This window comes from Dendrobium catenatum, unplaced genomic scaffold, assembly GCF_001605985.2.
Source record: "Dendrobium catenatum unplaced genomic scaffold, ASM160598v2 fragScaff_scaffold_621, whole genome shotgun sequence".
Lineage (NCBI taxonomy): Eukaryota > Viridiplantae > Streptophyta > Magnoliopsida > Asparagales > Orchidaceae > Dendrobium > Dendrobium catenatum.
The window spans coordinates 10,574,425-10,642,506 of NW_021319083.1; the positions used below are offsets into that span (position 1 = coordinate 10,574,425).

The following is a 68,082-nucleotide window of genomic DNA, read 5'->3' on the forward strand; positions in this document are numbered from 1 at the left end:
TTTGTCATTTATTTTTCTTCGTTCTTAGTTGCTGGTGACTTGTCCCGATTTTGGATGCCCTAGGCTTCGGTGAGTTTCTCGCTTAATTTGCGGTTCTTTTTGCGCTGCAGGTTTTTCGGCCGGTTATTCCGAGGAATCTGATGATTCCCGCTGAAGACATTGAGACGGCTCTTATTGCAGCTAACAAGAACTTGGGACGGATTCACATTGCGCTTTTGAAGGTCGGGCCTTTTGTTTTTTCTTGTACCTGGAAAGTTTTCTTTGGTGATTATTTAGTTTCCCATTTTTATTATGGCCGTGAGAAGAATTTGCTTCTCATTGGGCGATGTGATGAAATTTAGCATCTTGTTATTATGTTGTTCATTTTTTTGTAGTTTGTGCTCGTTTGATTGTGTATCGTTTGTGATATTTTACTTAACCAATTGAACAAGCTTAAGCACAAATTGAGAAGCTTCATATCTAAACAGATAGGCTTGAATTTTCTATTGCTTATTTATTTATGTCGTGAACATGGTCATTCTTATAAAACAAGCAACTTGATAGTCGAGTTTATACATTTAATGTTTTTTTTATCAGCTTACAAAATATATCATTTTATATCATTTTTTCAAATTTATGGGCCTATGTATTTTTAGTAGAGTATATTAGTAAAAATATAAGAATGATAGGCAGTCATAATGATCAAATCATTATATAAATCATCATTAGTCTTATCCTAACTATTTAGGGTCAATTTTATTTATATTCATTCTCTATTTGCTCTTGTTGTGCTGCATATGGTGTTAAATATAGAAAAAATATGTCATCACATTGAAAAAAACAAATCATTATAAAGATCTTTTTATTTGTTATTTTTATTTATGTGTAAAAAAATGAATAAAGCCAAATTCACATGTACAATAATAATTATATTTGTGTTTCTTGATGTGGTTATAAGTTTTAACTTATTGGTATTCACATATATTTAGTTAGTTTTATTTGAGGCTTGATTAAGATTCAAACTTGATAATAGATTTGATGAACAAGCTTGAGCATGACCTTAAACTTGTGTTCAAACTCAGCTTGATTCAATAAGAAAATAATTAACTAGCTTGAACATGGTGGTGCTCAACTTGACTCATTTATAGCCCTAGATATTTGTTTGCTTTGTATGAAGTTGATGATTTAAAGGAAAATATTTAGTAAATGAAGGTAAGGGGAGATATGAATTATTCATTTGACCGATGATATGTATTCTTCATGGAAGTTGAAAGCAAATTGGCTGTTTCAGTTCTTAAAATATGAATGCAATAGCTTTAAGTTTGCTTCGCTGTGTTGGTTCACTACAATTGTTTTTCTTTTCTTTTGTAAATATCCGAATATAATCTGATTTGAGTAAAAAAGCCTCCCAGAATATAAGCATTGCATCTTTTCATTACATTTCTGGATTTGGTGTGGATTATTTTTATTGAAATTGCACTCCAGTATCTTCTTTTACAGCTAAATTTTATTATTTTATACGGGAAATCCACCTAAACGTGTCATTTCTCTTGGAAATTCACCAGAACTTCTGATTTTTCAAGAAAACTATTTCATTTTAACTTCACGTGGGGACTAATGAGTGTATAAGCATTCAACCAAACAGCTTGGTATTCTTTTGTGCTAGCCAAAGAGTTCCTTAAAAAAATATTATGCGTTTACTTGCAAACTAAGATCTGGGTAGTTAAATGCACTACTTTGTGTGAGTGTTTTTCAAATGGCTAGTTTGGAAAATTAGAAATAGAACTAAACTCTTATGTGTTTTTCAGTCTTAAATTAAATTGCTAGTTCTTGTCTTAGTGCGTTTTTTTCCTACACAATCAATGGAAACTGTCCTCCATGATTGACAATTTGGAAGACGCCGTATTTATAGAGCAATCACGGAACCTAAGCTAAATAATTGGTGGTTGAAATTTTGAGCACTTCTATCCTGCATTTGAGTGCTAGATGGAGAACGAGTTGCATTGTTCTTGCTATTTTTTTCCATTTTTATCATGACGACCAATAAAAAGCAATGCTCACTAATTTATAGAAAATTACCTAGGTATATTATGCTCTGTAACAATGATAAACAGGTCACAAATTGTGGGTTTTTTTAAATTTGCTATTCATTCTTTTCTGTATATAGCCTTTGGATGAGTATTGGGATGCATTTAACTTGACCGTATCTATGTGGTGATGCATTTCTAAACATTACTTGTTTCTTGAGTTATATTTGGTTGATGCATTTGAAAATATATAATACAACAACAACATCAAGCCTTTATCCCACTACGTGGGTCGGCTACATGAATCTTTTTTCTCCATTGTGTCCTATTAAGAGTTAAATTCTCATTTAGATCTAATAAAGAATTGTTATTTCTAATATTTTCTAACCAAATATATTTAGGTCTACCTCTACCTTTTTTTACATGAGTCAAATCTAATACATCTACTCTCCTAACTGGGTCATCGGAAGGCCGTCGTTTTATGTGACCAAACCATCTAAGGTGACTCTCTCTAATCTTATCTGCCACTGGCGCTTCTCCAACTTTTTCACGTATATGCTCGTTTCGTATCCTGTCTCTAAGAGTAAAGCCACTCATCCACCTGAGCATCCTCATCTTTGCAACACTTAACTTAATAATTATGCTTCTCTTTTAATGGCCAACATTCTGCGCCATAAAACGTTGCAGGTCTAGCCACCATCTTATAGAATTTTCCCTTAAGTTTGAGTGATACTTTTCTATCACACAACAAGCCTGATGCATTCCTCCATATCAACCATCCAACTTGAATTCTTCTAATAATATCCCCATCTATTTCACCATCACTTTTAACAATAGACCCAAGAAATCTAAAACGTGTACTCTTATTAATGACTTGATCGTTCAAAGTCACAAACCCCCACTAGATCTATTACTACTAAAATTACACTATGTATTTGGTTTTAGATATACTCAAACGAAAACCTTTAGACTCTAAGGTTAACCTCCATAATTCAAGTTTACCTTCAACTCCCGCTTTAGTCTTATCAACAAGAAGAATATTGTCAGCAAAAATATACACTAGGGAACATTCTCTTGCAAATCTCTAGTAAGAACATGCATGACTAAAGCAAAAAGATATGGGATTAAGGCTGATCCTTTATGTAATCCAACTGAAATTGGAAAATACTTGGCCAAACCACCTTGTGTTTGAACACTAGTAACAGCTCTGGCAACATATCCTGAATGACTTGAATATACGCATTATTAACTCCATTCATTTTTAGAACTCTCCATAGCACTTCTCTTGGAACTTTATCATATGCTTTCTCTAAATCAATAAATATCATATGAAGATCCTCCATATTCTCTCTATACTTCTCCATCAAACCTCTCAATAAATGTATGGCTTCCATAGTAGACTTACCCGGTATGAATCCAAATTGATTTTGAGAAACATTAGTATCACGTCGTAACATATGCTCCATACTCTCTCCCATAATTTTAAAGTTTGACACATCATCTGAATTCCTCTATAATTCGCACAATCTTATGCATCACCTTTATTTTTAAAAATATGAATCAACACATTTATTCTCCACACATCTAGCATCTTTTTAGTCTTCAAAATAATATTAAAATTTAAAAATATATAATAAGCAACATAAAAGTTAAAGCTTTTGATTGTTTATATAATTGGCTAACTAATAATAAAAGAGTGGAGGAGATGCATAAAATAGTTAAGCAAGAGAAAAGAGATTTATAACTTTTATCAAGTTGGATGCATTAAAAACAAATATAATTATTGTCTTAGTTAAAAATGAACACATTAATTGAATATGAAAGTACTATCTTGAAAGATATTTTTTTTGGAATTAATTCTTTAAGAGTATAATGATAAGAATATGAGGTATGCTATAAATAAATCTAAAATTAGCTCTAAAAAGATGCATAAGGTAAAGTATTATGTCCAAATAAGATATAATTTGTTATTTTGAGAATTATGACTATATGAATATTTTGTTCAGCAAGTATTCTTATTAGAGTTTGAAGATTAAGAGAATGCCAAATGATTGTAAGTAAACATTTTAATATTTATGAATAAGGAATGTCTTCTGGCATGTTTGAATTTCTGTGAATCAAATTTATGCCCCATATAGTGAAGTTATGACAGAGAGAGAATAATGGAATATTAACTTAGAGGAATTATCTCAATATTGCAGGATAAATTTAATTCTACACTTGTAATATCCTTTATGAAGACAATTTGTATGTGTGTGTATCTAGGAAGGTGAGCGTCGAAAGCGGGTTATCTTGATGGAATCCTGAGCCCTAACTGTGAGTTGTTATGTCTTTCGCTTTAATCTTGGGTGTTGATGCTCATTAAGGAAAAAATATGTTAAATATATATGTCAAAATGACTAAAATTATGTATGATGAAGCATTAGCTATTAGAAGCAATTGTGGAGCAATGAAATAATTTTAGTAACATTATGATTACATCAATGGTCAATGTTTAGACTTTATCTTTTTGTACCGGCTATGTTCATGCTTAGAAAGGACATTCAAAGTGTTGGGCTATGATGTATGATGTATGCTTGCTTTTCATACTTGACATAGTTCGAAATGACAAGTCAACTATTCAAATCAATGAAAAGTTTGAATAATAAAGAAAATATCTTAGGATTTGTAAAATAAAGAGTAAGTCTGTAATATTGTATATTTTTTGGGTTTATATAAATAATTAATGACCAATATTACTAAACGATATAGTTGTACCTGAATGGTTTAGGTTTAAGTTTAAATAACTTAGATCTACTGTAAACAAGAAAGATGATATGGGTGAGGTTATAACTTTGAGAGTTAAGATTGTATTGTTAAAATGTGCAATATGAAATATACTTTAGTCTTAAAGGTAAATTGTATAAGATTATATTTAGATGATTATTTTGTTAGATTTGAAGGTTGGGTGATAAAGATGTCACTCATAGCTAAGTTGAGCTTGACTGAGAGGGAATTTTAAGATTGATGTCTGTATGAAAAAAATTAAGATTGATAGATTGAAAAATGATTAAACCAAAGGGATTATGAGAATATCATCTACTGTAGATAAGGTAATGGAAAATACTTAAGATAATTTTGGCATATATAATAAATGGTTGAAAATAAACTAATAAAGTGAGTAGATAAAGTTAATGTTGGAGAATTAAACAGTAAAAAAAAAGATAAAACAAAGGTTGCATGGATAAAAATTGGGTGAGAAGATTCGTGCTAAGTAGGCTTAACACCTTAAGTAATACTCAATAGGATCAAAAGAAGAATGAGGATTCATAAAGCTGTAAAAAATGTTTGGTTAAATATAAAAATGATGATAATGACTTGTAAAGATTAATTTGTAGGAGACTATTCATCACCAAGGTGCCTCTAAATTTAGTAATTATGTCTATTCATTATACATCTCACAATTTTATGGCTTGAATATGCTAGATAGTTCTCTATTTTCTAGCTCCTTTTTATATGCAATTTGTTCATGTTATCACACATGATATGGAAATAAGATTTATAGTCGGTCTAATGTGTACTAAACTGAGGGTGCACTGTTGGCAGGGAATTCCTCCAATAAATAAAAGTTTGAAAGATCCTGATGCATGGATCACATCTGTTTGCAGGAAGCTTGCAAAATGGTGGTCATTGGTTGGTTGAAGTTCTTGACTCAATAGATTGATTAACCTTTTGATTGTGCTTAACGATAAAGTTTAATTTAACTTATACAAATGGCTTGACCAGGTTGCTGAAGGAGAGAATCCACTAAGAGCTGATCATGGGTATTTATAGATCCGATCTACGCCTTTCGTGGTTTTTACATTTTAGTTATGTAACATTTCCTTAATTTGTGCAGGAGGGAGATACCATTATACAAGAAACTTGATCCAACTACTCGTTTGTTGATCTTAAAAGCACTTTGTGATATTCGTGCAGAGGTTATTCTTCTGACTGTGATATTTATAATTAATATCTATGGCATCACTACCATTACCATTCCTTTTTGAGCGAGTCAAAATTCCAATAAGTTTGGTTAACTTTCCTTCTCTTTTCCTTGTTCTTAATATCTTATGGAAGTTGGCTATTTCCTTGCAGCAAGATGATATATTGCAATTTATAGCAGAAGAGCTGAAAAAGGGAACCATAGTTGGTTCTTTTCGAAAGGAAAAGATGGAGGTTGGTGATAGTGGAGTTACTTACTGGTATTATAGCTTTGATTTTATGCATTATGCTTTTTGCTCTGTCATATTGTTCAACACTTTCTCATAGATAAGCAAATTATTCTATATGTATGTTATATATATTCTAAGGAGTTATATATGCAATATAATGCTTTTCGTTACATGATTATGATTGTTTGACAAATTTTACGCTGGTTGTTGATTGCCTATTCAAATGTGATGTAGGACACACTAACATACTTGTCCAAATTACATTGCTGTTATATATTTGGCTTCATTCTTCTCAGTGGACATAATTTATTTTTATTTTTCTTTTATGTTTCATCTGCATGGAATGTGAAGAATTTTGTGTTATTTAGCTTTGTATAGAAATCAAGGGGGGATTTTGGACATAGGATGGACTTCCTTATATTCCACTATTTAAATAGGACCCTCGTTGATGAAGGAATTCATTGAATACTTAATATAAGATCTTCATAGAAAGATCATCTTCTCCTCCCTCCCTTCTTGGCTGACCCCTTCAAGCCCCTTTGATCTTTTTTGTTTCTCCTTGCTTGGTAAATCCTCTACAACTCTAGGGTTCTCAACCATCTTCTTTTCTCTATTCCCTCTTCTTTTTTCTCAAGTAAGAGTAAGTCTTTTTCTATCCTCAATAAATCATAAACAAATCAAAAGAATTGTTTGTTGCAACCCGCCCAAGTGCTGTCGAAGCAAACTTCAACCCATAGACTTTACATGATGTGTTCTTGGTTAAACTGTTATTTTACTAACCTTTCCTACCATCATACTAGGCTTCTCGACCCCATACTCTAATCCTTCACCTTCATCCTACCACCTTCCATCTCATGGTCATCACCATCACCCTTTTTTCTTCATGGATTTAATTCTCACCTAAGGCTGAAACCCACCAACAATCCCCTGACCGCACCTCCTTTCTGCCATCTTATTTAAATATTTCCCATAGGGCCTTTCATCACAAAACCATATCTTAACTACCTACTTCCCAAATTAAAATCAACCAAATACAACTGTATATCCTATAAATCCCCCCCCTAATAAAATATATTCTTTTCTCTACTATCATCCTCACATATCCTTCCCAAATCACCTTGATTCTCCCACACAAAAATTTCATCGAGACTTGGTTGAATTTTCCTATTGGAGTCTTGGGGGTAACTTGCAAGCCAAAACAATGACAGTTATATGCTCTTTCAACCCTGCATTCATTGCTGGATCAACTGTTGACATCGAAATTTTGAAAGAAGACATCATCTGACAAACTTTGAATGGGTATTGACATGTGCATAGGAGTGGCCATCATATGTGGACTATTTAAAGCTATATATTGGTTCGATAATGCTCTACTTTGGGTTTGTGATTTCTATTGTTGAATAGCACCATTAATTTTATCTTCATGAGGCTTTCATAAAATTTTTGCAAGTTTTAATCACCCTCCTTACTGTTGTCTTTCATTCCACCATTTTCTGGGATTCTTGCGTGCACCTAACAAATTTTTTTTATGGCCTTTTATCTCTTTTTATAGTTATAAATCAATAAAGACATTACATTTCTCTAAAATTTGAAATAGATTTGTTATTAAAAAAAAAGTAAATCATATGACCAGAAACTTATTATTACACAAAGAATATAAAAAATATAGATTTACCTTTGTTTTTTGCAATTTCCTTGCCTACAAAACTAAAAATACAAAAATGCCCAATTGCCCATATTTCTTGATGGTTTGCCTACTACTTGATTTGCACAGAATTTTTTTTTTTGAATTTTAGATATTTTTCCAAAAATGTTTGGTAGTAGCATGTTGTTTGCATGAAATTGCCACTTGTATCAGCATATCTACTACTCAATTTTGCTAATTTAATCAGCATGCAAGTTTCATTTCATTCACAAATTTATCGGTTATCTAGTAATTGCTAGACTACCACTGATTGAAATGTTTGATGAACATTTCAGTGAGTCATAGGCACTCCACTTGGTTGTCAGGATCTTCCTATCATACCTTATGTCATACCTCTTCACTGCTAAAAACTTTATAGTCAGGTCCGCAGTTTGATGATGAACTTATTGATATAAAGATCAATATTTTTATGAAGAGACATAAATTACAAGAAATAAAGATCTACTATTGATTATGACATGATGTGACGAAGAAATGAAAAGATAAATATTTTTAACTCATATTTATGTAATTTTTTTTTAATTTTGACCTTTCATGTAATTTTATCTCTTTGTATTCTTATGGCTTTAATTTCTTCATTATTTAAAGCTTATATATAGATATAGCTATGAAAATTTAGTATTCATCACACTAAATTTTTAAATACAATTAAAATTACTCTTTTTTTCCCTCCAATGTTGGTGGCAAGTTTGCATCTCTTTGGCGAGGTTGAGAATGATAAGTATACTTTGCTGACCTTTGCTATTTCTTTTGTTTTTTATTGTGATCTTTTTGCAAAACTCTCCTAAGTTGTAGCATTACTTTATCAGCAGTAATAATGATTAAGGCAAACATGTAGGCTTTAGCAATTACTTTTACAAAAGTTAACAAAGAAATGATTCCTGTCTTTTATTATCATATTCCATAGATCAAAATATCTCTTCATCATATATTTTATCTTTTCCCATGTTGTTGTTTAGGAAATGTTATAGTTTAGGAATTGGTTCCTTAGAGTCACTAGTACGCTTTGTATCCTTTAATATGTTGATTCGATTAGCCTGCAAAATATCAAATCAAGCTAAAATCAAACGTGAGCCTAATTTTTAGGATCCAAATTAAAAACAGGCTGAGCCAGAGCTATTTTTCTGCCAGGATCACGCACTTTAATAATACTATCATTATTTAGGATTTGTGCATGCCATCTACCTTTCATGTTACTAGTGATGCACATTTAAAAGTTTTATATTAATTCTCAACAACTTGAATAGGCAATATCATCGCTTGTGTTGGGATGTTAATAACAAACTACATAACATCTTCAAATAAACATAAATTCAAAAAATGGGTTGGTTTGGACTCTATTTGAGATCAGCCGAGGATTAGCCAAAATTTAAGCTTGAGCCCAAAAATTGCGTTCATAAAAAGCTTTTGTGAGCTCAAGCCTTCCTATGGCTTGGCTCAATTGACAGCCTATTCATAGGGTTTCTTATTTAAGTAACTTTAACTCATTAAAGTAGGAATTTTTTTCCTATTGTTATATTATTGTTCCAATTCTGAAATGATAATCTTCTCTGCTTTTTGCATTTACCTATATAAGGTATGAAGGAGACCGAGTAATTGGTTATAGGCTGTACAGAGAAATAGGTAAAACCTGCTCTAAACAGAAAGCAAAAGGAACGGATTGGGTGGAACCGCCAACATTTGATTCTCACTGGGAAACAATAGCTATTAATCTTGAAGAATTTCAAGGAATAATGGTAAGATTTCTTCACCCATGATTTATATTTGGATTAATATCGCATGAACTCACTTTTCTACTCTGGAAAACATCAGGACAGACTTTCATCAAGCAAGGTACCTGGAGAATCCTTAGTAGGGGAGACTATAAAGGCCAAGATTCTTCCTGTTCTTAAGAAAATTGAAAAGGTTAAGTTTGTAGTTTTTTATGGCTAAGAGTAGTTGTTAGAGTTGCTCCCACTTCAAATATCACTGACGATTATATTTATTTATTTATTTTAGCGATGGAGGGTGTTTTTGAGCTGCTTGATACTTTTTTTTTTAATTTCATTTATTTCTTTTCAAACTTTTTTCCCTTACTAACTTCACCTTTATATGGATTATAGAAGAAAGCCCAGCAAGAGAGGCTAGCTCTACAATTGGAAGGTTTTCTGAATTGTAGAGTTGGGACCACTCGCTCCTGCCGCACTCGTAGGCCCGCAAGATACACATTTGGTATGGCATATGTATCTCACTTATGATCTCATTATATTTCTAGCAGCATTTTGACAATCTTCCAAATTGCCCATAATCAGTTGAGCTGACCTGCTCAAATCAGTAAGGAGAATCACATGCTTATAACACTTCATCCTCACTTTTAAACTTCTGAAGAAATGTTGAATGATTATTGTGCTTTAAATATGCTTTTAACGGTTGAAATGAACCTATTCCATGGCGGGCAATTAGATTGATCGAGTTACTTTTTCTTGTCTTTAACAATTTAGTCTTCGTTTGGGACGGCTTTTTTACTGCTTCTTAAAGCAGCTTTCTAGTACAAACATTTTAATTTTTGTACTAAAAAGCTGCTTTAAGAAGCATTAAGAAAGCTGTTCCAAATAAAGCCGTAGAGTTTGATCACAATTGGAGATCACTTTACGTTTTTTCTTCATTCTTAATTTAATTATCCTTGGTATGCAATGAATACTTATATTTTAGATGTAAAATTGCTTTTATTCTTTATTGTCAATTTAGTATTGAAAATATTAATTTGGTATATTTCATTAATTTCCATGCATACCAATGTTGCAAGTGAGCGGTCTCTTTGTTGATTTTCCTTTACTCATTATGTTACAAATTTCCCAAGAATAAGCAAAAGCCTTTCTAAGGTTTTCTTTTAGTCACTGATAAATTTTGATTTGTTTACAGATGAGTATGATCGCTCTATTGATGAGGCCATAATGATATCAACGTAAGCTTAGTCAGATGCTCCTTTACCTTTTAATCCTTCTGCTTTATATCCTTATTTGAATCAATCTGTTTAAAGCTATAATTATTTTAATCAATCTGTTTAAAGCTATAATTATTTTAATCAATCTGTTTCTTTGTAAGCTCATCCACTTGGAACTCTCTTAACTATAGGCAGCTCTTTGTGATTCAGGGAAGCAAATAATGTGAAACCAAGAAAGGCAAATGGAGAAGAAGACAAGAATGGCTTGAGTAAGGAGTATCCTTCCTCAAATGGAAGAAACATGGATACCCTAAATGAAAACTCTGGCAATGATGAAGACCTCAAGAGTTCTGAGATTAGGAATGATTTGAAGAACTGGGATAACCTCAGCAATTGTGACAGTGAAGATGATGATTATGATGGATTCGGTGATCGCACGGGAACCGATGATGAAGATGATAATAAGGTTTACTCTGATTCGGATAAGGAAAATGTGATTCCACCTTCAAAACCAGCTCGCCGCCGCCAAAATTTTGATGCTTATCATGTGCTGACAAAGAAAAGGATGAGGCAAAGACCAACTAAGAATGCAGGTTACACTGAGGTCATCTCAGATTCTGAGGATGAGAAGCCAGCTAAAAATCTCAAACCAATTACAGTAGACTTGAGTTCTACTGAGGACTCTTCTTCTGCCAAATCAGAGGAGGAATCTGGGGAGGATCTTTCCTAGTTTAAACCATGTTGATGAAAATTTTTGATTCCTTTCTCATTGCGGTATATGAAAGCAAGAGAAATTTTTTGTTCCCAATCCCTGTTTTGTGGCATAGCAATATATGATTAGATCAGTGTAAAATCATCAAATTTTGTTTAAATTATTTGACCTGTTTTGTACTTGTAAACTTGAATGTTTTCTGCCATATGCCAAACAATTGGAAGGAATTTCTCATTTCTTTTAAGAGTTCTTCATTGCCTTGTAATGTAATTCTTCATTCATTTGGTTTTTTTTTTATTCTGTGCTGAAGTTCTTATGTTGGTTAAGTACTTCAAAGGAGAATATTGTACTTAGACATCTACGTTGTGGGGCATTAGTGGTAAGATTAGCAATATCAAATGGCTTAGATCCACATTTGATTTGCACGAATCTTGATGCAGGATGATGAGATTGCCAAAAGAATAATTGAAGACCATTTTGGTGTTTCAACGAGGAATAAGAGGAGAGAAGAGAGTTTTTGAGGTGATTCAACGACTAGATCAATTTTTTATCGATAGAATTGAGATAGGAAGTTTTATCTCATTCTATGAAGCTTAATTTCTTCTCATTGTTGACCTTCACATATATGGTAAATCCGTGCGAGCGAAATTGACGAGAGTAACTATTAGTGAGCACGAGTTTTGGCAAACACAGCGTTTTACTAAATTGCTCAAACGACCTCCGATGTTCAAATGGACCGCGATGATGCGATCAGAGCATCAATTACCTGAAAGGGGACCCCTCGCAGTCGAATTGAGTGAAGATGGTTGAAATCGATGGCCTACGAACGTCGCATTGCGCGACATTGCCCAAATTACGTTCGTTCGCAAAACGGACTTTGCCGTTGCGTTTGGAACATCTAGACTACCTAGAAATGACGATCATATTGTATGGGTCATTCGAGCGAGCGAAAATATAAATTTTGCACGAGTTTTGAGGCGACAACTCTTGCACCAACTCCCTTGCAACAAAAGTCCATTCCCAAAACGGACCTTTATGGGTCATTCGTTGGCAAAACAGACTTTTCTCTATCAACTACAGCCTCCACCTTCCTCTACTGACAACAAGACCTCTTCTATTACCTATTTTAAAGCTCACAACTCTTGCACCAACTCCCTTGCAACAGAAACCCATTCCCTCTCCACTAATCAGATCTCCAATATACAGCAGTTATTGCTTCTAACTCCACATTGCCAAGCTGCAGCCTATTCTTCCTCTACAATAAACCCATTAGCCCCAGCAGACAACCAGCCCAACTAGCCATAAACCTAGCTCATTCTTTAACACTCCTATAACCACTACCTCCAACCTTCTCCAACTCACAAATCCAGCCCAAATCTCACTTACAGAACCCAACAAAAACAACCCACTTGCAGCCCATTCCACCTCCAAATTTTAGCTCAACATCTCCCTATCCATATTATAACTGCAACCTTCCCACCTAACAACCCATAACTCCACATCCCTTTAACCTTCAAATGGTCAGTACTTGCCTATAAGCAATATTAATGGACTTTTGAATAATATATATACTGTTTATGGGCATGAATGAAGGATTTTTTTATGCACAAAGCAGTATGTTTACGAGTGAAGATAAAAAACATGCAAAAAACACTACAATTCACCTGTGAGTTGATCAGCAGAAGCAAGGAATTCGTAGTGCCAAGTTATCATATTAAATGAATTAATTTGCTTACAAGTGATATTGGGAGATTCGTAACAAACGATACTGCTCATTTATAGGCAAAAGCACACTCCCATGGGCTTAGCTGAAGGATATGGTAACTTGGAGTAGCAAAATAAACTAGATAATATTCTTCTTGCACATAACGATCAAATCTAATTCAGCACACGCCACTAGATCCGCAACACTCGTACAAGCGAATATAAGATGTTTTTCTTAAATTTCAAATGAAATATTGTGCACTTTCCAATGATAATCACTTACATAATTGATTATATTTAAACATTTCAAAATGTCCCTCATGTATTAAATTAAAATTCACTAAATCTAAATGTGACACAACGAGAAGCGTATCGACACCTCTGAGAACGTGCAACAATCTTGGAAAGCAAGCGAGAACCCCAAGAAATTAACTACCTCCTTTAGAAGCGAGTCACTATTTTGAGAAGCGTGCACATGAATTTAATGTATGCATGTGCTATGACCGTTGCTTTGAACTCCTAATTCAAAGGTCTGAAAGTGCTACATGGGTTAAATATTCAAGTCGAATCCTCCTCTTTGAAAGGATAGGAGTTGAGAGAACTTGAATTAACAACAAATGTTTAATCATAAATCCACCGAGATTATTTATTTTTAAAGTTCATATTAGGTCTTCAATGACCCTTTAAATGAAACTTATTGTATATATATAAACTCTCGATTATTAGTGTTCATATGATAATTCTTGAGGTCTATAATAGAATCCAATCATTTGTTAGCAGGCGAACAAAGTTGATAAGGTTCTCAAATAACTAAATACTTTAATCATCGACGATGATCGTGTTGAATGTTTATCTCAACCGGAGGGAACTCTACCCTCTCAAATGCCTAAAAAATTCCAATAAATGCAAAATTTGAAATAACTTTAATTTCACCCCGATAATGACCGTGTTGAATACAAATCTAAACCAAAAAGGTCCACATAAAATTAAAAAATGGCCCCAAATCTCAAATTGTTTGGGGTCAATTATAAATTAAAATTTTAAAATATATTACTTTTCAAAAATTTAAAAATTCCTAATTGAAACAAAGAACCTAAATATTGAAAGCAAAAATCCATTCATTCTCCACAATAATTTTTCGAGGTTAATAAATTTAAAATTACTTCAGTTTACAAAGAACGAATGTCTAGTCAAGGATATCACTAAGATCTTTTCTCAAATCATCTTTTGCTAGTAAGAATGTGACATGTCCTCGGTGGTTTCGCCATCAAATAATATCACAAGTAAATGGTTATGACTAGGGTCCTTTGACATGGTGGTTTTGCCACTAAATGGTACCACTAAATTATTGTCACAATCAGAGCACGCATATTTTCCAATGACTCTAAATCATTGAGTGATGAATCAATAGGGTATAATCGATAAGGCACAAAGTCCTTTGTTAGCTAAAGTGGACTCAAATCTATCCCCTTAGGAAGACATTCACCCAAGTCTATAAGATACCCTTGTACAAAGCAACCTATGACTGCCGACAAGGATCCTTCAGTCAGGTTGGGTCGACTACATCCTCTCACTTAGACAAGGGACAATGATGGCCCGGGATGACAAAACCATATGATCTTGATCGGGTTCATCATCATTTCCACCCACCATTTTCTTTAAATGCACAACGATAAAATTTCAATTTTCAATATCCAATATTAATGCTACTATATGTTGGGTACTAAGTGCCTATTCTAATGACTAGCCTTAATCGAAAGTTCTCTCTCGTTATCGAGAAGAGTAATTAACTATAGAGGCTAGCACCTATAGGAAGCATGAACTTAGAGCATAAAGTCCATGCAAAATGAGGGTGAAATCTTTGGGTGATGTCTTATCTAAAACACTATCTGCCTTCTAAAAATTTACCCTGGAACTTAATCTGGTTAAAACTCTCCTCTTCTACCGACAAAAAAAAGGGTAGCTACCGAAAAAAAAGGGTCGTGGAGAAGTCGAAGGGTGAATTTTCGGAACCCACACTCACATTCAAGTTACTCTTCATAGTTTAAAGAATGATGATATAGTAATGTAATTTTATGCACATGATTGATCTTCATCTTGATTTGCCTGTATCTTGTGCTATGTCAATTGTGAAATACATTAATTTTCTTGTGCCTACATGTTATTCATTATTTGATCTTATGACTTGATGTGAAATTTTATGTGTGATCTTTAAATGATTTTGAGGTATATGACATAAGCAGTATTTACAACAAAATAAATATTTTTCCATGTGATAAACATCACAACAAACTTGCAAGGTGACAATATAACTTAAAGATCAAGAAAAACAGATTAGAAACTTGATCGAAACTTGTTTGGTGAGCAAATGGTTACAATAGGTTTGCTATTGATGGTACTTTTCTAGGGGTGTAAGTGAGTCAAGCTGACTTGTGAGACGGCTTAGGCTCGACTTGATTATATAGCTCATGAGCCAAGCTCGATGAGCTAATGAGCTAAGCTTGAGCTAGACTTGACTTGACTCATTATCTCGTGAGCTGACAAGTTTTGAAAAATATTTAAAAATTATATCTCAAATATATTAGCTTTCCGGATTTTAAGTGCAGAATTGTTAAAAATTATCTCACTTTCTTATATTATGTCATTATTTATTATTTTTCTTCTAATTTATTATTCTTGCCATTATTTTATTATAATAATTACTTAAATTATAATAATTTTCTCTTTTCAATAGTAAATGAGTAGGCTTAAACTTGATTAATTAATAAAGCTCAAGTTCTGGACATGATTGACTTGAACTTGACTTGACTCGACTGGTTTAGAGACATATACTTGACTGCTATAGAATATCAATGATGTATTTATACTGGATTACAAGAGACCATTGGAATTTGACACTACTTGAATTCTAAGAAAGTAATAAACAATGGCTAGATTTTTCACGCCCAACCAACACTCAAGATTTCAAAGAAGACTAGAGACAGCTACACGATTTCATTTCTTGTGAATAGAATGCTATCAGACTAAAATATAAATTGGAATTTGATCATGATGAAACAGAAGAAGTGAAATATAGTTTGTACTAAAGAAAAAAAACCTTGCTGCTGTAAGCACTCCAACAAAGTTGCAAATCATTGGCAAAGTGCTTGTTTAAGACGATATATGATTTTTATTTTAGAGATCGACATGAGTAGAGAGTTGTGAATCTATAAAACTAAGATAGCAACATCGACAATGACAGGCGGCGATGGTGTAGGGTAGTGGCAGGCATTGGGGGTGGGGCAACAGTCAATGGCAATGAGTGTATATATATAGCGGCGGGTGGCTGGTGGTGGCAAGTGGAGTGTGACGGTGGGTGGTGGCATATTGTAACAGCGAGCGGTGGTGAGAATTTTTAGAATATTTAAAAATTGTTCTAATCTAATAATTTTTAAATACATAAAAGTTGAACTACTCTTTATTCATTTTAAGTCAAACCAACCATTAGTATTTTCTAATACTCTCCTTTTGCTTTAGATTGATATTGACTAATAGCCTTCTTTCCACTTTAATAGAAATTACAGTGGAGATAACTTTATGCGTGAAAAATGAGGGATGCGAGCATATTCCCTGAAATTTTCTTTCATGAGAAAAAACAAGGAAATGCTGCATTATCAACGATGATGGAGAAAAATCAACTGCCCCACATTCTCACCTTTACTAAGGTTTCATTTGGGATGGTTTTTTTATTGTTTTCTAAAACGGAGTTTTAGTACAATTTTTTTTATTAAAACTCCGTTTTAGAAAGCAATAAAAAATCCGTCCCAAACGAAGCCTGAGTTTCTTGCAAACCCACTCTTACTCTTTCTTGTAGCCACGTTCAATAACTTCTTTTAATATTTAATTTTTTATTTATAAAAATTATAATTATTTAAGAAAAATATTTATTATTAGTAATTAATTAATTGTGCTTTTAGGAAAGAAAGGAAGCTAATGACAAGGTTGCTAAGTATTGGAGTTAACTTCGAGGTTTTTGACTAAAAAAGAGCAAAAAGGCACGTAATTTTTAGGTTTCGTTCGAAACGGTTTTTTTACTGCTTCTTAAGCAGCAAGAAGCTGCTTTAAGAAGTAGCAAGAAATTCATCCAATATGAAGCTTTGGTGTCTTTACTTGTAAGAAAATTAAGGATGATTAATGGCAAGTTGATGTGATGTTTATTTTATTGTAAGATGAGCATGTGATTGAAAAACAAACACTAGGGCTTTAAACTTCATGCGGATATTTGTGACCATTGTCGCGGTGGTTCAATGGATCGTAATATGCATCGTCTCAAAGTCAATTAGCGATTGCTCGCGATCGATCATGCGTATCGCAACTACAAATTAGCCACAAGAGGGCCGCAATTGCGTCCAACTTGCACCAACTTTGAAATTTAAGTGATTTCGCTCGCTACTATATTAGCGGTTTTACGCATTATTATATTTATTTATAGGCGATTTTTGCATTATTTTGAAAACGATCTTGTATGCATGATTTTAGTAGTGCTATATATTTTTAAGAAATTATATTTGAAATTTAGCTCTAAGCTTAGTTTTATGATTCTTTAAAGTTTAGATTGGCCAACATTGCAATGGTGCATAAGGAATACCCATCTTTTTTTCTGATTGATATTTGGATGGAAATTACTTTATAACAATATTTGAGCATATGATACCCTATCTACTTTCTTGATAAAAAAAATATAATAATCAAATAAGAAATGACAAGAATATGGCTTTCACTATTAATCTTTTATTAATTAATGGTAAGCATGCTTTAATATAATGGTGATGTGATATTAAGAGTTCAATTTCTTGATTAGAGAAGACTGTGATAAGGGCTATAGCACAAATTTAAATCCTCCTTTAATCCATTTTCCCTAGCCATAAAATTTGTATTAAAAAAATATACAAAAATTTTGAATAGCTCATATTTTTAAATACTAACCAACAGATAAATTTTTGAATCCAAATTTATCTGTGGGTGATATCCAAATATTACTTAACTATGAAAAATATAGAAACAAAAAAGAGAGGGAGAAAGAGACCGATCGAAAAAAAGAGAGAGAAGAAGAGAACTTTATGATGTTTCATTGTTAAAAAAGGAGAGACTTTGATCGAGATAAGTAAATTAGGCTTCGTTTGGGGTAACTTTTTTGCTACTTTCTAAAACAGCTTTTGAGTACATAAATTTTGTGAATTATAAATTTTTGTACTAAAAAGCCGTTTTAGAAAGCACCAAAAGAACTATCCCAAATGAAGCCTTAGTGTGCCCTTACTCCTTAGGCTTGTCTTCTGACCCTCTATTTGTAAGTGGGAGTAGAGGCAGGACTATTTGAATAAATTACATTAAAAGGTCAAATATAAATGTTTAATACAATATAATAAAATTTTGCCCAAAAAAAATGTTAATTTCATCTCTTTAATTACATGACATATGACTAATACTTTTCAAATATAAAATGAACTCATATGTCGCTACTGATAGATTTGATTTGATATGATCTGATCGACAAGTGAGATTAACCTCTTTTAGCTAGTCGGGCTGACTCGAGCTTAATGTGAGCTATTTGTGATATACATAAGTAATACTTAGAAAGAAAAAAAAAAGAGTAAAATTCAAAATAATTGGGATAAGTTGAATGAAGAAAAATGTCCATTAGGTCATTTCAATTTTCAAACCATCAAATCAATAGTTTAAGATATAGAAGAGATGGTTTGGTTCTTAAGGTTGATAACATCATTGCAAATGTATGCTGCACACTTAAAAATAGTCTGATTTGATGTGCAGCAATTTAGCTCTTTTGATACTTCAATATGGTGAGCTCACTTTGCTAAACATAAAATGAGTGCTTAGTTTTTGTTTTATACTTAAAATTGAACATAAATTAGATATATTAAATTCAAAATTATTCAGCAAGGATAGGTTAAATAGTCCTACCTAATTTAATTATAGAAAAAATACAATCCAAAATTTTTAATGTGGGCTTCAAAAATTTGCGCCCCGGCCTCTCCGAGGCTCCTTTCTCTTTTTTGGGTCATCGAGAAGAATTTTAACGACTTTGTTCTGAGACAAATTTTCAGTAGGCAGATTGGGGTTTTGAATAAGACATTATATATATATTTCACCCTCATTTTGTTAGGACTTTATAATTTGAGTTCAGGTTTTCTATGAGCACAAGCACCTATAGTTAATTACTCCTCTCGATAACGAGAGAGAACTTTCGATTAAGGTAGTCGTCAAATAGATACATAATATCTAGCCCATAGTAGTAGCATAATTTGGGCATTCAAAATATAATATTTAAAATTAGAAATTTAACACCTTGCACTTAAAGCGGATTGTGTGGGGAGTGATGATAGATCCGATTAGGATCCCACGATTCCATCGTCCCTGGTCATCACGGTCCATAGTCTACTTAGTCAGAGGAGATAGTCAACTCAACCTAACAGAAGGATCCTTATCGGTAGCCATGAGTTGCTTCATCCAATGGTATCTTATAGATCAAGTATAAATATTTGTTTAAGGGGACAAATTTGAATCAACATTATCTTACCAAGAAATTTGTGCCATATCAATCTTATTTTATTGATTCATTACTCAATAATTTAATGCCATTAGGGAACATACAGACTCTGATTATGACTGTAATTTAATGGTGTCATTTGGTGACAAAAACACAGGTTAGAAGGTCAAGATCATAGCTGTTTACCTGTGGTGCCATTGGATGACGAAGCCAGCGGTTAGAGACATGTGCAACGTCCTTATTGACAAGAGACAGGTTGATAACGAATCCTAGTGATATTCTTTACTCGACTTACTTTTTGCAAGCTGAAGTACTTTTCACATTTGTCCACCTTGGCAAACTGTTGTGGATTGTGGATGTGTATTTTGCTTTAAGCGCTTTGGTGTTTTTATTTCAATTTTAAATTTTTAGGTTTTGGTGATTTTTTGAGTTTTGAATTTTCATGGGAAATTGAGAGGCATTTTCAAGTATTTGGGTCCCATCCGGTTGAGATTTTTTGTGAATGCGGCCATCATCAGGATACTTATGAGCAATTTTATTTTATTCATCGAACATTATCAATTATGTCTACTTGCAGACAGAGGATTGAGTTCTTCGTCGACTTTATTCCTTTATTAATGAATTGTCGTTAAAGCTTGTGCAAGATTTTATTTGAAGCTTGAGAAATGTCTTTTGCATGTCCACTTGTACGAGTGTTGCAGATCTAATAACGTGATTTAATAGCACGCTGGGCTTCATTTTTAACTTTCTACAGTCAACTATCTGCGTTTGTACTTATTAGAATTTCTTCAGATATGTTTTTAGCGGGATTATCACATCTATTGCACATCCATTGCCAGCACTCATAATAGGTGGATCTAATGTGTTTATTTGCAAGTCAACTGCTGACCATCGGTTACTTGTATTAATTACTAACCTCTTCACAAATGTTGGTTAGACATTCATTCCATATTAATCTTCAATGTTCACATGGGAATGATACACTTATTTACAAGTCAATATTGTGGGGAGGTTGCTTTGTCTGTTGCTTGCCTTCCATACTTGTCTCACGAATATGTTGTCGTGTTCGCCGCATGCCGCCTGTAATGCCGGTGGAAAAATTATCACGTTCCTCACATATCAACTATCTTTGTCTACAGGTGCTTGCTTTCATTGCGGCTCTCGTAGTTTCTCACATATCAACTATCAAGGTGCAAACAGAGGCTTCATTTGGGATAACATTTTTATTGATTTTTAAAACAGTTTTTTAATATAAAATTTTTTTGAACTTCAAATTTTAGTACTAACGGGTTGGCGGGTTGGCGGGTTGAACCGGCACCCGGCAACACGCCGGGTCAACCCGGCAACCCGCCGGGTCAACCCGGACCCGACCCGTTTTTTAAACGGGTCAATTTCTGGAACCCGGGTCGGGTTTTCGTGTCGTGTCCAATATTGACACCCCTAATAGTAGTAGCATAATTTGGGCATTCAAAATATAATATTTAAAATTAGAAATTTAACACCTTACACTTAAAGCGGATTGTGTGGGGAGTGATGATAGATCCGATTAGGATCCCACGATTCCATCGTCCTTGGTCATCACGGTCCATAGTCTACTTAGTCAGAGGAGATAGTCAACTCAACCTGACAGAAGGATCCTTATCGGTAGCCATGAGTTGTTATAGATCAAGTATGAATATTTGTCTAAGGGGACAAATTTGAATCAACATTATCTTACAAAGAAATTTGTGCCCTATCAATCATATTTTATTGATTTATTACTCAGTAATTTAATGTCATTAGGGAACATACAGACTCTGATTATGATCGTAATTTAATGGTGTCAATTGGTGACAAAATCAAATGTTAGAAGGTTAAGGTCAGAACTGTTTACCTGTGGTGCCATTGGATGACGAAGCCAGTAGTTAGAGACATGTGCCACATCCTTATTGATAAGGGACAGGTTGAGAATGAATCATAGTGATATTCTTTACTTGACTTACTTTTTGCAAGCTGAAGTACTTTTCACATTTGTCCACCTTGTCAAACTGTTGTGGATTGTGGATGTGTATTTTGCTTTAAGCGCTTTGGTGTTTTTATTTCAATTTTAAAATTTTAAGTTTTGGTGATTTTTGAGTTTTGAATTTTCATGGGAAATTGAGAGGCATTTTCAAGTATTTGGTTCCCATCCGTTGAGGTTTTTTGTGAATGCGGTCATCATCAGGATACTTATGAGCAATTTTATTTTATTCATCGAACCTTATCAATTACGTCTACTTGCAGACAGAGGGTTGGGTTCTTCGTCGACATTATTCCTTTATTAATGAATTGTCGTTAAAGCTTGTGCAAGATTTCATTTGAAGCTTGAGAAATGTCTTTTGTCCACTTGTACGAGTGTTGCAGATCTGATAGCGTGATTTAATAGCACGATGGGCTTCATTTTTAACTTTCTACAGTCGAGCTATCATGCACTGTAGGTGTTTGTACTTATTAGAATTTCTTCAAATATGTTTTTAGCGGGATTATCACATCTATTGCACATCCATCGCCATCACTCATAAGTGGATCTAACATGTTTATTTGCAGGTCAATTGCTGACTATCGGTTACTTGTATTAATTACTAACCTCTTCACACATGTTGGCTAGACATTCATTCCATATTAATCTTCAGTGTTAACATGGGAATGATACACTTATTTGCAAGTCAATATTGTTGGGAGGTTGATTTGTCTGTTGCGTGCCTTCCATACTTGTCTCACGAATATGTTGTCGTGTTCGCCCCATGCTGCCTGTAATGCCGGTGGAAAAATTACCACGTTCCTCACATATCAACTATCTTTGTCTACAGGTGCTTGCTTTCATTGCGGCTCTCGTAGTTTCTCACATATCAACTATCAAGGTGCAAACAGAGGCTTCATTTGGGATAACTTTCTTATTGCTTTTTAAAACAGCTTTTTAATATAAAATTTTTTTTGAACTTCAATTTTTAGTACTAAAAATCTGCTTTAGAAAGCAATAAGAAAATTATCGCAAACTAACCCATAATACAATATATGTTACTGCAGCTAAAACAGAGTAAAAAAACTGTGTGCAGCACAAAATTAACACAGCAAACAGAGAGATAAAAACTGGATACTTCGTCTTAATTTCTTCATTAGCCAAATAAAAACCTATAGAAAATTAACTGCAAGTAACAAAACACAAACTCAACATTTCAGTATCATTGATCCGACCAAAATGATAACAAAATAGAACGTTATATTGACCTCAAAGCCTAATGAAGAACTAGTGAGGAAGAAGAACAGGGGAAAGTGGCTTTGCAACGAAAGTAGGCAGCTCATCTCCGGCCATGATGACCACCACCCTCGGTTCTACCTCCGTCAGAAAAATCGACGGCTTTTCCGGCTGTATCGCCGGCGTCCGGCTCTCTCCGACTTGCGACTTGTGTTGGTAACAGGCAAGAACTATGAGTGCTATTGCAATAAGCATTATCATTGCTGCCAGGCCTCCGAAGAGGTAAGGTGCCGGACACTGCCATGGCCGGACTCCAACGGAGCTTGATAAGCTGCTTTCCGGTCTCATCTCTCTCTCTCTCTCTCGGCCAAAAGTTTGACATAGAGGAAAGAGAGCCAGGGTTACAATTTTATACTGGCCACGGAGAGAAGAGGGCATATAAGGAATTCATTAGAATTAAATTAAGAAATAGTGAAGAGCATTTTTTTTAATCAAAATAATTTTGATTTTCTTAATTGTAATTAAAAAAAAAACTTAAATTTTTATTTTGAACCATACAATCAAAATATATAGTATATCACTGCCTATCTAAATTTATTGTCCTATTTTTCATATTTAAATATATGTTTTATTAAACCAATCTCTATCAATAATGAAAAAAAAAAAAAAAAAAAAAACATAAAGAAATATACTTTACACTTGAATTCAAAGCACATTAGTTGAAAATAAATTTGAAAATTCTACTAATTGAATTTGAGAATTCAACGGTCGGACTGAGAGAAATTATTCTATGTGGACGACGGACGCAGTTCATTTTTCCGGAGACCAACCAGAATGCATCATATCAGCAGTACCGAGCACGGTACCGAGCGGGGGTGACATGGCATATTTTGATTGGTCTATGGACGGCATTTGACGTCTGCACATAATAATTTGCCCTGGACTAGAGCACGCCGCCCTCCAACCACGTGAGATGCTCCTTCCCTATAGTTGTGTTGAAGTGTTAACAATGGCTAGTCGATTCCAGTGAAGGCAAGTTGAAAGTTTTTTTTTTTTTTTGAGAAAAGAAGGAATATATATACGATCATATTGTTAAATATTAATATTCTTTCATAAGCAAATAAAGAAAAGAATAAGTGAAAAAAGAAAGAAAAAAAAATGCTCCTTATTATAAAAGATGATGGAGAAAAGCAATTATTCACATTCCCCTCTCCATTCCGGAAATTTCCCTCCATTCCACGCTTTCAAGTCTCCTCATCTAACAAGCTTAATCATTCTTAATTCTTAAACATCTTAATTAATTATTCATAAATAGAAGCATTTTATTAATTAATTGTTCTTTAGAAAAAGGAAGGAAGCCTAGAGTAAGTTTTTAGTGCAAAATTTTAAATTCAAGAGAACTTTTAGCTAAAAAGTTGTTTTAGAAAGCACTAAAAAAACTGTCTCAAATGAAACCTGGCTATTGACGAGGTAAGTAAGTTGTTATGAAATAGGGAAGAATGTTGTTGTGAAAATGGGATGAAATTGGATGGTTGATCAGATTAAGGCTTCGTTCGGGACGGCTTTTTTACTGCTTCTTGAAGCAGCTCTCTTGTATAAAAAATTTAGTTTTTATAATAAAAAAGCTGTTTCAAGAAGCAATAAAAAAGCCGTCCTAAATGAAGCTCAAGGCTTCATTAGGGACAGTTTTTTACTGCTTCTTAAAATATCTTTATGTCCAAACAAAATCTAAATAGTAAATTCGCCCAAACAGAAAAGGATTTGTAGAAAGCACATCAAATAAATATAAATTTCAAGTAGATAAGACCATCTGATTTTTTTTTTTTTTGGGACATTTAGGCCATTTAAGGCAAACTCACACACACGACGAATACACATAGACTCGAACCTCAGACCTCTTAGATGGAAGCCTTAGCTCTCAACCAATAGGCCAAGGAGAGTTGTGTGTAGACCATCTGATTAGCACATCATTGCTTTCTCACCAACTTTTGAGGTTTGCAGTACTGAAGATGCTCTAAGAGAATGAATTCTGTTCTATTTATCAAAATCAAGTATGATGGCTGACACTTCTTATGATGGCTGACACTTACTTTAGCTTGAAATGCATATATTTGATGTTGCTAGCTCACTTTAATCGGATTATGATTTTATTTGGAATAATTTTTTTATTATTTTTTAAATCAACTTTTTCAGTATAAAATTTCTTTGGACTAGAAATTTTTATACTAAAAAGTTGCTTTATAAAATATTAAGAAAGTTAGCACAAATGAAACCTTAGTACACATAAGCATGTCAACATTGGAATATCATAATGTTTGCTTTTTTTTTTTACTTAGAGAAAGTAAGAATATAAAAGAAAGGTTGATAAATATTTATCTTTAATAATGGATTAAGGGAGGATCGTTTGGTTTGCTGAAAGGACTGCAGAGTAAACTAGAATTTAGTGAAAAAGAGTACAATGTATTTGAAATATTTGAAATTGTTTGATGAATGAAAAACAAATATTGATGATTATATATTATTATTATTTTTAATTTGAAGTAAAATGAATGTAATGAGAAGCTCAACATTATTGTCAATGACAGCATGTAGTGCGCATGAGCAGTGGCAGACCGACATAGGAAGTTTTAAATTTTTTTTCCAATAATTATCAAAAAACATATAATATTAAATATAAGATAAAAAACAAATTACAATTTATAGTGTCTATTTTTTATATTCTGAAAGAGTTGAATGATTACTTCATTATCAATAGAATCTAAAATTTCTTTCTCAATATAAGTAGTTAATAAATCATTCATTCATTGATCTCCATTCCTATTTGGCAGCTATTTTTTTTTTTTTTGTAATATTCATGACAAAAAATGCTCTTTCAACGCCTCCTGTAGCAACGAATAATACTAATGCTAATTCCAGTAGTCTGAAAACAACATGATATATAATATCTTTTCTACTTTAGATCATTTTCTCAGCAAGACTTCCTACTTCTTTTAATGAGGTGAAGTGATCATCAGATTACATATCCATGATATAAGTATATAATTAATTTTCAAGAACCGCCTAATCAAGAAGACTAAAATCAATTAGATAAAATTGTGTCATTTTAATCAACTTGTTTTTGTTGAATGCATGAAATCCGTTATTAGGATTCAAACATGCATGCACAAAAGCAGCTCAATATTAATTTCTATAAAATGATTGTTCAACTGTTGAAGCTGCATATTAACCAGTGTAAAAAAATTTAACCCGAAAATGATATAAATTTATTATATCTTGAGCTACATGGCGAGGTCAACCACGAGCAACCCATTTATCATCCATATATGAAACATTAATTTTTTGTTGCTCACAGAATGAGGTTATAGTACTAATGAAGTCAGTCCACTTGTTATCTCTAATATCATGCAATCTTATTTTACATATATACATCAAAGACATAGCATTCAAAATATCTTATTCTCCTCTCTGCAAAGTTTGTGATAGTTCATTAGTGATACAAATAACATCTTTCATCAGATATAGGAAAAAATAAAACTCAAAGGTCTGTAACAATTCTAATAAAGCATACGCCTCTCCTTTTTATTCTCAGCTTACACCATCTTCCAAAATGATTCTAGAACATCAATTACTGTAGATAACATTATAATTAACCTTAAATTTAATTCATAGTGTGAACCCCACCTCACATCGCCTGCACGTCTAAGGACTATTTCTTGATTTAAACCTTACCCAGATAAAAATTTTTCATTTAGTAATTCATTTAATGTATTTTCTCATTGTATTTCCCAGACAAGAAACACTAACAAGATTTATTACACTCAAAATTATAGTAAATAACATAGCAATATGAACACGACTTTTCACAAATGCGACAAATGCTAATTGAAGCTAATGTGAGAAGCGATGAATGAAATGTGCTAGTTAATTTTCATTAAGAAAAAGTGCCTTTAGACCATTAAACTCCCCTCTCACAACAATAGCATTATCGTAGTTTTGACCCTGTATTCTAGAAATGCTTAAACCATATGTTGATAGAATTTGTTTAATTGCCATTTTAAGGCTATTTGCAGTTGTATCTAACACATGAAAAAAAAAAAAATGTTATACTATCTCACCTTTCTTTTTAACAAAACGGACTACAATTGCCATTTACTCTTTAGCGGATGTGCCACACGATTTATCAACTAAAATTGAGAGAAATTTATCACCAATCTCCTTAAATGTAAAGTTTGTAATTGCAATAGCGAATGCTCTAGTAATATATTTTAAAATCTCAGGTGCAATTAACCTTAAATTCTCAGGTGCATTGTTTAACACCACATTTTGTATGTCTTTGTTAAGTTCAGTAGAAAATTATACCATTTTAAGAAAATTATCTTGATTTTTTGATGTGTAAGACTCATCATGTCCTAATAAAACTAGTCCTTATTTCAAAAGAAATCTTATGCAATCAACATAAGTATTGATGGGGTATGATATGCAGATGTAGCTTGATCGAATTGCTTTTCGAACACAAAACTAATATATTAACTATGCTTCATTAGGTCTTCACAACTACGTCTTGCATTATTATGCGCACTATTATGGCTTCCTACATGAATATCAAATTTGTTTGTTTTTTTCAATTTGAAAATCCATTTTTATTAAATGCTTCTTTCTCTTTGTTGCCTCTACCTGGTTTTCTGAAAAGATAATAATAAAGACAATATTTTTTATTTTTATATGCTATAATACAGCCCATCAGAGTATTTGTCAAAACAAGTAGAATTAAATCGTTTGTCTTTTATCCCGAATTTACTTTTTGAAAAATCATGATTACGAGATTGAAATGACCCTCGTTGTAAATATATTCTACCGACTTCATCCAAAATGTTAGGATTAAAGTCAGCAATATGAATTCATAGTCCTGAATCAGATGGAAGATTTCTACATTTACTTCCATATTTTTAGGTAAATCAACATCCACTCGAATGCATTTTTCATTTTGCTCTTCAACCTAATTGCTATTGTCATTTTGCTCTTCAACCTGATTGCTATGTTCAAACTCGTACTCAAAGATGCCTTAAGATTATATATCTGTTAAGAATTCAAACAAGATAGCATATTCAAACAACTCAACAAGAATAAAGCTACTAGAGAACAAACAATAATCAAAATAGCCAAAAAAATAAAGGAATAGGACTTACTACACCTACAGTAAAATAAATATAATACAAACAAAAATTGGAAGGAATATGCCAAACAAGAAGGTAATAAAATCAACAAAAAAAAAAGGCAGAGATCTTACTACACCTACAACAAAATAAAGGCAATAGAAATAAAAGATTGAAGGAGGAAGATGCCAAACAACTGAACAAGAAGATTATAACTTATAAAATCAACCAAAAAAAAAAACTCTCAGCTCTTGTCCGATTGTCTGAGCAAGCGCACATGTGACGGCATGAGGGTTGAGGAAAGGGAGGAGATGGCATGCCACATGCGTGACGTGAACCCGTCGGTCGCCGTCCACTGCTAGGAGGAAGAGCGGATTGCTTGTGAGTCGACTGGCAAGCAGTGGTAGTCAATGGCTGGTAGCTAGTGCTGAGAGCAGAGTCAGGTTGCAACATGTTTTAAATTTTGCAAAAAATGGGTGAGTTTTAAATACATAAAAAAAAACTATGGAATGAGCTTAAAATTTATTAAAAATTTAATATTTATTACTTCTCTGTCAAACAAAATTCCAAAATTCTTTAAACCCAATATTTTGAATGTTTTACACTCACTTTTTATAAAAACAAAAAACCCCTAAGTTTACTTGAGTAATGTTAATGACCAGAGCAAATTTCATAAGAATTTTTTTTTTAAAAATTAGAAAATTGATGCGATTTGATAGTGTTATTTGTGAGCCTCTACTCAACTGTAGTTGGAGCCTAACAATGTCTTAGGCTTTTGATTGAGATATTTGATTGAAAGCTCAACAATATCATGATAGACGAATTGCTAATCTATTTGAATGTCTTATTCTTTTTTTGAAAGCTTAAAGGATTTTAAAATGTGTATAAATTCGTGCTCTTCTGATGTGAATCTACTTATCATTATTTAAGTGATTAATAGTGGATTAGTTATAAGTGCTTGACTGGAGGCATTATAATATAAGTCTAAGGCTTCGTTTGGGACGGCTTTCTTCTTGCTTCTTAAAATTTTTTATTAAAAAGCTGTTTTAAAAAGCAGCAAAAAAATCGTCCCGAACAAAGCCTAAATACCTCCGTATAAAGCTAAAGAAGAGTTCATTATCATAGAACAAAGCACAAGGAACAAAACATGCAATGGTTGAACATGATTTGCAAACATGAGAATACTTACAAAAGAGAGAGAGATTCATTTAACATATTACACTTATCACAGAAGGAGATATGAGATATTCCTTGTAATAAACTAGTAAGAATGAACAACACCATAGCCTGCTTCAACCATTACAGGTGCAGCAAACATCTGATCAACTTCAAGCTCTGCATCTGTTCTCTTGGCGAACCGGCCCTTGATCCGAGGCCTCGTCTCGGCGTAGGCCTTCCTCGATGCATATCTGATAATTTTCTGAAATTTTCTTGTCTTTCTCTTCTCCCTGTATCTGAGAACTCTGGCCTCCCTGTCCATGGGACTGAACTGTTGTGGCACTTGAATTGGGGGACCTGAAAAGAGCTCAATTGTCTCTTTTGAAGTTCTGAATTGAGAACTTGAGATACTAATCATGGAGTTTTCTGGTACCACTGTTCCTTCGATTGATGATAGAGATTCCTGGGAGATTAAGAACAACAAACATATCATGATAGTACTATTAAGATAGAATTAACAGAAAGAAATGGTCAACGAACTGAAAAAGAAGAAGAAGAAATTAGCTAACCGTATGAGGAAGAAAAGCAGAGTAATCTATCCCTCCTTTGAATCCTTCACCCACATTAAAACTACTCTGCAACATCTGCTTCTCTTCTTCTTCCCTACAGTCATATTTTTCTTTTCCTTCTTCCTCACAGGAAGTACTGAACTCCACTAGATCGAAATACTCATCCACCTCACCTCCAATCAAGAAGCCATCTTGATCTTCTTCAGGATCTTCTTCGTCTTCTTCTTCCTTTGGGAGTGCCACAGAAATTCCGCCGACGATGAGGCCGCCGGCGGGGATGGGGAGGAGTGGAACGCGGTGGTGGCGTCGAGCGAGTGAGTTGGCGGAGTGGATGGAGGAGTCGCAGTTGGTGCAGAGATAGGCGGCGTCTGCGCGGCAGTAGACGGAGGATGGGATAGAATGGCATGAGTCGCACCACGACGTCCAAGTAGCAGGGGTGGGGTGCCGGGTGGTGGCGGCGGAGGCCACTTTTTCCGTCGGCATTGTTTGGAGGTTGGGGAAGGGGAAGCTGGAATGGGGAGGCTGATAACTGTGGAGAAAATCTGGGTGGCGCCACGCGGCGTGAAGTTAGCGGTGGGAGGCTGGGGGTTTATCTTGTGGCTGGCTATTGGCGTAGGTGGGGACGGGGTGGGGTTTGTGGGACCCACTGTGCTTGTTTGGCTCTCTTCACAGTTCCCTTTCAAAAATAAAATAAAATAAAAATTTATGGCTGAATATTCTTATACAAAATATAATACAATATATTAAAATTTCTTTTATTTTGATTCGTCCAAAAAGAATACAGAGCAAAATAAAATATATTGTAAAAGAAATATAATATATTTACAATATTTGAAGTTATTTAAATAGGTTAAAATAAATGCATGTTAGTTTTTTTTTTTATCATAAAGTAAAATGAATATAGTGCAAAGCCCAAAAATGATAGTGGCCAATGATCAACTTTGAAAATTATTCAAATATAATGATTTTCAAATATATCAAAATTGTATTAGATAGCACATTCAATTTCAACATAGCTTATATTTTTTGATCGACTAGAAAGTTCAAAACCTACAATTTTAATGTATAAAATATTTTTTTTTAAAAAAAACTCTATTAAATCTTAGTTGTGGGGCATCTTTAGCTTATTCAATCTTGCATGAAAACCTAAACTATAAGGGTATGATATGGAAACCTTTAAAGTTGACTTGAGAAACCTTAGGAGATGAACCTCCATATGTATAACCACACAAACATATCCAAGAATAGTAGGCAACATCTCTGAGCATTGCCTTTAGGCATTAAAAGCAATTTAGAGCTTTCATTAGAGCTTTGACTTATAAAAAAGTTGTCTCGTAAATGATTAGAATGTAGTTAAAGGTCAATGATAATCACGAGAAAATGATCTAAAAAATAGGCACAAAAAATTATGATAAGAAAATGTGTGTGGTTTAGTGAGATCCATCTAGCTCATGCTCGTATAAAGAGAATTTTTTTTATCACATTCTATATTGGACCATTTTATTGATAAAAAATCCTTATAAATGTCATTGATTTCCTCTTATGAAGGAATATATATATATATATATGTGTGTGTGTGTGTGTAAATATAATTTTTAATAAATTATTTAATTTGTGTCCCTTCAAAAATTTTGGAGTTTAGAACTATAAATATCGAGTAAAAATATTGACGAGATTTTTAAAATGGTGAATTTATACCTTCACTAAGAAAAATTCTGAACTCCACCTCTGTTTACAATCATCCTTATCTTATTAACTTATTGATTTTTATCATGTAATATCATCTACCCTATACTACATATCAGTACTTTAAACCTCTAACTTAATAGAAATTATATATAGTTAAATCAATATACAATGTATGTATGTATGCATGGTATGCCATTAATAAAGTAATAGTTCAATAAACCTATAGTATGCATAAATCACCAATCATAATAGTATTAATTCATATGTAATTTCATATAAATAGTTATATAAAGCAAGTAAATAATGAATAATATAAATATCAATAATTAGTATGATGAAAACACAATTACCAATAATTAATGATCAATAGAGCAATATGATGACCATCTCAATTTTCTCTCATGTTGCATGTGCTATATAATAAGGCTGTCACATTTGCTTGTCAACTAGTAGAAGTTATCTCATCTAATCCTATACCACTTGTTAGTGTATAACTCCATGTCCTCATGATTTTTAAGAAAAAATAGTATTTCCTCTCACATCAGTATAAATTGTATGAATAATTTGTGCAACAATAATATTTTATCACGTATGGAACAATTTAAGATTGATTTATTGTTTTTACTTTGCATTAATATAAATTTTATTTATAATAAGCATAATGTTTTTTTAAATTCACAATTTAGACTTTAAAAATAAGATAATATATCTTTTATGAGAAATATAATTTCAATCTCAATTTTCTTTTTAAAGCATTATCAAGACAATTTGACTATGCTAATTTAAACTCGAATAACCGGTCATATAAATTATGTAGATATTCATATTTCATGTCTCAAATTTAAAATAGCAAACAAATTAGTCAATAAGACATGGCTCACTATGTTTTAAATTTTACTTTTGAATAAGTAATTTCAAAAATTAAATAATAATTATACAAAGCTTTAGAAGTCAAATTTTCACTTGAACTAGGGTATCAATTAGGGTTAGCAAATCGAGTTTGAATTTATCACAAAATTGATCTGGCCCAAAATACTTGAAGGTAACATTATCCTTTATCATATGACCAAAATGTTCAACTTAAATCTGGCTCAACTCGAACCCAGTTAATTCAAACCAGACATTTTTATCATAAATATCCAATAATTTTTAGGTTATCACAACCAATTTAACCCAAATACAAACCATTTAAGCCAAGAAATAATTGTTTAACTCAAACCCAGCCTATTAATCTAAACCAAGTAATTATTGGATCAATTTTAATTTTTTTGAGTCAATTTGAATCTGACATAAAATTTAATCAAGTCAAGATTTCTAATATAATCCAACCAATCTCAGGTTGGAGAAGAGGAGAGCCACCTCCTGGATTGGGCAGGATATAGGAAAGGAACTTGGGAAAATAAATATTACATTCAATCTCCAAAAATTGAATACAAGTGAGGAGATAGCTCTTTACTTATTGAGAGAGCAAAGCTACCCCCAAGGTTCCTTTGATTTAGACCGACTAAATCTGCCCGACATCACTTGAGCATCCTCATCTCTAAAACGCTTAGCTTAATTTTATACTTCTCTTTTAATGGCCAATATAAAAATTTCCCCTAAATTTGATAGGTACTTTTCTATCACACAATATACCGATTGCCTTCCTCAACTTCAATTATCCAACAAGGGGTGTCAATTTGGGGTCACAAGATGAGTTCAAGTCAAACCCGAAATTAACCCAGCATTATTAAGGTCAAACCAAACCCAACCCATTTTTACAAACGAATCAATTTTTTTGGACCCAAACCCGACCCACTTGAGGCCCGAGTCAACCGGACACATGCCGAATAACCTGGGGCCCACAAAAATGGGTCAAATCTTGAGTTTTAGAGTAAAAAACAAGTCAATTTCAAGTTTATGGGTCAACCCGAATTGGGTTTTGAAACAGGTCAACTTGTTGAACTCAAACCCGACCCATTTCAGGTCCAAGTTAACTATAACCTTAAATTTTCTAATGGAATTTTCAAGTTGTGTCAAATATTGATACCCCTACATCCAAACTTGAATCCTACTAATAATATTTTTGAGTCGATTCAAATTTATATTTTTTTAATAAGATTGAAATCAAATTGTCTGATCTGATCATTTAATTGATAACTTTGAATCAGGGCCATAAAATTGCAAGCAGCGTACAAACAGACACGTAGCCCGAAACGATATGCTTATGTGGAGGGAATGTGGGCCCTACGAATAGGTTAAACGAATCCAGGCCACAAGTTATTGGTGGAGGCTGGAGCCCACCCAACTTGACCTTTTAAGTCCCGGTCACCAGTCTCTCACGTCGCGAAAGCGAAACTTCTCCACGTGACCCGTAAGACTTAACCTACAACCCGACAAGCCCAACCCACGGGAGCTGCTTTCTAACTTTGTAGAAAGAAGCCTTTCGCTCTCCAGAAACCAGGAGCTCGGTGAAGATAAGCGTCTGCTATTCGAGGCAAATTATTGCATCCGGTGACAAGACGCGTAGATAGATTCAGATATTAATAAAATATTATTTTAAATTAAGCGTGTCAAAAATGCAGGTTAAGTACAGTCAAAGCGCAGTCAAAAGCGCAAGTTAAGTGCAGTCAAAGCGCATGCTAAACGCATCTAAAGCGCAGTCAAAAGTGCAGGTGATGTGGCATGTTTTTATTGGATATTCAAACCTATTCTGAGCGTCCGGTGACTGGATGCAATAATTTGCCGTTATTCGAAGGGAATAAATGAAAGAAATTGTCTAAATTGTTGTCATATCTACCATAATAATTTCATGAAATCATCTCTGCTTTCATCTCATTTAGTATTAAGCTTTGTTTGTGATAGCTTTCTTATTACTTTTTTAAGTAATTTTTTAGCACAAAAAAATTTAGGTTAAAAAATTTTTGTGCTAAAAAATTGGTTTAAGAATTAATAAGAAAGCCGTCCCAAATGAAATAATACAATAATAATGCAAAGGCAAATGAAATGAAGAAATTAATATGAAGTTCACTTAGGTGTAGCTTCCCCTCACTCAGAGAGTGGGTAGATATAATTTAGATTTCGTTTGAGATAGCTTTCTTATTACTTGTAAAGCAGTTTTTTTGGAAAAAAACAGTACTAAATGATATTTTAAGAAGCAGTAAGAAAGCCATCCCAAATGAAGCCTTGATGTTTCTAGACAAAGGAGAATAAGATTTTAAACAAACTTGTCTAAAGATTGACAAACAAAAAGAAAAAAAAAAGAAGCTTTTTTAACAAACCGACATGGATGGAATGCTACTTTCTCTGTAGGCTCAGGAGGAAAACTTTGTAATGAGCTTGTCGACATGAAAGAAAATGTCATTGATATGAGGCCGGACTGCAGGCTGAGGCTGCAGCATCCACACAATAAACTGATGGAATTGATCTGGATAGGAGGAGATAGAACTTGTTGGCCATTTGATCTGGGCATTCATAATGGCCGACTGTAAGCTTCCTTCAGCTTCATCAGCAGTAGCATACTCAAAAGGAGATTCTCCATACCTTGAAAGGAAATGAAATGAAATCAAATCAAAATGATGAGCTGATGTGTGGATACTTGCAGGTTTCAGTTGAATGAGAATTAGTTGCAGAAATAAAATAGCAATAAATATGGTTTTGGTGGTGGTGAATCATGAATCCCAGAGGGATGCTGCCTTAAAATTTTGATATCTTTACTGTAATGGAAAATATCTAACTATTAATTAAAGCAATAAAACTAAAAGTGAGATGCACTTGATAAATATGTCTTTTACTTGAGACAATTTACTCTAGATTTTTTTTTTTTTTTTTTTGCATTTGGATACTGAAGAAAGCGGGATCTTCAGAGAGCTGGGAACTAAACAGAAAGAGTTGTTTATAGAGAGAGGAAGTTGGCATGTTAAGAAACAGTTTGAAATGCTCATTAATGGATGAATTCACATTGAAAGAATGAGTTGAGCATTTCCATTTGGGCATTCACATTCTAACACGTAGCTTTCTAGTAAAAAAATTAAAATTTTTATACTAAAAAGCTGGTTTAAAAAACAGAAAGAAAGGTGTCCCAAACGAAACCTTAATTTCCTAGTTAAAAAGACATTTAATTCAAAATAATCTGCGTCGGAGAACTTTGAATTCTCTCCCTAGGGAGAGTACCAAATTTCTAGTCAAGAAAATGATGCACATTGTTTTAAATAGAACTATCATCCTATATAATGTAAGAGCCAGAGAACAAATACATGAGGGTAAGTTTACGCGAACATAATTTATACAAACAATCACTTTATCAAATTTTATTCAGTTTAAAGTGCAGCTGAAAATATATCTCCATTGAAATGAGAGCCACTAGCAATGACCGCTTAAGTATAACCATAAACCCTTCCAGATAAGAAAAAACTTATAAAGTTCTTTGTCTTCAAAAGTACTCGGAACTACTGACGCTGTGATAAAGACCATCAGCTGGAGTTCAATAATTTATAGCAGCAATTTCTACCTTGCCAACAAAAAATATATGCAAACTTAGTTGCCAATAAAAAATAGATGCAAAAAAAAAAAAAAAAATTTAATAGTTTATAATACTGAGTGAAAAGGTTCATACAAGAGCACTTACATGATTGCATATAGAGTACATCCTAGAGACCAAACATCTGTTCTCTCATCAATATAAGCTTGGCTCGGACAATCCCACAATTCAGGAGCACGATAAGGTGCAGAACAATGCTCAGCCGCCCATTCCTACTTAAGATGGGTTAAAGAGCAACAGACTAAGCATAGAACTAAGAACAGAATAATTAATAACAATTCTTTCTTTTCCAACGATTATACAAAGGCATTGCAAGAGTTTTAAGCTAAACAGAAATATAATGATGCAAAGCGCAAGACTAAGGCTTCATTTGGGATGGCTTTTTTATTGCTTCTTAAAACAGCTTTTTAGTTAAAAAATTAAATTTTTTATCTAGTAAGCTGCTTTAAGAAGCAGTAAGAAAGCCATCCGAGGCCTAAATCAGGCATTATATTTTGTGCAGTTCTACGTACTTTATTAAACAATACGGACGCTACAACAAATGATACCATGTAAGGTCAACAAGTTAAGGAAATGTAAGATATGAATATGTTAGGATGCATGTAATTATAACAAGATACAAGAGGGACGTGGGATGCACGTGAGAATTTCTTTCAAAACAATCTATCGAATGAAGGGAAAACAAAGCTAAGTAGTAAACATTTCCATCTTATTCCTTTACCTGCTTTAACACTGACAGAGCAAGTCGAATGCTCGAGGTAACACTTGCCAAGCCAATCCATTAATTTGATGGTGCATTAAACCTCCATAAATTACCTTATTTATTCCATATAATGAACATTTTTAAATACCAACATTAATTTTATTTCTTGTAACTTTGGTTTAACGTTTACTTACATCTCATATTAATTTTATGAATTATAGAAAATCAGAGGTACCAAATATAAAGAAAGGAAATATCGGGCATCCATATAAGTAACTATCATAAAATCTCTATAATTTTTTCACCAAGAACATTTGAAAATCATTAAATATATTAATAAATAATTTTTAAAACATAAATCTTTGAGAAATAAATTAACAGGAATGTCCATCCTCTTAGAGATAAATTATCAAAACTTTACTCAGAAGTAACTCAATTGATGCAAATATAAAATGCAAAATCAATAGAGGGTCTCCTTGCACTTAGAAAAAATCAGTGATAGCAAAATAATAATAATAATAAAAAGAAGCAGGTCCAAAATCCGCTTTGCTACAGGTTTAGAATACTAACATTATCACTAATTGTACTTTCCAACCATCACTGCCACCTAACACGTGGTAAATCACAAATAATTTTTTGATAATGTTTTAACAATTGATTCTAAACATTGCACTTAAAATTTATAATTTTATAAAGATATAGAGCTATAGAAACACATATTATTTAAATGGTGTTATCTATCGCACACACGTAAGTTCTTCAGAGAAAGTTGAAATATTTTAAGGAAATATATAATGAATAAGATGTTCAAAATATTTGTATCAGAGCATACAGTCTATCTTGAAACATTTTCATAAGTTCAGACATAAATGTTAGAAACGATTGAAGATATCATTTAACTTCATCTATGATGCGACTCGACACAGACACAGACACATTAATTATTGAAAATATAAGACACAAAAACAGGTTGGACACGGTATTATAGTTTTTATATTTTAAAAATAATGTATAAAAATTAAATAAATATAATGTTACAAATAATTTAGAAATAATAAGTCATTTAACTAGAATTGTGCTTAAAATGATTAATATTAAGATGTTGAGAGTTGGGCGTCGTTTACCGTCAACAAGAGAGGAGATAATAATGTTGTCGAGAGTCGAGCATTGATGTTATGCAGTAAATATTAGCGTCAATGTTAAGAGGGCATTTATCGTCGATGTTGAGAGGGCGTTGGTCATCGATGTTGAGAAGGCATTGGATAAAGATGAGATGTCAAGTTGTGGGTGTAGAAATTGCTAGCATTAAGCATCAATGTAAAGATAGCGTCAGACTTCAATATGGAGATCGTTTTGAAATGTTGATGTCAGACATCAATGTTGAGATGACATCGGACATTATTGTAAAATCAAAGTTGTAACCCGCCAATGAGAAATGAAAATGAGAATATTTGATGAATGAGGTATTAAGTGCGGGTGATTGATTTGATGTTGTGGATAGGAAATAAGAAATTTAGATTTTATATTTTAAATATAAGAAGTTATACTTAAAAAAAAATCATAAAATATTTAAGATGCGCGTGTCGGACACACGTGTCCAATTTATATTTAATATATTTTTTAATCGGACACGTTTTCGGGATGTCCGACACTTGTCGGAGTGTCGGTCGGAGGAGTGTCGGACGTGTGTCGTGTCGGATTCGTGTTGGACACTGCACGCCTCTTTAGGGATAAGTGTCGGTGCATCATAGAACTTCATAGTAATGATTTCAAGTTTGAAACTGGCAGAAATTCATCTTGATTGCAAAAAAAGATACACAAAAAATTTAGATTAACACGTGCACAACCCCAAAGTCTTCCATGCAGGCTCATTTTCTAACATCTGCAGCTAATCAAGATTTTCTATTCTCGGAGAAAATAATCCTACATGAACAATCTCTATAATCTTTCCCAGACTAAAAAAACCATGCATGATCAAACATGGTTCTCTTAGAAATCCTATATCTTCAAAGGCTAGAAATCTAACAGTAGCAAGAAAAATATTTGACACTAGGAGAAGACGGTTGAAATATTTCAAAGGTAATATGTCCAAAAAGCATTTTATTTCAACATAAAGAAAGTGTAATACTAAAAATTCAGCAACTGTGATATTAACACAAAAATTTATGGCCAATCATTGAAAACAAACCCATTTATTCAAACTATTTTACATGGAGGCAAAAGGATTTTGGCACTTGTATTCTCAATTTTGACATAACAATTGAATTCCAGTGCCTTGAAGGAAAGCTACTCCACCTTATTCTCGAAAATCTTGGGAGATGGGAGTGCTCAACTTACTTTCAAAACAATCAGTGTCATAAATGAACATCCTCTAAGTTATCTTCAGGAAAGTATAAGCAAACACATTAAAAGAAAAACTATAAGGGAACAAAAATCAAAGCAGCTACCAGATTATAAGTAAACAATGTTTCACGAATCAAGCACCATTCAAATTCAGGACAATTAAAGGTTCCATCTAGATAAAGCATCATATGTGAATTGGACTAAATGCAGATTTAATAAAGAACAGCAAAAGTACCTGCAACTGCAACGCCTCAGAACGTGAACAAATTTGCTTTCTAGCAGGCTGCGCACTTCCAAAATCCATTAAAATTGCAAGGGGAGGTTGCCCCTTCCTTTGAGTTATGAGAACATTTCCGGGCTTAACATCATTATGAGCATATGGAGGATCAAAATTGTGCATATGCTTCAATCCTGCACAGAGCTGGTAGACAAATTGCGTTCTCAATAGGCAACGTTTCAAATCATATTTGACAATAATAGAAATACAAGAGGAAAGTTGCTCAACAACTTCAATTATTTATTGGCGCCAATAAGAACCAATCTTCTGCTACGTTGCTTTTGATTATCATGAAATTTACAATGATGGCTAGATGCTGAAACCTAATCTATTATGTAGAAAGAACAATAATATTTTCCACAAAAGCCAGAAAAAGTAAAAAAAAAAATTCATGCATGCAGCATATTTCATTGTTCATACTGTGGGCTTCGAAAATTTGGCCTGGGCCTCCGCCCGCTGTGCTTTTCTTTTCGGGGGAGTTTTAACGGAATAAGTTCCAGGGTAAATTTTGAGAAGACAGATAGGTTTGTAGATAAGACACTACCCATAGATTTCGCCCTCATTTTGCCAGGACTTATGATCTGAGTTCTGGTTTCCTATAGGCGCAAACCCCTATAGTTAATTACCCCTCCCAATCATGAGAGAGAACTTTCAATTAAGGCTAATCATCAATCAGATACGTAGTATCAGGCGTATAGTAGCAGCAATGAGCTTAGGATGATTGAGAGGTTTGATATTTAAAATTTAAAATTTCACCATCTTGCACTTAAAGTAGATGGTGTGGGAATGGATGATGGACTCCATCAATCCCATGGTTTCGTCGTCCCGGACCATCATGATCCCTAGTCTACTTAATCAGAGGAGGTAGTTGATCAAACCTGATAGAAAGATCCTGGATTGCCACCGCAGAGGTGTTTTTAGGACTGATCAGTTTCAAGAGGTGTTTCAGCCACCTCAGGGATTGCCACCGCAGAGGGAGCAGGAGCATGCCATCATGTTGAAGGAGGGAGTGTCGCTCATCAGTGTACGGCCTTATCGCTACCCTTAGTTCCAGAAGAATGAAATAGAAAGATTGATTAGAGATATGCTGGAGGCAGAAATCATCAGACCCAGCATCAGTCCTTTCTCTAGTATGGTTCTATTGGTGAAAAAGAAGGATGACAGTTGGCGATTTTTCGTGGACTATCGAGCACTCAATAAGGATATTGTACCTGATAATTTTCCCATACCATTTATTGATGAGTTGCTAGATGAATTGAGTGAAACAATGATCTTCAACAAGATAGACTTGAAATCAGGTTACCATCAGATTCAGATGAAGAAAGGGGATGTTCCCAAGATGGCCTTTAGAACTCATGAGAGACATTATGAGTTCTTGGTCATGCCTTTTGGCTTCACCAATGCTCCTGCTATGTTCCAAACCCTTATGAATAAGGTTTTCAAACCTTATCTCAGACGGTTTGTACTGGTATTCTTTGACGACATCATGGTCTATAACAGAACAGAGGAGGAGCACTGTGAGCATTTGAAACAGGTGCTAGAGGTACTGCAGGAGCACCAGCTGAGGGCCAACTTGAAGAAATGTTGTTTCGCACAAGTCAGTGTTGAGTACTTAGGCCATGTTGTGTCAAAAGAGGGGGTGGCAGCAAATCAGTATAAAATTGAGGCAATGCTAAGGTGGCCAGTGCCAAAGAATCTGGAGCTGAGGAGATTTTTAGGACTGATAGGTTACTACAAAAGGTTCGTTAAGGGGTACAGCACCATAGCGTGGCCACTCACTAAGCAGTTGAAAAATGACAGATTCCTATGGGAGGCGGCCACAACAGGATTTGAGAGCCTGAAGAAGGCGATGACTACGGTACCGGTCCTAGCCTTGCCAGATTTCACTCAGACCTTCATTGTAGAGACGAATGTGTCTAGATACGGGCTTGGGGCAGTGTTTATGCAGAATCGTAGGCCCATTACCTATTTCAGCCAGGTTTTGACTGCTAGAGCCAGACTGAAGCCAGTCTATGAGAGAGAATTAATGATCATCATTTTGGCCATCCATAAGTGGCGACCCTACTTACTAGGGAGACATTTCATTGTCAGGACAGATTAGCGGAGCTTGAAATATCTGTTAGAACAATGAATGGTGACAGAGCATCAAAGGTGGCTGTCCAAGTTGCTCGGGTACGACTTTGAGATTCAGTATAGGCCAGGAGTGGAGAACAAGGCGGCAGATGCCTTGTCCAGATTTATGGGGGAGCTGCAGGCCGTGGCACTCTCTGTTCCTCTGATGCTTGACTGGGAGGCCATCAGGGAGGAAAGTGCTAGAGATGAAAGCTTGGGAAAGAATAGGTCAGATTTGCTGAAAGAAGATGGTAACCACCCAGGGTACTCAATGGAGGGAGACAAACTGCTATATCAGGGAGATTTGTGATGCCCCAGACCTCGATCCACATCCCAAACTTACTCTAGGAGTTTCACGGAAGCACTGTGGGGGGTCATTCTGGAGTCCAGAAGACATACAGGAGGCTAGCAACGGAGCTATATTGGAAGGGGATGCATAAAGATGTAGAGGAGATGGTCGCCAGATGTGAGATCTGCCAAAGGAATAAGTACATGGCCATGTCACTAGGAGAATTACTACAGCCGTTAGCTCTATCAGGAAGAGTGTGGGAAGAGATATCTATGGACTTCATAGATGGGTTGCCCCGCTCAGAGGGGTTCACAGTGATCTTAGTGGTGGTGGGCAGGTTGAGCAAGTATGCACATTTCATTCCCCTTCGACACCCCTACATCGCAGTGACCGTAGCGTCAACCTTCATCAGGGAGGTGGTCAGGTTACACGGAGTACCGGAGGCGATCGTATCAGATAGGGATAAGGTGTTCCTCAGCCATTTCTGGAGGGAGTTATTCAAGTTACAGGGGACAATTCTCAAGAGGAGCACAGCTTACCACCCACAAACGAATGGCCAGACGGAAGTAGTCAACAGGAGCTTGAAGACGTACCTGAGATGCTGTGTCAGAGACACCAAAGCTATGGGGGCTAAGTGGCTATCTTGGGTTGAGTACTGGTACAACACGTCCTTTCATTCTGCTTCACAAATGACCCCATTCAAGGTGTTGTACGGACGGGATCCTCCACACTTGATGTACTTTAGGAGTAGCAGTACCCCTGTTTCGTCAGCAGAGTACTTGGAGGAGAGGGATCGAGTGCTAGAGGAGTTGAAGAGGCATTTGCTGAGAGCTCAGCAAATTATGAAGAAACAAACAGATGGACATAGGAAGGACATACAATTTGAAATAGGGGAGAGGGTATTCTTGAAGCTCCGACCGTATCGACAGAAGACAGTCGCCAATAGGAGGAATGAAAAGCTGGCTCCAAGGTATTTTGGGACTTATGAAGTGCTGGAGAAGATTGGGGCAGTAGCATATCGACTGAAATTACCACCCTCGGCGACTATACATCCGATTTTTCATGTCTCGCAGTTGAGGAAGGCCATTGGTGACTACACAGCCAACCCCGAGCTACCAGCGACACTTACTAAGGATGTAGAGGTGATTCTGGAACCCTCGAAGCTGGAGGGGGTCCGCCAGAATGAAGAGGGAACTAAGGAAGACAAACTGCTATATCAGGGAGATTTGTGATGCCCCAGACCTCGATCCACATCCCAAACTTACTCTAGGAGTTTCACGGAAGCACTGTGGGGGGTCATTCTGGAGTCCAGAAGACATACAGGAGGCTAGCAACGGAGCTATATTGGAAGGGGATGCATAAAGATGTAGAGGAGATGGTCGCCAGATGTGAGATCTGCCAAAGGAATAAGTACATGGCCATGTCACTAGGAGAATTACTACACCCGTTAGCTCTATCGGGAAGAGTGTGGGAAGAGATATCTATGGACTTCATAGATGGGTTGCCCCACTCAGAGGGGTTCACAGTGATCTTAGTGGTGGTGGACAGGTTGAGCAAGTATGCATATTTCATTCCCCTTCGACACCCCTACATCGCAGTGACCGTAGAGTCAGCCTTCATCAGGGAGGTGGTCAGGTTACACGGAGTACTAGAGGCGATCGTATCAGATAGGTATAAGGTGTTCCTCAGCCATTTCTGGAGGGAATTATTTAGGTTACAGGGGACAATTCTCAAGAGGAGCACAACTTATCACCCATAGACGAATGGCCAAACAGAAGTAGTCAACAGGAGCTTGAAGACGTACCTGAGATGCTTTGTGTCAGTGACACCAAAGCTATGGGGGCTAAGTGGCTATCTTGGGTTGAGTGCTGGTACAACACGTCCTTTCATTCTGCTTCACAGATGATCCCATTCAAGGTGTTGTACGGACGGGATCCTCCACACTTGATGTACTTTGGGAGTAGCAGAACCCCCGTTTCGTCAGCAGAGTACTTGGAGGAGAGGGATCGAGTGCTAGAGGAGTTGAAGAGGCATTTACTAAGAGCTCAGCAAATTATGAAGAAATAAACGGATGTGCATAGGAAGGACATCCAATTTGAAATAGGGGAGAGGGTATTCTTGAAGTTCCGACCGAATCGACAGAAGCCAGTCGCCAATAGGAGGAATGAAAAGCTGGCTCCAAGGTATTTTGGGACTTATGAAGTGCTGGAGAAGATTGGAGCAGTAGCATATCGACTGAAATTACCACCCTCGGCGACTATACATCCAATTTTTCATGTCTCGCTGTTGAGGAAGGCCATTAGTGACTACACAGCGAACCCCGAGCTACCAGCGACACTTACTGAGGATGTAGAGGTGATTCTGGAACCCTCGAAGCTGGAGGGGGTCCGCTAGAATGAAGAGGGAACTAAGGAAGTGTTGATCAAGTGAAAGAATCTCCCGAATTACGAGGCCACGTGGGAACTATACGAGAGGAAGAAACATCAGTTTCCTGATTTTCACCTTGAGGACAAGGTGATTCTTTGGGAGGGCGGTATTGTTAGACCGGTTCACTTGGAACCGGTCCAGAACCAACCGGTCCAAGGGCCGCTGGTCTATAGGAGGCGAAAACTTCTGCCTCCTCTATCTGGTCCGCTCAAGGGGGCGGGCTCCACTACTCCAATCAAGTGAAATTTCAAACTGAGTGGGTAGAAGAGGGTTTGGGAGGGAAATTGAAATAGGAAAGATATTGTATTAAAGGGGATGAGGGAATTAGGGATAGGCATGTTTTGATTAATAGAGAATTAGGGTTTCGTGGTGCTTGGCTCTAGACTATCTTGTCTAGAGATTTGGGAGAGACGATCCTCCTCTCGAATTGGGGATCACTTGTATCTTGCTTTCGTGTGCGTTATGCTTTGTTTCGTTGATTGCAATCTACTGTTTAAGGGCTGATTTTGTCCAGATTTTTCTATCTTCTCGCTGTTTTCTTCCAATTAGTGATAGGTTTGCTTGCGAACTCAAGTATTCCCTTAGGGTTACTTGTGAACTCAAGTATTTTCTATCATTTTCCTTCCATTTTTGCTTCTCTTTTTCCATTTTTTTAAAGAGAGAGAGATAGGAGAAAAAGAGATAGAAAGAGAAAGAGTGATGGAGAGAAAGAGAGAGGGAGTAAGAGAGAAGCGAGAAAAAGAGAGTGAGACAAAGAGGGAAATATAGAGAGACTGAGAGTTAGAGGTAGACAGTGGCATGGAAAGATAGAGAGAAAGAAAGAAGGGAGATGAGAGAAAGTGAGAAAAAAAGAGGGAAAGTGAGAGAGGTCGGTAACTGGGTTAGGAGGTGGCACCAACGACTGCAGGCAATGGAGAGTGCACAGTGGCAGCTAAGGCAGCAGATCGCGTAATGACAACAGGATGTCTAGGACGAAAGACTTGGGCTGCTGTGTTGGAGAAGATAATGAGGGGGGCTTGAGAGTGAGATCGAGAGAGGAAGAATGAGAGAGATGAGGCTATGGGAGAGAATGAGGGCGCGCATGGGATGGGGGGGGGGGCGGGAGGGATCATGTGTGAGATAGGGAAGAAAAGGCCCGAAGGGGCGGGGGGGACGGGAAAGGCCGAAAGGTGTGTGACGTGGTTCATATACAAAGCATCATGGGATGGTGAGATGCAGTCGGATTTTTTTTTATTCAACAAAATCACCTCCACCAACTATCTTTTCTTCAGCAATCATACATTGTAGTAGTTTCATTCATTTCTCTCCAAAATTTATTTTTTAAAACCATCTTCCAATCCTCCTTGAGGAGCATAAACATTGGCTACATTCATGATTTCATCACTGATAATTATCTTAATATTAATCATTCTATCGCTAACCATATTAAACTCAATAATTTTATCTTCCAACTCTTTATCTACCACTGCCTAAGTCTCATATCTGTTAGCAAACATTCTAACACAGCAACTTCTAACCTTCCTCAATATTCTTAGATGCTTTCCTTTCCATTCGCCTTTAAAAGATGTTAATTCTTCTTCTTATTATAATATCCATCAATTCTGTTGTCTTCCCATTTGAAGTTCCCAAATTCTATGGGGCAAAAAAATATAATATTAGATTTAGACCCAGCCAATCATTTTTTATTTATCATCACAATTTTATTAACTAACGAAGCACGACTTAAAAGTGACACCCCAGCTCATCTTTGCTTTCTTTTCACTAATCGGGTTAAAATGACACTTAAGGGGCACATTCTAGCTCACTCTTTTCTACTTATCACCACAATCAGATTAGGTCATAGCATGCCACTATTGGGAAATGCTATAACACTGCCACTCAATAACATCTACTCCAAAAAATTGTTTACCAATTCTTAAATTCAACAAGAGACTAATTTCCACGTGCACTTACTTGTTTGAATAGTTGCAGAACAGTGATTGCAGGAAAGAACTCCTTGTTTGCCTGCATAATTTTGGTATTGTCCAACAAAGTTCCATCCAGATGAACTGGAAACAGCAAGTATGCTTCATGATTTGTTGGTCCATCTGGTGCACCCTGCATCAACATAATGAAGAGTTTGGAAGTCAGGTAAATCCCATTTCAAGAGAAAAGGTAAATAATTTCAAGGAAAAAAAAAACTGGAAGGTCAAGCAAAGTACAAAAAGTTCCAATATTTATTTTTTTAATGACGTTATTTTTCACCTCAAGGACAAACATTTTAATTTTTTTTAATAATAAAAGCTGTACCAAGTGGATGGCTCTTTTATTATGGAACCGGTGAAGGGATTAATGAATGAAAAAAATAAAGCATAAGAAAAATACTCAAAAAAGCAATGCGTAAACACTTAGTAGAACTCTCACCAGAAAATCTTAACATGAAAGTATCAGATGAAACTTCATGAATAAAATGCCAGCATGGTTTTAACGTGGTTGAACGCCAGTGTATGGTGCAAAGTATAAATATATATATTAAAAAAAAAAATTTAGGAAAAAAATTGAGTGAGGATTTCCTGACCAAAATTTAGTCAAAAAGGATTTTATAATCATTGGATTTATTTTGAAATAATTAAAAGACCTAAGTTGATTGATTATTCATGTACGTCACCATCTCAAAAGCAAATCTAAAGATTTTAAAAAGCCATCCAAGTATAAATTTTGGTCGGGATATCCTGACCCAATTTTTCTCCATCTAAAAGTGTTTCTGAAATATGGTCAAATAGATGCACTATTTCCAGATTTGCTTATATCGGGATATCATTGGTTTAATGAGCACTAACTTAAAATGAATTATTGCAGTAAATATTTGGTCAAGGTCAGCAGCCATTTCAAATTATTGATCAAATCGTAATAATATATTCGTTTATAGCATTAAACATTTGCACTTAAACATTCGAAAAAAAATAAATATATCACAAAAGTTTATAAGAAGATGAATTCCTAGCAGTAAAATAAAAAAACTGATAAGAGTAAACAATGATGAAGAATTTTTCAATAATGATTATTTAAAGAATAACTTAAGGAAAAGTATCAAAATATTGCATATTCATGAGTTAACAAAATATGGTACCTAATGTGAAAACGACAATAGAGTATATAACATTATCAATAATAGTATATATAATACAGTATAGCACAACTATTATAAATACCATATACAATACAAATCAAACAATGTTTATGAAAAGTATGGATGAAAAATAAACAAAATCAAATTTAAAAGAGGATCAAGAGCAATATGACCAGGGGAATGTTGCAGTCTATGATTATAACAAAAAATAATTCTCAAACCTTAAAAAACAAATCTCAAAGGATAGTGATTAAGATAATGGAGTATAATCATGATACATCAACATAAATTGCGTAAAACATGACACAATAATGAAAGGAAAAAAATAATACAAAAATAGATGTATTTCTTCATAACTGCGTAAGATTTAAAATAGCCTCTCATTCTGTGATACACCGATACTTCCTCTCAAAGAGATACAGTGTTTGATATGTATCGGATACGACATGCGTTCGACACGCCTCTGACACATGTAAAAGATGTATCCGATTTTAAAAAATATAAAAAATAAATTTGACATGCAAGTCTAAAATATTTTATGAAATTTTTTAAAAATATTATTTATTGTATCTCAAATTTTTATCTAGTAGAAAAATAAAAAAATAAATTTCTTATTTCCTCTCCAAAGTCCTAAATCAATTGCCCGCACTCAATACTTCATTCCCTGAGCATTCTCTTTTTCATTTCTCTCTGGTAGATTGCATGAAAGGTTTCACAAAAACCCTTGAAGTCATTTTAATATCGACATCCAATGTTGTCATAACATCAGTATTTTAAAACCATCTCAAAATCAAAGACTAACGATCTGTTAACATTAACACTCGATGCTAGCAATTTCTACACCCATAATCACGCCAGTTTTGTCATATGAAAATCTCAACTTTGTCCAATGTCATCTTAACATCGACAACTAACGTCATTTCGAGATCAAAGATCGACATCATCTAGAGATCAACAACCGATGTCGTCTTGACATCAATGCCTGATTGAAGATCATTGTCATCTCCCATCTCGATGCCTAACACGACATCGACACCCGACTTTTGACATCCTGATTTTAATTATTTTAAGCATAAATCCTAGTTAAATTATTTTTATTTCAATATTATTTTAAATATTTTACTAGTTCAACTTTTATACACTATTTTTAATAAATAAAAATTATAATATCATGTTCAACTATTGTCTGTGTCCTATATTTTTTAATAATTGACGTGTCTTGTGTCCGTGTCGTGTTGTGTCTATGTTGCCATGTTCGTGTCTGTGTATTATAGGCCTTATCTGAGACATCAGGTGGAGGCTTTCTTACAAAGCACCAACATGCCCACCTTTTCAAACTTAGGTTGGGAATGCATTGGATTCTTGGGTAGTATGTTGCCTAAAACATATGTGTTCACCACTAAGATGGTAGCATCTCTATAAGTACATCATTCTCATTAATGAGAACTGCAAAATATTTGTATTGTTTGCATTATCATGTTTAGAGAACCTACTAGAAAATAAATTAATGAATTTGTTTACAAAATTCCAGTCTTGTACTTCATAGGATCCAGCCATAAATCAATGTTGTGATGTAAAAAAGAAGGTAAACATTTACAATCCAGTAGTAACTTAGCAGTTACTAAACGAATAGTTGACTTGATGACGAACTTTCTTTGAGCTAAATAGTATGAACTAAAACAAAAGAAACAACAACATCAAGCCTTTATCCCACTATGTGGGGTCGGCTACATGAATCCTTTTTCTCCATTGTCCTATTAAAGGTCAAATTCTCGTTTAAATCTAATAAAGAAAGGTCATTCCTAATATTTTCTAACCAAGTCTTTTTAGATCTGCCACTATCTTTCTTCACATAAGTCAAATCTAATACCTCTACTCTCCTAACAGGGTCATTGGAAGGCCGCCGTTTTATGTGACCAAATCATCTAAGACAACTCTCTCTAATCTTATCTTCTACTGGAGCTACTCCAACCTTTTCACGTATATGCTCATTTCTTATCCTATCTCTAAGGGTAAAGCCACTCATCCACCTGAGCATCCTCATCTCTGCCACACTTAACTTAGTATTATGTTTCTCTTTTAATGGCCAACATTCAGCACCATAAAGCATCTCAGGGCTCACTACCAACTTATAGAATTTTCCCTTAAGTTTGAGGGATACTTTTCTATCACACAACAAGCTCGAAGCATTCCTCCACTTCAACCATCCAACTTGAATTCTATTGATAATATCCCCATCAATTTCACCATCACTCTGAACAATAGATCCAAGATATCTAAAACGTGTACTCTTATTAATGACTTGATCGCCCAAAGTCACAATCCCCTCACTAGGTCTATTACTACTAAAATTACACTCCATATATTCCGTTTTAGATCTACTCAAGCGAAAACCTTTAGTCTCTAATGTTGACCTCCATAATTCAAGTTTACTTTCAACTCCCTCTCTAGTCTTATCAACAAGAAGAATATCATCAGCAAAAAGCATACATCAAGGTACATCCTCTTGCAAATGTCTAGTGAGAACATCCATGACTAAAGCAAAAAGATACGGGCTTAAGGCTGATCCTTGATGTAACCCAACTGAAATAGGGAAATACTTGGTCAAACCACCTTCTGTTTGAACACAAGTAATAGCTCCTGCATACATATCTTTAATGATTTGAATATAAGCATTATTAACTTCTTTCTTTTCAAGAACTCTCCATAGCACTTCTCTTGGAACTTTATCATATGCTTTTTCTAAATCAATAAATATCATATGTAGATCCTCCTTATTTTATCTATATTTCTCCATCAAACATGTTAATAAATTTTGTTGAAGTAGTAAAAAGACTCTTGAAGATGGAACTTTAAGCGCCAATCCTTTTCAAAATGACTTTGGGGTATTAAAAAGCTGTTTTTCTAGATTTCCTCACAAAAACTAATGACTGAGTCTTGTTGATTTAGGATAGTTATGTGACATGGCATTACATGTCATATTTGAACTTGTCACAGTATTTGGACATATCAGCAACTATCTAAGTAAGGTTATTTACAAAATAAAAAAGTGATTTGGTGTTGCTTTCATTTAAAGGAACATTTTAAAAAGACTTCTCATTATGAAAGATCCTTAGCTTAACATTTTAATTGCACTTTAGATTACTCTCCCTAGGTTTATTTCCTTATGTTATTTTATTGCATGTCAAGTCCTCCTATAAATTGATAAAGTTTGTAATTGTTTTACAATCATATGCATAATATGAAAATTGTTCTTTCTTTATCTTTCTCATCACATCTATTTATCTCTTTTGGTTGATTCTAAATCTATAATTCAGTTCTTCATGCCACAGTCAACATCAACTTGTATCTAAATGGTGTCAATTTTTGACAGGACCCGAAACACGACTCGAACCCGACCCAGAAAAATCCGGGTTAGGGTCAACCCGGACCTGAAACGAGTCGGGTTCGGGTTCAACAAATCAACCCATTTTAAAAATCGGGTCGGGTTTGGGTTGACCCAGCAACCCAAATTGACCTGAAATTGACACGAAAGCTCCTATTCGACCCGGAAACCCGTGATTGACCCGAAAATCAAATAATGACCCGATTTTTTACTTGAAAACTAGCAATTTTAGGTCAACTTCGGGTCATTCGTGTCGGGTCGGGTTGACCCAAACCCGAATCGGGTAGGGTTCGGGTCCAAAAACCTGACCCGTTTTTAAAAACGGGTCGGGTTCGGGTTGACCTGAATAGTGCCGGGTCAGTTCCGGGTTTGACCCGAACCCGACCCGTTGACCCGAATTGACACCCCTACTTGTATCCAAGCAAAAGAGATCCTTTCATCGTTTCCCCTTAGATCGTGTTTGACCGTTTAGCATGTATGTGTGTGATCTACATACAAACTCATGTTGCGGAAACAACATAACATCTTCATTGCAAAAATGACATCCCCGTGACTTTCTTCCCAAATCACACTTCCCAAATCACACTTGACTCACCGCACATTTGTTCTTAACCCCTCCCTTTCTTAGGATTCTACCATCTCCCTCTAAACTCACCTCATACCAGCTCTCTTTTTATGTTGCACATACTGCTCTCTGTAGCACTCGAGTGCCCCATCACCCATGCTCATTCCCTCCGCCATAGCACAGACCATATGATCGCAACCCCTCATCCTGCATTATCACTCACTCACTACCAAAGGGACACCACCACAAACCCACCCTTGCTGCATAGTATGCGACCAATCCAGTGACGTAATGCCACCTAACTCTCATACTTCATATCCTCCACGATTGTGCAATTCTAAAAATCCCCCCTTGCTAACTACTAGAGCCCATAACCCATACATCATCCTTTTTTCTTTTGTTCCATTATGTACTTACCTGTCATAGCCCCCACCCACCATCTATTACATAATTCATCATCTTTCACTCTAACTGCTTGCATGAGTACCCTAACAGTGATCTTACCATTTCGGCAGCATCTACTTCCTTCTCAATAGGGTCCTGTCATCAATCACTAGCCTATGAGGGATAATCCACTGTTTTATCCACTTGCATGTTCTCACATATCCCCACAACCACCTTATGCAACATCCACATGCACCAAGATAGCACTTCCCTACTTTTGCTAACCAGCAATATCCTTACACACTTACCTTCCTAGCAATCTTTATCACCATCTCTCTTGACTTCATGGCTTATTATGACTACGTTGATACCCTACTTGCACAATGATCTTCACAGAGTTCACACAATCAGCCTCACCAACCTATCTTTAGTAGAAATGCGCCATATCTACTTCTTGTGATCCTGAAAGACCCCAAGTTGAAGAACTTCATCATTAAAAGGAAGCATTAGATCAAATTTTAAGGAGAATACGTCATGAATATATATAAGGAGCAAGCATATACCAATCTGGATGAGATTATTGCAGATTGAGATGATCTCCTACAGGTGTTATTGAAGCTTATTACATGGCTTGTATAAGAAGAGTGATTGTGAAAGTGAACTACTTGTTTTTAGATCATGACAATAATTATGTTGATTGATCTCCATGATCATCAAATTAATAACAAGATCAAGACTGAAATTCCAAGGACACAAGTAAACTAAGCACCAAAAGTAAGGAGATTAAAAATAATCATTTGAGGATACATACGAGGATGATTCTAGTTTTGAAGATAAATATACTGAAATAAATGATGCCAATGATCAACCTACAATTGATTAAGTGATTTGGATATTCATTATACTGAGGAGATTATTGTATCGGAGGATCTAAAAGATGCTAATGTTACACCTAAGCCTATGGAGTTCTCCATCACTATAGTTGCTAACCAACCTTTATAAATGGAAATTCAACTTGTTCCTCAAATTCATGTACAATTGTTCACTCCATCATAAGTTGACTTCTTTGCACTAGCTCTACCACTAGACTATCATATAGGTTCCCATACATATATCATAGCATATGTAGATGTCCAAAATTTCTACCAACTATTGAGATGGTTACACAAGATCATTAATTCCCTATGCAATTATTTACTCCTCCAAACATATAGAGTAGCATATTTCCACCACTATCACAGCTTGATTGTTATTGGAATCTAATTCATGATGTATGCCAAAATTCAGCTCTGAAGCCGCCAAATTCTCCAAAGGGTGATCATTCATTGACATGTCCGCTCATCTCTCATAATCCACATTGGCCACCTCCACTACCGTAAGCCTATAAAGCTTGTGAACTTCTAAGTCTATAAGACATACATAACATGTTCCAACATCGCACATTATGGACACCAGTTATTCCTCTTCAACTCTTCAGGAAGAGTTTTCCCACCGCAGGAAAGGTGATTGGACACAACATTTGACATGTCTATAACTCTATATTTACCTTATTTGAACTTGCCATATTGAATATTTCAGCACCCGATATTATAAATTTGCTTATGTAATAAAAATGTAGTTTAAAGTTGCTTTACCTGGAGGATCAATTCATAAAAGATCCATCAACTATGAAAGATCAATGTTTTAATATTTTGATTACACTAATATTACAATCCATAAGTTAATGTCCTTCTATTATTTCATCACATCTCATATCCTATTATAAATAGAGAAAGCTTGTCCAGGTTCTACAATTATATGTTACAAAAATTGCTCTCTCGATCTCTCTCATCTCTTCTACTTCTCTCTTTTTAAGTAGAATCTAAATCCACAAATTGGTTCTTCGGCCCTAGTTCAGATCACTTGTACGGTAACAAAAAAATTCAAGCTTTATTCTTTAATAAAGAAGTCATGCTTTATGAATCAAAAGCAAAGGTGTAAGCTTAAAAAAACAGTATAATCATTCGAGAGAAGTTAATTGTAATTATTCAACTGTTCAATAGAAGAAAGTGTTACCTTAATAGAAATGATGGCATGATCAAGAAGCGGAAGCAAATTAGGGTGATTGAAAAGAGAAGAAACACGGATCTCCTCTCTCACCAACTCTAACTGATCCTGACTTTGAATGAGAACCTTTTTCAAAGCATATGTGCCGTCATCTAAAGTAACATAAAAAAGATAATAACTCGTTAATACTTTATAATTTGGTATTCCTAAACATTTCATAATGAAATCTTATTTAGGTATCTCAAACAAAACAGGAAATGATAAATTGAACAATCATGTCAACTAGAATAAAACATGACACGAAAGAAGCTATAATAAATCTCGTACTGCCACATCATCACTAAATGTTATTCAAAAGGCTATTTTGGCAGATTTACTGACAATTTGATAATCAGGATTCGGTAAATTTGGAATATAAGAAGATTCTCCCTTATAATACTCTTTGGAAGATGGTTCTACTCAACTCCATTATAAATGTGATTATATAAGCAAGGTTTAAAATTGCGCAATTGGGTATTGAGGCTTTTTTCACTCGTGAGCAGATCCATAAGTCTTAAGGCGTAAGCATCAAAATCCAAATATTGCGTAAAGTGAAAAATAAAGGTTAAAAGTGATTTTTTTGTATAATACCCAAATAATATGTTAAATAATGACATATTAACTTTCTACTGAACTATAAAATGAAAAATTGACATACATATGAAATTAAAAATTGCACAAAACGTAAAGTGACAAGTGATAAATTGTGTGAAATAGAATTGAAATCCAATATTACAAGAGCAAAATAACATTAAATATAAGAATTACGTAGAAGTATCTTATAACATCAAGTTCAACTCTAAATTCCTTCTTTCTTAATTCCCTAGTCATCCACATTTAATTCTTAAAAAAATTTAACATAATTAGCAACGACTCAGAAATCATCTGCAATATGTATATATATATATATATATATATATATATATATGTATATGTAGCATATTGAAAAGAAGACATGCCATATCTTCTCAAGAAAAACGACCGCCCAGGCAGGCGGGTTCTCCGCCTGCAGTACGTGAGAACCGGCCCTTTTTGGGCCGGTGTTGCTGTGGGCTGGACCGGCCAGTCCGGTCCATCACATTGCTTCAAAGGTGGAAGAACAGGAATAAGGTTTACCATAATACAACAGTACTACAAGAATTCTAATTAATTCAGTAGAATGAAGATGTCTAATTAACAAATTAATACAACCATGAAAAAATATTAATTTTAACATCTGATAAAAACTAGGTTCCTATGACAGCTACAAAGACTTCTCAACTTCTACGATACTGAGCCTGCAATTGGCATAAATCAAAGACGTGTAAAATATCAACTTTTATATATTTTAAGCAGGAATGGAAACATCAGAATATACACTTTAGATCTAATAGTAGAGAAAATGGTAAGATTACCAAATTTAAGAAGACAATAAACAAATGCTACTAGCAAGACAGTTACTTGTCATCAACAAAGCAATAGACGTAGAATGGTAGATTGAGGAAAGGGTAATACTACATCAATCAATAATATCTATCATATCAAGGCAAAAGGTACAAGAGAGAAAATGGCAGTCAGTAAATGCAAGAAGAACGAGTGATTCCTGAACACAATTTTCTCAAAATTTAATTTTTTAAAAAAATCATGCAAATGTGATTGGTTATAGGAACTGCTCAGACTGTGTACGTAACACAGCCGACTCCTTAAGGTTATATCTTAATGGATTCCCCCTTCCCATGCTCAGTCCATCACTATGTTGCACCGATACGGATACGGCGACACGGATACGGGACATGTCAATTCTTAAAAATACAGGATACGGGTACGACGCGGACACGGCATTATAATTTATAAATCATACATAAAAATTAAGAAAACAATCAAAGGATAATATTTGAAATTACAAAAAAAATGAAAGTAACATCTTTTGTAGCCTTGTAGCTTATAATATCAAAATAAAAATAAGCATTAAATGTCCAATACAACAACAGAAGCATAAACATAAATTGTCTAGTACATGAAGTTTGAACTATTCAATAGAAGGAATGATATGATTAGCTTTTTCAGTGGTTTGTCTTTGAACTTCTATATCATCTTCAATAAATATCATAGCTTCTAATTCATGCTCATCAAGTGAAAGATTAGCAATTTCTAATTTCCCATATCATCAAGAAACTCAAATCTATATTGGAAATGAGAGAACCTCGCTTGCATCCGTGGAAGTAAATACAACGGGTCTTTTTTTTTTGATATTTTTTTGTTTTTCAACTAACATGCGGATACGCGTGTTCTTTTGAAACTAAATAATATTTTAATTGGATATGGCAAAGCCGTATCCGACAAGTATCAGTGCCGTATCAGAGACGTATCCGTGTATCGGTGTATCAGATACAACACGCCTTCATAAATAGGTGTATTTGTGCAACATAGGTCCATTAGTACCCTATCTCCATCCCCTTCTCTTCCTTTGCCTCCTCCACCCAAATGGATAGTCAATAAACAGTCAATGCGCACATGCCAAAGATAATCTTCATTGTGTCAAGAAAGAGGCCATGGTTGAAGTCTAGATTGACGTAGACCTCTCTGTTGGAATAATAACATCCCATGAAGATTATATTAATCTGCTCTTTTTATTTCATATTCCCATTCACAATAGAAACTCCCGCTGAGTTCTCTCCACATTGCCTTAATTCTGGCTGTCGCAAGCCGAAGGGGCGAGCATGCTACACTTTCTAAGGGGCGAGCATGCTACAATCAAATCTTTTAGTTCGATTATTCCATTGGAAGCTAGCCATTCCACATGTCGAAGACCTCCATGACAGAAAACTCATGGAGATCGACTTTGGCAATCACTTAGGCAAGTGACACTCCTATGACTTTACGCACCTCTACCACTTTATGCAAGCATGTGACTCAAGTACATCTTCTAAGGTTTTGTAAAAGTGGCTCATTTTTATAAACAAATTATGTTTGTTTGCCATAACTATATAATGAATTTATTCCCATCCCTTCATTACAGTAAATGATGGCGTCTACATGAAGCTCTCTTGCTCTCTTCTGCTATCCTCCATTGCCTTCGCTTTTTCAAAAGTATTTAAAATGTTGCTTTAGATAACTGAATAGAATTTGAAATTGCCTTTTCTACATTTATTTCATTTTCTTCCTTGGCCGCATGATTCACCAAAAGGGGCAGCAACAGTGGAGGAGGCCAATAGAAGTACATATTAGACTAATGTCAAGCTTATCCTTTATAAAGTGTCCAACTACAACATACTTTTCATGGTCATATTAAACAGAATAATGTGCAATATTGATAATTGACTTGTTATCAAAATTGAATCCATTAGACCTTCTCATATGATCTTTAAATCTTTCAGGATAATGTTTAGCCCTAGCAATTCACAAATTCATAGTGACATATACCTACATTTGGCTTCTACGCTAGATCTTGCTATCACATTATGTTTTTTTTACTTCTCCAATTCACGAGGTTCCCTATTAAGAATGTGTAATATCCTGAAGTTAGCCTCCTATCAACCAAAGAACCCAAATAATATGTATCTATGTTTGCTTCAAGTGTAAAATTTCACCTTTTAGAAAAGAATTCCTTTGATCGAGATTTTGCTTCAAATATTGTAGAATTTTTATATGCTGCTCCAAGATGTGCTTGTTTTGATATTGTGCCTAAATTTGCTCACCACACCAATGGCGTAGGTAATATCAAGTGTATTATATGATGAATAGAATAATCTTCTTGCTATAAAGCTATATCATTGTTGTGTCATCTTGAGCATCTTCAAGCTTATAATTAAATTCCATGGAACTCAATGGGTTTGCAACTTACCCATTTCTTTCAACATGTTTGTTATATATTTTTATTATGATATGCAAACTCCATATCAAAAGTGTGAAACTTTAGTGCCAAGAAAGAACTTTAGATTACCAAAGTCTTTGACTTCAAATTCTTGGAATAATTTTTCTTTAAAATTTCAATTTCTTCCAAATCATCACCTATCATGATAGTATGATCAACATAAACAAATAATATGGATAGTTCAGCTGAATTTGTGCAATCAATCATTTAAAAGCAGGTGAAATGGTATGATTGATCAACAAAGTAAATAAAACAAAGGAAAAAATTATAAGATTTAATCAGTTAGAACCAAGCTAACAACCAAGAATTCAAATACTAGTACTGCAAGAGACTCACGAGTTCAATCAATCATCACTATAAGCTGATCATTGTGACAAAAACCAGCAGTTGTCTCCAAAGCAATTTCTACCGCTTCATGTATGTTCTAATTCTGGCAAATCCTAGTTTCAATTTGATTCCATTTAATTATCAATGAGATCTGCATGTCCTAAGAAGCAACTTCTCACTTCAGATGCACGTGCATTGCAATAATGAAGGGAAACAAACAAGTAAAATTAATAATTATGAAAACAATAACCTGGATCCCCTAACCAGAATAACCTAATTTCACAAATATTCCTGATTAGCAGAACTGCACTAAGAAAAACGACAAGCACAAAACAGAACGCATAAGCTCTGAGATCAAAAATTTGGAGAGTCAATCAAAATTTCTAAAATCATAAGTACCTGAAATATGGGAAGGGTCGATAGATTTCTTGGCGGCAAGGCTACCAGGTGACGCAGAGGCGTCTGCAACGACCTCCTTGACGAGGTAGACGAATGCAAAGCCACCTTCACCGAGCTGCCTCACGATCCTGAAGCGGTTCTCGTTGATCCATACGTCGGCGCTTCCATTGGCCGCGTCGTAGAAGGCGTTGAGTCCGGAGAAGGAGCAGCCCATCGTCCCCTCTTCCTCTCTTACTTTATGCTTATCTTTCCAAAAAGAGGAACACAAGAAAAAGGATTGGGAATGACAATGCCAGTTTCGGCTTAGAGTTCAATGAGATGAGCAGATCTCTCCGGTCGCCTCATTGACCTCGCTGGTCCTCACTCCCTTCTATCGCTCTCCTTCTTGTTCCTGCCCGCTGCTCGATGCCGCAAGTAGATCTGTCCTCGAAAAAAGCAAATCCATATGTTTTGTCGGTTATGAGGAATTTATATTGATATCAATTAATATATTTATATTTGTATATTATATTATATTTATTTTTTATTTATATAAAATTTAAATTATAACCTATCAAAATTATCACTTCATTACTTCATTATGCTTTATAATCCTCCATTGAGCTCTTAAGCTTCGTCCAAACACCCCCATTTGAATTCATATACCCTCTTATAAAGGAGCAATTATTATGTCGTGTCAAATCTGAACGTATCTGAATGTATACCGAGTGCTCAATATCGAGTTTCAGGTGACGTGGCACGTGGTTATTGGTCTATGAACGCGTTCGGTGACCCGGACGTAATAATTGCTCCTTATCAAGCCCCTTGTCTTCATCATCCTCTTCTATGAAAGCACTTCATCAAGGCCCTTTTCTTTAGGTTCTTCAATTTTATCATTGAACTCCTCCATCTTGTATAGGATAATAGTATGTCGTTGTGATATGAACCTAATAATGAAACAAGAAAATTAGTTGTCAGAGAATGAGATATTGCACAAAACTCTAAAAAAATATTTGGTAAGAAAAAGGGTAATTCAAAGATGCCCATAGATTAAAATTTTATTGGAGAAAAAAGAGAGTGGAGCAATAGCTCATTTTATTCATTGTCTATCAAAATTCACAACGAAGAGTATATATAGACTTACAAGAACTCACTTTGACGCATTACCTATTTACCACCCACTAACATAACCCAAAAAAACATCTATTATAGTTATTATAACAATTATATCCCTTACTTTGCCCACTCTTCAAATTGATCTTGCCCTTAAGTTCAAGCAAGTCATTGGATAATTCAAAGATGTTATCGATTTAGGACTTCAATGGTGGTGATAAAGGAGGTAAGTTTGTACTAATATTCAAATGAAAAATGAAAGTTGGATTGGTGTGATTGAGGTGGATCTGGGTACATTGTAAATTTAGTTATGGTGAAAGATCTAGCAATAACATTTCATTGATGGACTTTAACATTACTAAATTCACATGGAGGGTGGGGAGGTGACAAATTCAATGAGAATTAGTGGGAGATGATGAGGATGCATATCTGGATAACGAATGGGGAATGTAGTATTCATAAGCGTGTAATGTATAGATTGAACATGATCTATAATGATGGGGGTCAAAAGTGGCAATATTTGAGTTGTCATGAATGGGAAAGGAGATTGATATGAGAGCAAAGATGGTTTTAGAGGAAGGAGAATTGAGAGCAGCTTTCAATGGATGGTGTGTAACAACCCAAAAATATGAGAAACTATTTTAAAATAAAAATTTAAAATTTTATTTGAACTAGAGCACTTCTGTGTTGTGCTTGGTAGCGCTTCGGCGTTGTGCTTGAGAGCACAACAGGGACTAAAATTATCATCGTGACATTGAATGCTCAATTCAGCAATAATTTTGTATTCAATATGATGCACTGTAGCGCTAGGCCACTAACAATTGTTTGTATATATTTTATTCTAAAATCCTAAGCACTTAAGTCACCTTGCCAATTTGCCTCCCTCATTTAGGTGGCTTGCTCGGAAAGGAAAGGGAGAAGAGGAAGAAGAGGAGAAAAGAGAGGAAAGAGAAAGGGGACTTTTATAATTTTTCATCAGTTATTTTTGTTAGGAAAGTTGTTCTACTCATAGTAAGTAACCTTTACTTTGCACATTTTTTCAATGATTTTGAGTTTGGTGTGTTTTTTCTTTCATGAATGTGATAAAAAAATATATATCTCTCGTTTAAGTGAACTTTTACCGCATACTTTTTTGTATGTGATAGATGTCATCAAAATGAGCATTTTGATTGGAATTTTTCTAAATTTCACCATGTAAAGTGAAATTTATAAAATTTTGAAGTTATAGACTAATAAACAATTTTTTTTGTATTTAATATATTTAAGCAAATGTTGTATTTCATAATTTAAAGAGAGATTGATACAGCTGATATAAGATAAATGTGACATTTGCATACAAGCAAGGAAGATTGACTATTAACAATATAATTAATGTGGGCTCACTGTTAAAATATAATATCTTGCATAAGATGGTGGCCGACAGACTTTTCTTTAAAGATGATTTATATTGTTATCCTGGTTGTAGCATATTTCTGATTAACATAAATACACCGACAGGTAGAGGATGACGACTCTTAAATGATTATTAAAAGTCACTTGTAAAAGTAAATAAAAAAAAGAAAAAAAGATAATATATAATTTGACAGATGAATAAATATGCAAGATAACAGATGGAAGGATATGAAAACATCATATTAAAGTTAGATGTCTTGCCTTGTTGAATTCTACATTGATACATGCATACATTAATAACATTGATAAATAGTCTATATAACATTGATGTTTTTGCATATATTGCATATCATATGGATACGTGCACTAATAATACATTATACATATTGACTACTGATGATCATTAATTTTGAATGCTAAATTGATATCTGACGGATTGATGTGAAATTGAAAGGCCACATTGTTATTTAATATGTTATTGATATGATTGAGTATATGATGATGATTTCAGTTGTAGATATTGGTAACTTGTTAGGTTATAATGCTCATTATGTGATTTTTACATATTTTCAAGAAAAGATTAAAAAAACTTGAGGATGAGTTGTATTATGACCTCTAGTAGTCTTTCTACTTTGTAGTTGTGTTTATCGAGATGATTAGTTTATTGTATGCCACGACTAATATATATATATATCAGCATGAGTGGATTCTATATATATATATATTTAGTGTTATATAAATAAAGTGTGACTTTAGTCATTTATTTGTCTAACTATGATTCACTGAGAAAGCTTATCATGCTTATGCATAATTAAAGTGTTGCTAGTATTTCGATAACAATTGCTAAAATAATTCTTTTCATATAAATAAAGTGTATCAAGCATAACTATGTTTATGAAAAAGTTCAATGCACTCTAATGCAACTACATATTCTTAATGGTGATACTATTAATGAATTAGATCATCTCAAGCTGGGTGCAAGTATGATGAACTATGATGTAATTGTAAAAGATATATCAAGCACCACATAAGATAACTCTAAAATTTATATAGTTCCTCATAAGTAAGCCAATGTCCATAATCATATAAATACTGAATAATCCACTAAGCCTCGAAATAGTGATATATGAAAGATTCTACTTCATGCAAAATTAGAGATATGGATAAATACATAAATTTATCTAACTGGAAGAAAATACAATCACCTGCTACAAAATATAGATAAGCTAATTACGAAGAAGGAGATGTTATTATTGCTTCAAGTACTCGCTTACCATTTTTTTATAGGAGTCTACATGAGAACTATCGTATGATATGACAAAGATCTTCTTTTCTTGTTAGACCTAGAAATAGAAACACTTCTTTCTTCTTGAATTAGAAGCTAAGGAATTCCCATTACATGCATCCAATAATTTTTTTTTCATTTCTTCCTTAGATGACATCCTCTCCACTTTCTTTCCCTCTCTCTCCTGTTTTTGTTGCTTATTAATTTTTATTGCTTATAATCATTAATTTATTTTTCTTTTTATGGTTTTATCATGAGGTGGTAGATTTAAAAGATGAAAAGTGAAGATAGCCTTAGTTATATAGCCACCATCTAGGAAAAATAAGTGTGATTAAAGCTTGGGTTGGTATCAATCTTGAAAATCAAGTATGAATGAATATTGAGTTTGGAAGCCATCAATCTTAAAAACTAAAAACAAAATCTTATCCAAGATTATCATAAAATTTCAGAATGCAGACTTGAAAATCTCCCATTTGGAGATTAAAATTTTAGTATAACTATTCATTGACTTTGTCTAAACACTTCTTTATGTTGCACCTTCTTTTATCATACACAAGTTTACAAAGGCTTTATAAAACTTCAATCCATCAGTGACACAATTTTAAACTTTATCATATTCTTGTGTTGATCTTTTGTTCTATTTGTTTCATATCACGCTCTTTATCATTTAAACGCTCTCACTTGACAAAAAATTATTTTATATTTATATTCAAGAATCATCATCAATGATTTCACATACAAACATTAAAAGAAATGCATAAATTGCTTAGTATATCCATCACTCTTAATCTCCCTTTGAGTTATAATTGTAATAAACTATCTATAATCACCCAATGAATGATTTAATGATTACATTCTCCACACCTAATTTATTGTATATCATACAAATTTACGCTACCATACATCTATTTTCATTTCCTTTGCATACAAAGATGTTATTAAAATATTTACAATTCAAATCGATCACATATTTCTTAAATGTGCAAGCACGAACAAAATATTAAATTGAATGCTTATGTTTCTTCATATTTTTAAGAACCACCAAGTTTACAAGAGCTATACCTACTAGAATTATAGCACTAGTAATTAAGAACTTAAAAACTACCAAGCTTCATGGCAAGTGACTTAATTGAAAAAAATAATAATAATAACATAGCACAATAACTAAATTAATAATAGGGATCAAATCTTCAATAATGATTACATACAATCATCTTTATAATGTGATCATTGAAAACACTTTCAATATATAATAACTTATCTATTGATTGATGTTGAAGTTAGCAACCAAAATTAAGATACATACATATTTGAATAAACTAGCTAAATGAAGCACAAATTTGGACTTTTCCTGGCTGTTTTACTTGCCACAAATTTACTTGTAGCATTTTTAAAATCATTGGACACCCGTCGTGATTGCAATTCGCTGCAACGACATCCCGTGGCGGTTCCAGATTCGACGGGATAGAAATTATAAAGTGTTGAATTTAATTCGCACCGGTCATAACTGTCATGACAAATAATAAAATAAATGATTCGTAGAATTGTGGCGGTTTAAACTGCCACAATGTTATGATAATGTTATATAGAAACATGATATTACACCACAAAAACCTTCTCTTAAAATAAAATATATTTGATATTTAAAAAAAAAAGTAAACAATAAGATAAGATAAAAAGAAAAAAAAAAGAATTCAGCATGAATGAAGTTTGATCAAAGGAACAAAATATGCTCAAATACAAAACAATGGAGCATCAAAGGGAACTCCATTAAGAATTAGTAGAAGAAAATATTAAGAGGGAACAAAGTGCAGTCTCCTCCTCTAACGGATCTGCCCATTTTGGAAAGTCTTCCTACCGGTCAGCCTGAACTTATTTCTACATTGAATATGTTACAGAGTTTTGCTGATACTGTGATTAATCATGGGTTAAATGATTTTATTTCTCTAAATAACACCACCTCTACTTTACCTATTACAAATTGTGCTTTAAATATTACTAAACCTGTCAATGTTGATGAAGTTAGTTGCTCTGTTTTTAATCAGAAAGGTGCTGTTGTTAATGGCCGGATTAATATTAACAATAATGTGGGCCCTAGTTAACAGGAATTGGTCGAAGCAGAAAATGTTGTTATTGGCTTATCTAATGTGGTGACTTATAGTGAAGAAGTTTTGGAGGAAGGTGAGCTTTCTCATAAGAGTAAGGGCAAGGATATTGACTGTAAGTCCCATTCTTTTTCTCATTTTGATTCTAATGCTTTTACTGATAATGAGGACTCACAATTTTCTGCCAAATATTTTGCTAAATATGACAATGATTTAAGCTTTATGAAAGCTCAAGGTAAACTTAGTAGGAAAAGCAAAAAAAACCTTGTTCTACAATTGGGTAGAAATACCCGTTCACAATCTACTCGTTAATTTTTTTTGTTTTTTATGTTTAAATCTAATATTTGGAACGCTAGGGGCGTTGGGTGTGCTTCTTCTCGTGTGCGGGTTAAGAATCTTTGTTATATTCATGATATATCTATTCTAGTTTTGCTTGAACCCTTTGTTAATATTTCTAATTTATTTACTACGGCTAGATTTCTTGGTTTTAACAATGCTATGGCTAATTGTGTTAATAAGATTTGGGTATTTGGGAAAGACCCGGTTAGAATTGATGTTCTTGATAATTTCACTCAAGTTTTGCACTGTAATATCTAAGTTTTAAATGTTAAGTACTGTGCTTCCTTCATTTATGCGGTTTCCTCTCGTGGTATTAGAAAATTTCTTTGGGAGCAATTAACTGACTTTCATAATATGTGTAGTTATCTGTGGTTGGTTGGGGGTGACTATAATGTCATCTCTAATCCTTCAAAAAATAATAATAACATAAAAAAAGAACTAAATTAATAATAGGAATCATATGTTCATTAATGATTACAAACAATCATCTTTATAATGTGATCTTCAAAAATATAAAATAACTTATCTATTGATCAATGTTGAACTTAGCAACCTAAATTAAGGTACATGCATATTTGAATAAACTAACTAAATGGTACTACTATAACTATAAAAAAAATTAAATTTATGATTGTTTGAATAAGTGCATATTGTCATTATCAATTGCTCCCTAAAAGCTATAATAATTCATTTGCATGAAAATTATTTCATTCATACTAGCTTCAAAGCCAAATTGCCCAAATTATGAAGTATTTCTCACATAGTAATTAAAAATGTTAACATTAAGAAAAGCTTATATATTTATTTTTTTCAACTATTTCTTTTTGATAGTTTACAAGAATCATTAAAAAATTTGTTTAAAAATAAATTAAACTTTGTTGTGTGTGAGAAAGATTGCTCTCCAACTACTTATATTATATTTTGACATTATGAATACAAAATAATATAAATATTGCATCATAATTGTGGGATATTATAAAAGTGAGTTGGAAAAGCATTGTTCATTTAGGTTTCATTTGGGTTAGATTTTTTACTGCTTTCTAAAGCGATTTTTTGAAGCAAAATTTTCTTGGAGTAGAAATTTTTGTACTAAAAAGTCATTTTAATAAGCAGCAAAAAAATTGTATCAAATAAAGCTTTAAAAAGAAAAAATATACTTATAATATCACTTCTAAAAATCTATGTCCACTACTAAGAATATGAGCCTCTAAATTTTGGTGGATTGAATTCTTAAGGGTTCCATTTTCCTTGAAAGGATTTCCAACCATTATCATCCATAAGGTGGATCTTCTCTAATTATTATATAAGTAGTGTTAGTTATAGCTTCATTAACACATTTTATTTCATTATTTTTGCCAATATTAAATGGATCTAGTGAGCTAGATTATTGCCAACATAGATGATCTTAAAATCATTAAAAATGAAAAACATATGATCCCAAAATTTCAAATAATGATGAATCCCATGAAACTTTTAATCATCAAATGAAAATTTTAAGGAGGGAACAAGATAGACATTATTTAAAAAAGGGTAAAGGCCAACTTAGCATAGTCTTGCTAAAGAGTTGGGAATAAGATAAGTAGCACTTATCTTTCACACTTAACTGATATGACATCAATTAAGCAATATTTTTTTCTTAGTCACCAATCAAATCAAATAGGCATTAAGACAGTATAATTACCAGTTAATAACCATCAGTCAAATAAATATTGAGAGAGATATGGTGAAAATACAACTACTCAAAATAACATTTTAATTACAAAAATGCAAAAAAAAAAAAAAGCATCAATTGAAATCCAATCATGATGAAAATTTTTACAATTTTTATTTAGAAATATGAGATTACACCACAAAAACTTCACATAAAATAAACTATATTTGATATTTTTAAAAAAGTAAACAATAATAAAAGATAAAAAAGAAAAAAAAAATCAGCACGAATCAAGTTTGATCAAATGAACGAAACTTGCTCGAATACAAAACAATGGAGCATCAAAGGAAAGTCTCACAAAATGCAAGAACTCCATTAAAAATGTCTAGAAGAAAATATTAAGAGGGAGCAAATCACCTTGACTAGATAGACAAGAGATTAAGAATCTTGCACACAACCTGAATTCAACCAGTATCAATCCTTACACATAGCAAGGATTTTTCTAATACACAATAATAAAACTCACCACACTCATAAAGCCACAAAGGACAATGGAGAGAAAGAGAAGGCTAAGATCCACCTTATAAGGAAAGGACATTTTTTTTTTCATTCATCATCAATTATAACATCATACCATAGTCAATTATTAAGAGAAGATGACTTACATATATGATATAACACCTTACACAACTTAAAATAACAAAATAAACCCTTCCATAATAAAAAAATATATATATATAAATAAAATAAAATCCTTTTGTTTTCTTCATTTTCATGACATAATAAAGACTTTTAAATAAATGCTAAACATGTTAAAAGCATAATAAGCTAATATACATATTATAATAAACTTAAAAATATAAGAATTGCATCTTATATTGTAAGCAAGATAGATACCAATATGAGAAGTTTTGAAGCACAAAGTACAACTAATTTAGTTGGTAACAATTCAATAGAACCTCCGCAACAATAAATTGAATTTCTGTTTTGACAATTCAATTTTTCAAAAAAGAAAAAAAAAGTATACGAGAGAATTATCAAATACTGCTCTGATAACAAGAACAAATGAAAGGATACATGACTTGGGCTTCGTTTGGGATGGTTTTATTACTGCTTTCTAAAATAACTTTTTAGTACAAAAATTTTTAAAACTCAAAATTTTTATATTAAAAAGTTGCTTTTAAAAGCAGTAAGAAAATTATCCCAAACAAAATCTTAGTGGTTGGAAAGATTATTTCTTCATATCATAAATTCAAATCGCATACTTTACACTATTTAATAGTTACAACTTAGGAACTTGAAACATGCATTGATATGAAGCAAGATAGGAGAAAGTCGTAAAAAAAAGAAAGAAAAAGATGCTAACATAAAGAAGTTTGAAGGGAAAACATAGAAGAACTCTTAATTTGTCGAATAAATCGATTTGCTCCTTAGCTAATGAGTAAGGGGTGGTGGATAAATCCCATGATAAAAGGCCATGGTAATGAACAAATAAGTCCAAAAGAGATTTATTCATTTTGAAAATCATTAATGTTAAGATATGTGAAATTTTGAATTTAATTACATATCAAATGATTAAATAATATATTAATATAAAAATATCAAGTAATGGATTCTTATTCATAAGCTAAGGCTTCGATTAAGTCAGTTTTTTAATTGTTTTATAAAATAATTTTTTAGTACAAAAATTTGTAAATTAGAAATTTTTATACTAGAGAGTTATTTTAGAAAGCAGTAAGTAAGATGTTCTAAACGAAGACTAAATCTTTAGGTCGAAAGCAAATTTAATTACATATATATTTGACTCAATTTCAATCTTCGACTTCATTCTCATAAACAATTAAGATTGCGTTTGAGACGGCTTTTTTACT

The 68,082-nt window shown here is 34.0% G+C and overlaps 3 protein-coding genes across 4 annotated transcripts in view; 1 reads left to right on the forward strand and 2 right to left on the reverse strand.

The window, feature by feature from the left end:
* The window catches only part of LOC110113388 (DDT domain-containing protein DDR4), a 12,085-nt gene extending 327 nt beyond the window's left edge, over positions 1–11,758 (forward strand). Inside the window, exons 2-11 of the mRNA XM_020845950.2 lie at positions 111–221; positions 5,592–5,678; positions 5,772–5,809; positions 5,884–5,965; positions 6,123–6,229; positions 9,481–9,640; positions 9,717–9,809; positions 10,007–10,115; positions 10,806–10,848; positions 11,038–11,758. Of these exons, the coding sequence (XP_020701609.1) occupies positions 111–221; positions 5,592–5,678; positions 5,772–5,809; positions 5,884–5,965; positions 6,123–6,229; positions 9,481–9,640; positions 9,717–9,809; positions 10,007–10,115; positions 10,806–10,848; positions 11,038–11,557 (1,350 nt within the window). The 3' untranslated portion in view covers positions 11,558–11,758. The remainder of the gene's footprint in view (positions 1–110; positions 222–5,591; positions 5,679–5,771; positions 5,810–5,883; positions 5,966–6,122; positions 6,230–9,480; positions 9,641–9,716; positions 9,810–10,006; positions 10,116–10,805; positions 10,849–11,037) is intronic.
* A 17,492-nt stretch (positions 11,759–29,250) lies between these two features.
* Positions 29,251–30,412, reverse strand: LOC110113387 (zinc finger protein CONSTANS-LIKE 2). Its single transcript, XM_020845948.2, has 2 exons — positions 29,882–30,412; positions 29,251–29,775 (listed from the first exon to the last, which is right to left on the reverse strand). The coding sequence occupies exons 1-2, from the start codon at positions 30,362–30,364 to the stop codon at positions 29,416–29,418; spliced, it is 843 nt and encodes a 280-aa protein (XP_020701607.1). The 5' UTR covers positions 30,365–30,412; the 3' UTR covers positions 29,251–29,415.
* Positions 30,413–34,520: 4,108 nt separating this feature from the next.
* Positions 34,521–58,793, reverse strand: LOC110113392 (probable serine/threonine-protein kinase DDB_G0291350). Of its 2 annotated transcripts, none has more exons than XM_020845954.2 (6): positions 58,348–58,793; positions 53,739–53,881; positions 46,194–46,337; positions 39,371–39,556; positions 36,177–36,301; positions 34,521–35,092 (listed from the first exon to the last, which is right to left on the reverse strand). In XM_020845954.2, exons 1-6 carry the CDS (start codon positions 58,559–58,561, stop codon positions 34,864–34,866), a joined length of 1,041 nt encoding a protein of 346 aa, XP_020701613.1. In that variant the 5' UTR covers positions 58,562–58,793; the 3' UTR covers positions 34,521–34,863. The 2 variants fall into 2 exon arrangements, with proteins under 2 accessions (XP_020701613.1, XP_020701614.1); XM_020845955.2 differs by lacking the exon at positions 34,521–35,092 and adding an exon at positions 35,814–36,006.
* Between the last annotated feature and the right edge of the window lie 9,289 nt (positions 58,794–68,082).

Excerpts from the sequence above, each read along its gene's own strand:
- LOC110113392 (XM_020845954.2), bottom strand. The coding sequence starts at position 58,561 with ATGGGCTGCTCCTTCTCCGGACTCAACGCCTTCTACGACGCGGCCAAT. Across the intron at positions 53,882-58,347 it reads CGACCCTTCCCATATTTCAG|ATGACGGCACATATGCTTTG; the intron begins GTACTTATGATT and ends ATGTTACTTTAG. Across the intron at positions 39,557-46,193 it reads TTCTGCAACTATTCAAACAA|CTCTGTGCAGGATTGAAGCA; the intron begins GTAAGTGCACGT and ends TTTGTCTACCAG.
- LOC110113387 (XM_020845948.2), bottom strand. The coding sequence starts at position 30,364 with ATGCCGACGGAAAAAGTGGCCTCCGCCGCCACCACCCGGCACCCCACC. Across the intron at positions 29,776-29,881 it reads CTGCTTTTCTTCCTCATACG|GAATCTCTATCATCAATCGA; the intron begins GTTAGCTAATTT and ends TTAATCTCCCAG.